Source organism: Emydura macquarii, unplaced genomic scaffold (assembly GCF_026122565.2).
Source record: "Emydura macquarii macquarii isolate MOO-44397 ecotype Brisbane River unplaced genomic scaffold, CSIRO-AGI_Emac_v2 contig_629, whole genome shotgun sequence".
Classification (NCBI taxonomy): Eukaryota; Metazoa; Chordata; order Testudines; family Chelidae; genus Emydura; species Emydura macquarii.
Genome location: NW_027130766.1, coordinates 8,090,706 through 8,151,653, shown reverse-complemented (window position 1 = coordinate 8,151,653; position 60,948 = coordinate 8,090,706). Strand labels below are relative to the sequence as shown.

Sequence of the window (60,948 nt, the reverse complement as noted above, 5' to 3'; positions counted from 1 at the left end):
AGTCAATGGGAGCTGCAAGCACTCAGTATCTCTGAAAACCAGATTCTGTGTTTTCTGCTGTTCCACAGTAGCATGTCAAATTTTTATTCACGTGTCAGCAACTGCCCTAATACTTATGGCATGCAGAACAGATACTGACACTGCAAATTTCATCTAGTATTTAGTTAACTGCTTCTAACTTGTATTAATGTAAAAACAATATTGCAGGCCATTATTCTTTATCTACTGTACTCAGCCAGCTAATTTATATTAACGTTGACAGTCAAATATTGATCTGGTGTTGTTAATACTTGAGTACTTGGCATCCTGAATGTAATAGCCCGTCCTACTAATTCCACTATGCAGCTTTTTTGTGTTTATAATATGCATCTTTTACAATACTTGAATTTAAACTAAGTTTAAACTGCTTTGAGGCAATTTAAACAGGGATATGAATTTACCAAAGTAAATGACACCACTGCAATAAAGAATAATAAAATTGAGACTGAAACTGCATATTATGTTATTTTGACATACACTTACATTTAAAAAGGGTGTGTGGAGGGTATATATATACTGTGTATATATATTGTGACAACAGCTGCAAGAGGGTGGTACTATTTGGGTTCTGGGTTCTGCAAAAGGCCCCTCCCCCACTCTAAGGGGAGGAGTCACTAGGCCCAGGACTCTTAATTATGAGGGACAACGAATGAAAAAACAGGAACGGGTGTGGGGGACAAAGGGTCAAACGGAGGGAACCAGAAGGGGACACCAAGCAGAGAACCCGACAGCATGCACCGCTCCCTGAAGGTGTCTAACGAGTCAGTGGACACTGCCCAGAGGAAATCTGCCCAGATACGTGAACAGATAGAGGAATTGAAATAGGCCCCACAGTCACAGGGCACCCCCTCAGCCAACCTCCTCTCCCTTGTATTATAGATGGACACTTTGGCCAGTGCTAGGAGGAGGTTGACGAGGCGGTCCCTTGACTTTGTGGGGCTATGGATGGGGTGCACTCAGGGAAGGAAGACTGGCTGCCCAGCAGGTTGAGAGAGATCAGTACCCTGAGTGGGGAAGTGGCTGATGGCCACAGCCCGGTGAGAATGGAAGGTCCTAATACAAGGGCGGAGGAGGAGGCACTGAGGCCCTGATACAAGGGAGGAGGTACTGGGGCTGTGGGGAAGTGGCCCGGGGAAGGCGATAGAGGAGTTGGAGGGAGGCAGGGGAAGGCTTCCAGGCCAACCCCATCTCCCCTAGGCCGCCAGTGGAGCAGTGGCAGACTACAGCAGCCATTGAAACTAGTGGTGGAAAAGGGACTGCAGAATCCCTCCTGGATGGGGTGGGGAGGAACACAGACTGTGGCTTGGGCAGAGGGCAAGATGGCAGAGAGCCCTGATGATGGCACGAAGGGAAGTGTGATGGAGCCCAGGCTATGGATGGAGGCATCGCCACAAGTTAATTCCCAGAACACCAGCAGGAGGCACCCATCGGGTGGTGAGTGACAGTCTGTCACACACAGGAATTGCCATACCAGATCAGACCAGTGATGCAGGATCTTGTATCTGACAGGGATCTTCTGTACCAGATGCATCATAGGAAGATTCTAGAATTCTTGCACTGGACAATTATGGAATAACTTTGCCCATTCTAGCCACCCATCATTGGCATATGCATGAAACTTGATATTCTCTGTATTTTTATCCCATCTAATGCAACTATGAATGTTCTCACTACCTATATAAACTGCATGTATTGCTGAACACGTATCCGGCCTAAGCTTACAATAAAATGTGTATATTATCTAAAAAGTGTAGAGGTCTATAATAGTAGTCCAGGACCAGAAATAAATTAAATAGAAAAAAGTCAGCTTATACTGACACACAGTATTTTGGCCACACACGATGGGCGCCTGATACTGCAGCCACTAAAGCCAATGGATGTCATTGATTTTAATGGAGGCACAATTGCATGCTGAGTTATTCTTTAATTGTGAAAGTCACTCCACCCACAGAGCTTGAACTTTCCCACAGCATAACTTTGGCCTCAATTGCTCATAACATATACAACTCTTGTTTGATGTTTGAAACATCTGGCATAAAACCAGCAATGGTGTTTGAGCACAAAAACTGAATTGCAACAAGGACAGCAGCCAGATAAGTAATTTAAATGTTGGTTTAGTTAACTTACAGAATTTTGCATTCATTCTGCTCTGCTCTCCGTTACATGAAGTCCGTTCTTGATATTAGGCATCATTTGCTGCAATATGGTGTGTTGATATTCTAAAACTGAGCCAAATGTGCACCTCGAGGTTGATGGTTAAAATCTACCCCTGACCAAAAGAGCTATTGGCATTTGATGGATGCAGAGTGACCTTTGTGAACTTAGTTTTATTGTCTCAGTCCATTTCCCAGTAGAACAGCGACAAGTCTCAGCAGCTGGGCCAAAGATTAAGGGTTAGATATTACCACCTTTATTTACAAAGTCAAAGGACAGCTCATGGAGTAATATATTACTCAATCTGACTAAGGGTGGCAGAGTCTTGCTCTAAATAAGTATGGAAATGTAATTATCTTCTCAAGCCAGAAACTGTCCCTCTAGGTCATGATGTAGGCACCTTGTAGGGATAGCATGGTGAAGCTTGCACTGTTGTTGCCCCTATTTTCTCTATTCTATGAATAAAGAGAGAACTCTTTTCATAAGCCTCAATTCATACATATAATGAAAGCACAGAAATCAACACAACTTTGCCCATCAGTGAAATATGTACAATAGATTTGGCATGTCAGCATGAAAAATTACCAACAGCAGGCAAAAACCCTGAGTAAAAGTAGGATATTTTTTACACATAAAAAGGCAATTTTTTCATAAATTTTCTGATGTAAAAATGGTGGCATAAAAAGCTCATGCAGCTGATCATAAACTATATATTTGATTCCCTCCTTTCGTCTTTTGGTAGCCAAATGCAAGTCATTTATTTAACCCTGGTACTTGAGAAAGTTTTCATTATATAGCCAGATACCCTGGGAGCCAATCAGACCAGGGACATTGTCCATTATCCTTCAATGCCAAATGTCTGATTTAGACAAACTGTGAATGGCCTGGAGAAAATGCAGGGCCTTATTTCTGCCAGCCAAAGCCCCATTCCATTCTTCAGAGATTTTATCAATTCTGAAAGCAAGTAATTAATAGTAACCATGTATGGCACTGCCTCACCCTGGGCATCTCCTTTTACAACAGCTGAGTGCAGCAGCCCCGTGGGGCACACCCTGGGGGGTTATAAAATACCTATATCCTAGCAACAAGTGATGCAATACTTGGTATTATGGCAATAACCTTATGAGCGGCACCAGGGCATCTGGTATCATCGTAATAAACGTGTATGACAGGGGCACATACCCGGGCACTTCACTTTTAACGGGCACTCTGCACGGTGGCAGTGCGCCTCGGCATCCTGCGTTATGATAAGCGGGACGTGCCGGGACGCGCTGTGTGGTCTGTGTGGCAGGGCTATGTTGCCTGCATGCGCCGTTTCCTCAGCGGCGAAGGCGGGGACCTGACCGGACCGCACGAGAAGACACCCGCGGGCAACCCCAGCGGGCAGAAAAAGGCGCCCATTCCGCCCAGCCGAATTATTCGCCCTCTGTCTCCACCTCGAGCGCCAGCTGACAGGCGAGAAGGGGCGCGAGAGACTAACGGGTAACGGCCGTGAGGGGAAAAAGGGCGCGAAAACCCAGCTCCTCCCCCCTCGAGCTGCCCCTGGCAAGACTCCGGACTGAGGCGCGAGACAAAACGTAACGACCACGAGCGCGAGACGGGGAAAGGCGCCAAAAATCACCACTCCTCCCCGCCCCGCCCCGCCCGCACGTCCAGCTGACGCGCGTCACGTCCCTTGACCTCTGCCTGACACGTCATCACGTCACGTGACATCCGTGACCCCCGGGGGGGGGGGTTATGTTCCGCAAAGCTCTTTCCTTGGCTTTACTTGCTTAGTTCACAGATTCGCCATAAAAATAAGCGTTCTCCTGCCCCTGCCCCTGCCCCTGCCCCTATTGTAGACGAGAAAAATCCTCGCGTGATGCACGAGGGTGCCTGGCTAGTAATAAGCCTGGTGGGGAGCGAAAGAGCGGGGTCTCCGTGTGGAATGTGCTGAGGCGGAAGGGCAGGCGGTTCCCTCGAGTCGCTACCGACCGGCGCGCACAGCTCGGTGTTGGTCGGGAACAAAGGGGCCGAGGCCGGTGCTGGAGCTGGTGAGTCTCTGAGGGGCGGGGAGAGGCTCAGGCTGGCCTGGCCGCCGTCTGTGAGTGGGGCCTGCCGTACAGACCCAGCGGGGGTGGGGCCCGGGCCTCGGCCCGGCGAGTCACAAAGGCCCCGCAGCCCTTCTGGGCGGCAGCCTGAGCCTACCAAGGGGCATGGGCAGGGCAGGGCAGGGCAGGGCAGGGCAAGGGAGGGCGGGGGGGGGGGGGAAGACGGCGACCCTTCCCCCCCCCCCCCCGACGTCCTCCGTACAGCCCCTGGGAGGGGGAGTGGATTAGCTCCCCCCATCTCGGGGGCGGGTAGCTATCCCCCCCCCCCCACACACACACACACACCCCCCACCGCGAGGGAGGGAGGAAAGGTAAGGCTATCAACAATAGGATGTTGTTATTTTACCGAGCATTTTACATATACTTCTAAAGCACAGTAACATTAGCTGATCTGTGTAGACCTTGCTGGTGTGCGATAAAGGTTCCCTTGTGTGCTTTAATATAGTGCTGTTTTAAACAATACTACATTAAAGCATGTTGGGGAGCATTATGCAGATTACAGTATATACAAAAAGGCCCCCAAAAACACCTGATTGGATATCTACATGGAACCCCAAAATAACTAAAAATAAATCCCCAAAAATGAAATTAATAAAGCCTGAAAAACAGAAGCTCTAATGATAATATTCTTAGTTTTAAAGGTTCATGAAAGCAAACGTACTGTTTAACAGTCTGACATTGAGTTCTCTCTTCTGTCTTACAGCATTTGAGTTATAATGTCAGCTGGCTGAAAATTTATCTACCAAAATGTCAAGTAAGTTTGCTCCTCCGCCTCCCCCCCCCCCCCCCCCAAACAAGTCAAGGGTCTGTTCCAGCAGCTCTTACTTACATTAATTATTCCATAGGTGTCACATGAGAAAAGGGTACTGGGCCAGGCTCATTGTAAGAGGAATGTCATCAATTACAATAATTTATAAGTGAACTGCTGACCGCTTGGCACTATGTATTGCCACAGCTCATAACCAGGGCCGTACACTGTGGATTTCTTTAGGCACCCAAAAGATGAAAGAAACACAAAAGCATCATACCTGCCAAGCTGCTGAACTGCTCTGTGGCCACTTTTCTAGTCTTAAGGCTGGAAATAGTCTCTTCCGTCTGGGTACGCCCTCCATACTGGCAGAAGACCCATCCCACCCCTACCTCAGTGGCACGCATAGATCCCCAGTGGAGTTAGGCTTGAGGATGCATACTCCTTTACCTATTGTCCCCACAATTGTCTGCTCCAGTGGGCAGGAACCTCTACACCAAGGGACAAAATTGGCTCCTTTAGGCTATGTCTACGCTGACAGTGGCAAATTCACCACTGTTGGATTGATTTATCCAGTTCGATTGAGTGTAAGTGAAGACCCGCTCAGTTGATCTGGAAGTTGATTTAATAAAACCACCTCTGAAAAAAGAGTAGTGCTGCATCGACGGGTATGCATTTCCCGTCAGCACAGCGTAGTGGAGACAGCGCACAGAAGAGAATTTAGGAAGTCATCGTAAGTTACGCAAGCCACTCTACCTAAGTAAGTGTAGACCAGGCCTTAGTAAAGGTAAATTGTGTAAATTTGTAAACCATTTGAGCGAGATTCTGCATTTAGTTACTTTTTGTGCAACTTCTAAAATAAGTAGGAAAAGATGCGCTCGTGCTCTCTGGTTTTATTTAATGTCAACTACAGAATATAATATTGAAAGCCATCAATGAAACCACTTGGGTGGGGATAAGCTTCACAGTTGAGTGTAAAAGTTAGCCTACGATGGCTTCATCCTAAGACGTACTGTTTCATGTCAAACACTACATTTCAGATCCATTTTCTTGCCTCTGAAGAAAATCTAATGTGCTTTAATTTCCACCATGGCTAGCATAGTTTTCCTGAATTCTCTTCCTATATTTCTCCCAACCCTGGTACGACTAAATAAAAGGTTAGTAATCAGACACTGGTGACACCTTTTTTTTAAAATGCATTCCTTCCTCTCCCACCCTTTAATTTTTATTTTGTCAATGTACATTGTAAACTTTTTGGGACAGGGATTTGTCTTATCATAAGTTTCTTAGCAAATTATTGTTGTAAAGTGCCTAGTACACTTTTGGATACCATATACATAATATATCTGAGTTGTCAGGAAGTTATGTATTTGCTTTTGTTTTTTAAACAGAAAGGCCATCCTATGCCCCACCTCCCACCCCTGCTCCCACAACCGTAAGTATAATGAATTTTCTCATTAGCAGAAATCTGGTGGTCTGGCTTTTAAGACAATAATTTGGTAGTCACAGCTACCAATATTAAAATATTGTGAACATAAGGCTGTTTGCACTGAACTGTTCAAATGACATTAAGCATTTAAATTAAATTGACCTCAGAATTTAAAAAAGGCATGGGAAAGCTGGGATAAGAGTCACTTAATGCTTAGGGCCAGATCCTTCAAAAAATTTACATTTGTGTTTAACTTTACATTGAAGCCAATGAGACTACCTACATGAATAAAGTTAAGTACAGGGGTGAACATTTCTAGGCTTTGGGCCTGATATCCATGTATCCATTGTAAATATTCCAATTCGATACAATAGTAAACTAAGGACTAAGTAGCATACTTAATTCTAAATTTCTTGCCCCAAAGAACTTGTTGGTCCAAATCTTAAAAATACTTTTTTTGTATTTCTTACAGTAGCTTTAAATTTGTATTTATAGTTTGCTTTCAGCGGTACACACTCAGTTATGTTGAGTTAGGCAAACTTTCATTTATAATGGGTCAGAATAATGGAATCCTCATGATGAAAATCTTACTACTCAAATTAATTGAAATCCATGGCATTTTGCAATGAGAGCATTGTGTGACTATACTTTCCTATATAGTATAGACTATTGAAGTGAAAAACATGAAAAGAAGCCTTGGAGCAGGTGCAGTGGCAGATTTTTTTAATAACGTAAGTCCTTCTGCTTGAAAAGGCACCAATCTGTTGAGGATTTACCTACAAAATTTTATTCTATAATATCCAATCTTTCTTGACATAGTGTGGCCAGAAAAGCATCTGAAAATATGTTTGTACGTCTGTAACAGCTTGCATCTGATGACTGGAAAGCTTTACAAATGTAAACATCACAACACCTTTTGAGGTGGGGAAGTATTGTACCCATTTCATAGAAAAGTAAATTGAGACACAAATAAAATGGCTTGCCAAAGAAAATGTCAAGACCTTTTATTATATTAGCGCGCTCAGGATCTTTTTTCCCCCAAGTCCTGCAGACAGTGACGACAAAATAGGAAATACGTAACTTTTTTTTTTTTTTTTAAATTAAACCAAAGTCCACATTTGAAGAGGATAGAGAGCAGGAAATTGACTTCAAAGAGATTTGTAAACTTTCCCATATATATTTTGAAAATATAGACCTGTGGTCCATGGACTCCTGGTGGTCCGTGAGGCTACTACAAGGGGTCCACGGAAAAGAAAAATAACATACTCACCAAGGAAATGTACAATTTCAAATAAAATTAGTAGCATGTGGTGGTCTGCAAAAGATTTGGAGGTTGAAAAGGGTTCTGCACATTTGAAAAGGTTGGGAACCATTGATATAGATTATATTTTTGCATAAACATGCTGGTTTCAGTAAAGGTTTGAGTCCAGAGTTTTATTAAAAAACTTACTTGGTTTTATATTAATATTTGGATTAATGTCATAGGCCCTGAATCCTGCAATCAGATCTATGCGTGCAGGTCCCTGCATATGCATGTAACACTGTTGATTTCAGTGGGGCTCCCCATGGATACAGTGTTCGTTAAATGGTGTTTGTTCATGTTTATTTTTAAATGTAATGCTTTCTTTAGTCAAATAAGCAAGTCTTTTAAAGAGCGTATGTCTGTGATCTCAGATGCACAGCTGGCAATGTCTGTTGCCTATTTTATGCACATCATATATCTGTACTGCTCACTGTACCTGATGTGCAGTACGTGAGATTTTAATCTACACTCTGTGAATGTCAGTAAGACAGAAAAGCAGACACGGATCTGTTGCCTTTTTCCTTTGCAACCAACTCTTACTGTGTTTAGTACTGAAAATGGCAGAAATCCACTTTACTTAACAGTGTGCATGAAATAAACTTTTCTTTTTGTAATACTAGATTTGTGTGTTTTGCACCCGACTTAGTGTCTGTACATATATTTTGGGGGAGAGATCTAATATAACATGTTTAAACAAATTATACTGTGTTTCATATACTGCTGATTTGTAGTGAAATGGCTGCTTATTGAAAAGTCAGTTTATAAACATGTATCCGATGAAGTGGGTTTCTGCCCACGAAAGTTTATGCCCAAATAAATTAGTTAGTCTTTAAGGCGCCACAGGACTTCCACTGTTTAGTTTATAAACAGTTACACATGACAAATTTTGAGTAAATGGCAACTGCTATGTTTGTGTTTGAGAGGCTTAACAGTAAAACACATTAATGTTTAAAGATTGGCTGGTAAGGTGTAACTTTACTACGTTTCTGTATTAAAGTAAATTGACTGCAATGTGTCAATGTATTCTTCCACTAAAGTGTTTGTAAGTGAATGCGCGCTGCAGATTATAAGACTATTTATCACATTCCAAGATTGGCCAAACCACGGCTCATGAGGTGCATGTGGCTCTTTTACAGTTAAAATGCGGCTCGTAGAGCCCCCGTGTCTCTGACACCCCTCCTCCCCCCCACCCCAATTTTCCATCTATTAGACTAGGGGGGAGTTCGGATCTTCTGCCCTGTGCCAGGGTGGTGGCATTAGAGGATTCTTCCCCGTGGGGAGAGGTGTCTTCGGGGATCAGTAAGTTTGGCCACCCCTATCATATTCCCTTTGATATGTAGCCTTTGTGTCTTGGTTTTTATGAACACTGAACTCCATTTTAAGTGTGTTTATAACAGTATTCTTTTAATACATCCCACTGGCAAAGCGTACTTTGAGATCTGTTTAATTATTCTAGCATGTGTTGCTAATTAAGGCCACAAGTCTGCTGAAGAATGAAACTAGACACTGCATGAGTGAGGCTTAAAACTGTCAAGGAACAGAGTAGGGTAAGATACAAAACTCAAAGATTTGTAAAGGAAGAATTATAGTGGGGTGGTAGCACCAGTACAGGTAAGGGTGAGACTAGCTTATTGTTAAACAGCTGTTTCTTTTCCAAAAAAGAAACTAAGCAAAAACTAGAGAACATGGAGAGGGGGCAAGACAGAAATGAATTGGAAGAGAGAAACAGAAAGAACGAGACAGTACTGGTTGAAGGTTTAAAGACTACAATGAATCACAAAGAAACCAAATTTAATGACCGACAGCAGGGGTAGTCAATTATTTTTTGTCAAGGTCAAAATTTCTTGGTCAAGGCTCAGACTCTAGAGAAAATAATAATTAAAAAAAAACCCTATTGATGATGATAGGTGAAGAAAAAGATTTTGGGGTCTGTTCAAAAACATCTGGCAGTCTGGATTTGACCCATGGTCTGCCTGTTGACTGCCCCCACCTACAGTATTAGAGACATGTAAACAAACTGACCCACTGAACTTAATTTCTAGAATGGATCTGGACATGTTAATTAACTTATGTAATTGTTTTAGAAGCAATTAAATAGTGACTTGATGAGATAACTATGCAAAAAAGTATCTAACTTGTATATTCCATTGCAGTGGTTCTCCAGTTCTTTAATTCTGCAGACTACTTCATAAGAAAAAGATACTTCTATGGATCACCTTCTCTCCCAGCCTTCTAATCAAATCCACCCAGTGCATAGGTCCTAAAACATTTAATTTTGCAGACCATCAAGAAAGACTTCCTATGCCATTAGTGGTCCACAGATTGCACTTTGAGAACCACTATCCTTCTACTGTTGGTATCAGTGGGTTTTTTACTTTTTGACCAATAGCCTGTGCTACCATTGGTGTATATAGTGAATGATGGTATTGGTGATTTCCACGTAATCAGTATGCATTGTATTGCTCTTTATGTTAAATTCTTTTGTCTCTTTGGATACTTGATTCTTCCTGAATTGTTTGGCCATTTATGAAATGTTTGCAAACTTTAATAGCCATAAGCAGGATATATGGCACAGTCATGTTGGAAGTTTGCACACCTGTTAATAAAACATAAAATGACAGCTGTGAATTCATAGTGATACGTTCAGCTAAAAATCCTGTTTCCTGCACAGGTTTCTATTGGAATACTTTACATGTTGAAAGGAAACCAACTGTTACACCTCATTTGCTTGTTTAAATTCTGGTTGCTTTTGCATGCCATATAGCAGATCATTTTCATTTCTGTGTTTTCCTCGTTTGAGCTCATTTCTCATTCGTGTTTTTGTCTCATTTGTTTCCATCAGCAAATGCCCAGCACACCAGGGTTTGTGGGATACAATCCATACAGCCATCTGGCCTACAACAACTACAGGCTGGGAGGGAACCCGGGCACCAACAGCCGGGTCACGGTAGGAGAATCAACTATTACATCATCCGGCAAACAACAGGAATTGACCAGAAATGGCTTTAGAGTTAGGTTCTTCTGAATCTTGGCTGCTGCCATTTTTATAAAGAGAGAAAATTAACTCTGATTTTTCTCCCTCCCTCCCCCCCAACCTTCTCCCCTCTGTTACCTACCCCTTTCATCATGAAGCCTTGTACTGGAAAATAAGCTTCTATTGATATCCATTATTCCCATCTGAGATGTGGAAACTTTCTTTTTGGAATTCCATGGCTTGACGCCTTAATGATCACTGCCTGTTTAAGGAAAGAATCTTAAACCTGGGTGTGGATTATATTTTCTTCCTGGAGGGAGGGAATTATTATAAATTTTATGAAGGCTAATAGGCACAAAATGAGAGGAAAGGCAAGTTCCAAACTAGAAACTGTAACTGGTGATTACATCGCACTATTGTGCCGTGTAAGGGACCCATATTTTTATTTTCCATTCCAGTCTTACTCTGTATAGTTAGTATCAAATCTCAGATTCAGCAGTGACTTCTCCAACCAAATGAGTGGTGTCGATAAAATATGGGAGGAGCCTGTTTTCTGTCTTCAATGGCTGGATGAAATGTGGATGCGTTGTAGGCCCTTTAAGGAATATATGGCATAAAGTGGGAGGAAATGTACTGATATGGGGTACCTCTGAGCTTGAGTGAAGATGCAGAACACGATGCACATTCAGGCAAGAAAAAAAAAGAAACTTTTTAAATGCACTCTTTTCTCATAATATTTAATGTAAAAACTGTAGTACAGTATTCTCCGGAATTATTAATATAAAAACCATCATTTTAATTTTTATGTAATTTTTTCCGTTTATGTAAACATTCTTATCCACACAACTTCTAGCCACTTAGGAGTGTAATACAAATAAGATTTGTCAGTTAATCCTTAGGTGTTGCCATTTAATACAGTATGCCTTTTTAAACTCCATAAATTCAGGTGGTTTAATAAGGTGCCTAAAGAAGAGACCCCTTACCCTGTAGTGAAGGTATGAGCTGGTGCTTGATTGAACATAGTGTCTGTACTTACATTTATGTTACTGAATACATAAATAGGTTAGGTTTGTCTGAGAATTTTCATTGTTTCTGTATGTCATAAGCGTATACAGCTTCCTCTGCCATGCATATATTGATATGTATGGTATCTTTAAATTCTTGTTAATTTAAAAGCATTAAACAGTTTCAGTTAATGTTTTTCAAATCCATCTGTGTGTATATATGTATACATTTAGTAATGCATACACCTCATGTACATTATAACTTTATACAAGTATGTATGCATTGTTTCATAGAATTTCATAAATGTAGTGAAACATAAAAATATCCAGATTAAAAATTTGGAAGCAAAAACACTGAACGTTACCGTTCTTGGCCATTTTCAAGTATTTGTGGAACTGCAGTCCCCAATCTGTTATAAGCGATAGGATGTCAGTACACTATTCCAGGAGGAACAAATCTTATCTTGTTATAAATGCACTATTTTCACTGAGATGGTATGTAATGGAAGAGAGCAGAAGAATAAGTGGATGCTACAATCAATAACACTTACTATTTAGTGTCTTTTTTTTTTTTTTTTAAGTGCAGGCAACGTGCTTGGCGTTGTACAAACCTAAAGGAAGACAAGGTCTCTCAAGGAGCTCACAATCTAATTGGGACAAGAACAATACAATTTGGACACAAATGATGCACAGGTTGAGGGATCAGTCTCGTAGGGATGTTTTTTATTATTTGGATTGACTTCAAGTTACCATTGAAAGGTTTCTTGGAAGAAATGTATTTCTAAGATGGATTGAATGAAAAAATGTCTAGATAATTTCATGCTCTTTCACACTTATCCTTTTTCCAATAGTAATTTCTTTAGCTCTCTTCAAAATTGAGGGAAACAGATTAGTGAGCAGAAGCAAATTATTAGGCTGTCCCTTTTGGTTTTCAGAAAATTGTTCCTTTTTTCGTCTTTTATTGAGTAACCTTTTTAAACTAATACTTGAGCAATTAAACTGGGGGGGGGGGAGGGAGAATTTGGCCAATTATTGAGAACCAGTTATAGTACCTGTACATGTATGCAATATGCAAGAGTACGTAGATTCCAGACTGCTGTGTATTGCCTTCTTTTCATGTTAAGAAATGGATTTATATGTTTTTTTGTTTTTTATAGGCTTCCTCTGGTATTACAATTCCCAAACCCCCAAAGCCACCAGATAAGCCTCTGATGCCCTACATGAGGTACAGCAGGAAGGTGGGTACACAATGTTATGGCTTTAGGTTGAATAAGTAGCATTAAAGGTAAGGTTTATGCCAGCAACTGATTAGTTATTTTAGAATTGAACAGAGTTTAGAAGAAGAAGCCTGCAGAGCTTACTTATTCCTAAAGAAAATTTTAAAACACAGTTGCTTTCCCCATCAGAATAATGGCAACAATGATCTACTCATATGATAGCTGTCTTCTAGGAAAACAAAAATTATCCTCCAAACAAAAGGTCAGCACCCTCTATTTCCTTTTGTTACTTTTTTTAGCTACAGGGTTGGGGGAGGGGAAATGAAGATTTTTTTGAAATGGTTACTTACTTCCATTGCCCCTGCTGACAAGGATCCATCTGCTATACACAGCAGTTCTTGATGTATTGTCAGAACTTTTTCTATATAGAAAGTGCTCATTGTGGCATAGTACAGTGTTGTAACTAGACTTGGAGAGTAGCAGTGGGAGGAATGTGTGTTCACCTACCTAACCTGTAGCCACTGCTTCACTATTCTATGAATTGTTTGACAGGCAATGGGAAATTGAATCTTATGGAGAGTTTGGAATCTGATTTGGCATGGGGGAGGGTATGCGATCCAGTTTCAAGGAGTGGGTGAGTCAGAAGGAAATATACATGCCTGCCTGCTTCTGGTAAAAGGCCCTTACTGGCAGCCTGAATTAAGCTCAACTCCCCCACCACCCTCCAAAAGTCTAAGGGTATTTCTAGCCATTCATGGCAAGTAATAACATTGGCAGTTTTCTTTTTTGTGTACAGTTAGAAACTGTTTTTTGTTGGAATCAGAACTTGTTGAAATTCAAATTGATCAACATGACTGAAAATATGTTGAATACACAAAGGTCCAAATTCTGATATTGAAAGCTCAGTGCACATGGTCATATATCTGAACATAAATGCTGCTGGAGATGTTTACATGGTAGCATGTTTAATTTTTCCCCAGAGATACAGTGATGTTCATTTTAGAGTAGAATTCACAGGTTTAAGGGCAAGATTCACAACCGAAGCCGTTGTCAATAAATCAGGCAGTTGCCAGTTTCAGCAGATGACTGTCTTCCTGCCCCAGAAAGTAATCATTGGCGGTAGTTTAGACAATTTTTTTCTTAATATAGCTTTGTTTTATAGTGATCTTTCCTGGAAGAATACTAAGATGATGCCATAAAACATTTAATTTGGAAGTGTTTACATATCAGTAGTAAAGCTCCAGCTGTTTCTGTTAAGGTGTGGGACCAAGTGAAGGCATCCAACCCTGACTTGAAGTTATGGGAAATTGGCAAGATCATTGGAGGGATGTGGCGAGACCTCACTGATGAGGAGAAGCAAGAATACTTGAATGAATATGAAGCAGAAAAGGTAAAGGGATGAAATCTTTTGTTGTTAATGCTGGTTCTCCCATCTTATGTCACAGGCACCACTGGCATAGAAGAGTTAAACTTGTTACCCGGTGCAGCAAGGTATTTAAGCATATGCCCGACTTTAAGCACATGAGTGTAGTCCCATTGAAGTTAATGGAGTATTCTCATGCTCAAAATTAAGCATATGCTTAAGTGCTTTGCTAAATTAGGGTCTTATAACATTTCACAGCATGTAGAAATAGAAAATAACTGATTAGTCTAGTCCTTTCCAAGATTGCGCCCCACACTGTCTTCCATCTTGTGGTGTTTGATGTTTGTCTTCTAGGAACTAATCTGAGAATCAGATTTCATCTTTCTTATATGGTGGTGTGTGTGTCATTTACCAAGCCCTATGTATAGATAATAATTGTGTATCAACAGGGACTTCAGTTTTTAGATCCAACTCAAAATGAAATGTTTATATTTGAATAGGAATTTTAACTACGAGTGGACTTGATTTTTCCACACCAAAATCGTCTTTCAAAATTGATGGTCTATTCTGCTCTGCCAGAATGTGGGGGGGGGTTTGATGGGCAAGTGAAATTTTTAGTTTTTCTTTATTGATCATCATGACAAAGGGCAACAATATATTCTGTCTGTGCTTATAGTGTTAAAGAGTTTTGCAAGGCTACTACAGTAATAGGTATCCAAAGCTATGTAGGACAATTACCAGCTGTTTGTTTGTTTGACATCTCTTATTCATTTATTGTGCTTTGTTAAAATTTCAGACATCTGAGGTCATAGATAACCTGGTCAGATAGGTGATCAGAATTGTTTTCATCCAAAATATTACCTTAATATTTTTAACCAACAGAAAAATTATTTTAAATTAGGGTTCTGCCATTTGAAACAAAATCAAGGATTCCTACTTTTTAACTCAATAAAAAGGACTAATTTAATAAAAGGTAAGAACACCTTCAGGTACATACAGAAATATCATTCAGTATAACTGACCTTTAATACAGAGCATCTCAAAACAAGTGAAAGACCGTACTCAGAGTGGTTGTCAGTGGTTTGCTGTCAGACTGGAAAGGTGTATAGTAGGTTCCAGCAGGGATCAGTCCTAGGTCTGCTACTATTCAATATTTTCATTTAATGACATGGAAAGTGGAGTGGAGTGGAGAGTATGCTTAAGCATTTGCAGATGACACCCAGTTGGGAAGGGTTGCAAGCACTTTGGAGAACAGGATTAGAATTCAAAACAACTTTGACAAATTGGAGAACTGAATTCAACAAGATGAGATTCAGTCAAGATAAGTGCAAGGTACTACACTTAGGAAAGAAAAACCAAATGCACAACTACAAAATGGGAATAAATAGCTAGGTGGTAGTACTGCAGAATATGCTGTGAGGTTAGAGTGATCACAAATTGCATATAAATCAACAGTGTGATACAACTGCAAAAAAGGCTAATATCAATCTGGGGTACATAAACAGAAGTGTTATATGTAAAACACGGGAGGTGATTGTCCTGCTCTACTTGGCACTGGTAAGGCCTCAGATGGAGTACTGTGTTAAATTCTAGGCACTGTACTTTAGGAAAGATATGAACAAATTGGAGAGAGTCCAGAGGGAAGACCAAAATAAATAAAAAGATTAAACGAGCTGGACATGTTTAGTCTTGAGAACAGAAGACTGGAGGTAAAGGGGGCCCGAAAAGTCTTCAAATATGTTAGTCTGTTAGAAAGAGGGCTGTGATCAATTGTTCTCCCATGTCCACTGAATGTAGGACAAGAAGTAATGTGCTAAATCTGCAACAAGAGACTTAGAAAGTTTTTCTTGATATCTAACCAAGTATAAGTGTAGTTAAGCTCTGGAATAGGTTTCCAAGGGAAGTTGTGGAATCCCCATCATTGGAGATTTTTAAGAACAGGTTGGGCAAACACTTGGGGTAACATAGATTTACTTCATCCTGCCTCAGTTCAGGGGGCTGGATTGGATGACTTCTCTTCCAGCACTACGTTTCTGTGGTTCTATGAAAATGCTTTACAGAATCAAAGAAGGTTTAAAAATGAGATTTAAAGAAGTGGTTGAAATGGAAAGTAAATCAACATTAGCAGGTAGAGTGATACAGTTTTGCTACTTGAAGTGAGAAAATAAACTTGGCTGGATCACCCACAACCCACATGTAAGGAGGGATTGAAGAACACAATAAAAGAATGAAAAGTGGGGATTGCAATAAATGATGATGGAATTGACAAAAATAAAAACTGGTTCTGGCCTATCCTAGAGGAGGTGATAAGTCAACTCTGATACAAGACGTATTGGAGGGAGGGAGGGAGGGAGGAGATCAGGGATAACTCTGAGGGTTTGTAAGGAGTTGTGAGTGATAGAATTGGAACATGGGATGACTACAATAGTTATAGACAAAACAAAGAATTGATTGTATGATTCAATCTTAAATCATAGCAGTGAGGATAGCATAAGACTTCCCAGAATTAAACTCTTCTTGGATCTTGATTTTTAGGTGCCCCACCACCACTCAAATTAGTAGTGCACCCTAAGTCAAGAGCAATATGAAAGAGGTTTCTGTCATTCTTTCCACTACAGAGAATCATTTCTCAGGAGTCTGGCTGGTGGGTCTTGTCCACATACTCAGACCTTAACTGATCACCATATTTGGAGTTGGTGAGGAATTTTCCCCTAGGTCAGATTATCAGAGACCCTAGGGATTATTTGCCTTCCTGTGCAGAATGGGACATAGGTCAACTGGTTTGAAATAGAGTAAATGGTGGATTCTCTGTAACTTGAAGCCTTTGAATCGCGATCTGAGGACTTCATTAACTCAGCCAGAGGTGATGGGTAAGGATAAGATTGTCACAAAATTCATGCCTTCATGCGACCTCTGTGACAATTTCTGCTTCAGCTGGGGAGGGGCAGACCTTATTTGGAACTGGAAGTATGCAATCAGGCAGCAGCAGAGACCCCAAAACAAAACCCAATACAGTGCAGTACTGTGTTAAATATAAACGACTAAAAAAAGGGGGGGAAAGTTTAAAGAAAAAAAAGATTTGACAAGGTAAGGAAACTGTTTCTGTGCTTTCATTTAAATGAAGATGGTTAAAAGTAGCGTTTTTCTTCTGCCTGGTAAAGTTTCAACGTTGTATTAAGTAAATGTTCAGTTGTAAACTTTTGAAAGAATAACCATAATGTTTTATTCAGAATTATGAACATTTCAGAGTTACGCACAACCTCCATTCCCAAGGTATTCGTAACTCTGAGGTTCTAGTGTATCTGTCAAATTTCAGATAGAGTACAATGAATCCATGAAGGCCTACCATAACTCGCCTGCTTACCTTGCCTACATCAACGCAAAGAGCCGAGCTGAGGCTGCGTTAGAGGAAGAAAGCCGACAAAGGCAATCACGCATGGAGAAAGGTGAACCCTATATGAGCATCCAGCCAGCAGAAGACCCAGATGGTAAGCAGAAGAGAGATTTGTATACACTTTTGGTGAGGTATATTTTCACCTTAGGACATTACTCCTGGACTATAATGGGAAACATTTGCATGCCATATAACAAAGAAAACAACTTGAAATGTACAACCCTAATACTAACTTTCAAAATCATCTTACCCCAAACTATATGTTGAGGTAACACAGCTCTTCTTCTTAAGCTTACGATTGAACTGACCATGGCAGCCAGGCCATTCTTAAAAAGTTCTTGTAAACCCCTAATGGTGGGGATGGCAAACCTGAAAATATTTTCAAAATGCCTGTTTCAAACTTGACAAGTTGATGGTGGTTTGCCCTTAAGGCTGCAATTTTAGCATGGAAATGTTTAGTCAATTTCACAGGAAAAGTGTGTGTGTGTGGGGGGGAAATGTAGCTTTCACTATAGCAACATAGACAAGAATGGGAGCAAGCTCACTTTTCACTCACACTGCAGCGGCAGCTCTTGTCCCACTTTGAGCATTGTAATCTTGTGCACCGGGTAGCAGTGCCTCTCAGGTTTTGGCCCATTTGCTCCTCCGTAGATGGAAATGGAGGAGCTTGTGGGTCGAACTTGATTGGCGTTGTGACCTAGCACGTGGGGTCGCAGCCCCAGGTCAGAACAATACTTGGTTTGGGGGACTAATCATAAGTATTTTTATAGCCATTTCTAAGATTTCACTGACATTATTCAAATTCACATTTTCCATGACCTCTGTGACAAAATCATAGAAGACCTGTTTATAGTTCACACAGCACCTTATACTTCATAGGGCTTCCTCAGTCCTATTTCAATGGAATGTTGTGTTTTAATAATAGGTGCAGGTAGTTCTGACAGACTGTCTTGATCGTTGTCTTTTGACTTATTCCATATGGTGATTGAACAAGCCTTTTTGAAGTTCAGCTGCTTCTGTCAATTAAAAGATAACTTGTCAACACGAAGTACAACTTAATGAGGAAAATGTCAAAACATTTTCTCTAACTGAAAGGAAATTCCACTTTGACATCCATATCACACCCTGTAAGAAAAGTCACGCAAAGATCTTGTCAAATTCAATGTTTAAAATTATGATAAAAAGCTGACTGAATAAAATACTTAGCATAATTACATGTTGAAACCTGAGGGTGAAAAATGCAGCCAGGCAATTACACCCTTTCCCCCTCCCTTCTCCACAGCCATGAAATAATTCCCATGGTAAGTAGCACTTCTCACTGTGTGCAGTATAAGCGGTGCAAAACGTATGAATGTGCCTGGAATATTTTAGCAATTGGCATTTCACAGCCTACCATTCAACCTGGTTATATCAGGATCACATTCAACTCAGATATAACCTGGGGTATCTCCCACTGAAGTAAATTGTACTTGTTTGTCAAGAGTGAGGTTGGTCCACCATTTGATAGAATAGAAAGGGACTTGCAATCTCACACTGAAATCACATATTGCTGATGATACAAGTTTTCTGATGGTAGAAGGCTCTTTAGTCTAGAAGATGAAGATATAACAAGACCCTGTGGTTGGAAGCTGAAGCTAGACAAATTCAGAGGAGAAAAAAAGCACCTTTTAAAGGTTAACAGCAAGGGTAGTAAATCAATTGAAATTTGTATGTGATGGATTCTCTGTCAGTTAAAGTCTGTAAATCAGGATTGGATGGCTTTCCAAAAGATGTGTTCGGACACAAAAAACAGAGGTTATGGGCTTGTTTCAGGAATCATGTGGTGAAATTCTATGACCATAAAGGTCCCTGTTGTCCTGAAAATCTGTGAACTAACTCTTGGCCAAGTTTCCTATTACTTTCCACTTCTATTTTTATTTTCAAATTCATCTAATATTTTATACATCCCAAATGTGAAACCAAATAGACCAGTTTGTAGCCATGTATGGAATCTGGGTAAAATCATAGCTCCAATAATCTGCTGTCTCACAGAACATAAGGTATTGTCTCTCAAAACTGAGTTTATATTTGATTATTTTATTGTTCTATAATGCTAGTATCTTTGTACATAAACTTCTTCATGGTTCTTGGCTACAGTTTGTTCCTGGTTGAATTGAAGGCTGCAATGTATTTTAAGGATATAGTTAATGAGACTTCCCACCCAGGCTATTCCACTTGATTTGTCTAATTTGTTAATTTTTTATTTCAGATTATGATGATGGATTTTCTATGAAGCACACGGCTACTGCCCGTTTCCAGAGGAACCACCGTCTGATCAGTGAGATACTGAGTGAAAGCGTGGTACCAGACGTCCGCTCTGTTGTCACTACAGCTAGAATGCAAGTTCTCAAACGTCAGGTTCAGTCCTTAATGGTTCATCAGGTAAAGATTAATTACCTAAAACTTATTAAATATAATGGATCTGGGCTGTACTCCAAGTTTTAAATCATTTGTATCAGGTACATGAATGCACTTGTTGGGTGTCAATACTCTTCATGCCCCAGATAACTTACCTCTCCCTGGCTTTTTGGGAGGAGCAAGAGATTAATCCAAACTTCTGTGATTGCAGTGTATCATGCTAAATTGTTATACGGTATCTACTAAGGGATAATATGCAGTGATTAAGAGCTGTACATGAACCTCTTAATTGTAAGCTCTTAAATATCATGATGTCACAGTCCTCTGCAGTTATATAACCCTTCAACAACCTGTAAAGAAAAGCTTTGGATTTAAAGATACTGGTGCAATTGTGACTTTCAATGGATTGTTACCTTTAACGATGTATTTATTAATGGCCCTCTTTTTTTAATGTGGCAAATCTCCCCTTTTTAACATTTGTAAATGAAAATTAAAAGCATAAGTAAATGTCTAATAAAAAGTCACATTTATCACACATTTCAATTAACTTCTGCTGTACAGATTCCTGTGTGGGTGTGTGAGAACCAATAGAAAAGACAAGTCTGATATATATTGTGTGCGTCTGTATATACATAAAATTTGGGCAAATTAGGCAGAGACAAGCAAGAGGGAAGATTTCCTTTTAAACTGTAAAAAAGGGGAAAAATGTGTTGCATCCTATTTCCTTCTCCAATTTTAGTTTCCATTTATATTGTACTAGTGCATATAATGCGCTAGGCACTGTCAATACGTAGAAAGACACAGAGTGCGTATCTGAAGATGGCAAGCTCTTCAGGTCAAGCACATATCTTCTTTTGTGTTTGTAAAGGGTCTAGCAGTCCTTAAGGCACAATATAATTAATCCAATTTCTTTATAATTTCTTATTGCTATAACTTAGGTGTGAGGGTTTATCCCTCATCTGCACATTTCAGCCATTGATCATCAAATCAGGAAAGTCTGATTCCACCATAAGGGTGAGATAGATATAAAAAGATATACATTGTTGGTATGCATCAAAGCATTTTATCCAATATTTGGTATACTTTAGTATTAAGTTTCATAACTCAGTTACTTTCATTTTCAGCGAAAACTGGAAGCTGAACTCCTGCAAATAGAAGAGCGTCACCAGGAAAAGAAGAGGAAGTTCTTGGAAAGCACAGAATCCTTTAACAATGAACTGAAGAGGGTACAACTTGAAAATGTTCTCTCTTCTTCTAGGACATTACTTGTTGCACATTATTCAAAATGAGTCCTATGCCCAGCCCCTGTCTAGTTCTATTAAATACAGAAGATTTGTGTTCTAGAATATCTTTTTTTGTGGTGCCCCAGAGCTACAGAATGCAGAGAGTCTTGGCCAGAGGGTTTCCCTGTATCTTGGTGATTCCAGGCCTCTGTAATGGCCCAGTAGGGCTATTGGCAGCCAAGATAATTTAGAGCAGTCTGAAAGCTGCTTTAACTTAAGTCAAGGAGACCAACACTGTGCTCCCAAGATCAAGAGATGGCAAAGATGGTTTAAAGCCACCTTTGTGTGCACGCTTCTCAAATGCACTGTGTATTCCTTGAATGTAGCTGAGAATCAAAGCCTGCATTGTTTTTCTGTTTTTGCTGCACAATTTTATCACAGATCCCTGTGAGAGAACTGATCTTTTATAACTGCTGGTGCTCTTCATTTTACATTCTTAAACTTAGCAAACCAAGGTGCAAACCTTATATTCCATGCAGAAATACTGAACTCAGAAAGAGGTTTTCCTGACAGTGTTTTGTTTCAAAATACATTCTTAATGCATAAGATACCTGCTTTGCCTGGCCCCAAAATGCTAAACTGAGAAAACAAAGTACTGGATTAATAAAAGGGCTTTTCTCTTCCAATTGCCAGTTATGCAGTTTGAAGGTGGAGGTGGACATGGAAAAAATAGCAGCTGAAATTGCTCAGGCTGAGGAACAGGCCCGCAAGAGGCAAGAGGAAAGGGAAAAAGAAGCAGCCGAGCAAGCTGAACGCAGTCAGACTAATGCAGTGGTTGAGGAGGAGCAAGCAGTTAACAAGTCAGAGGAGAAGAAGGAAGAAGAGAGCGCTCCTATGGAGACAGGTAACTGCATCTGAAGACTGGCTTCAGAATTCGGTTACAGCAATACAACAAGCAGGAAGGACCATAACTAAAGTTTAGGCTTTTTTTTCCCCACTTTTAAATAACCTCAGTGGTGCAGGATGTGTGGTGTATACAGCAGAAAAAGTTTGATTTCTAAACCTTCCTTAAATCTCACCATACGTTTTAGTCATTAAAATAGATTGAAATAAAACAAGGAGTTTTCACTACACCAGTGAAGGAGGAGAGGGAGCTTTCCCTCTGCTTTTATCAGGCATGGGAAAGCTGCACTTTCCTGGCTGCACCTGTCTACTTTAACCCTTGCTTGCCTCCTCTGTTGTCAAATTTGTTTGCCAAGCCAAAAGTGGTGGTGCTAGCGGAAGAATTAAAAATTGTATTGTAAGCATGACTGATGCATCCTTTTGAAACACAGCTTGTTGTCATAACAGTTGGGGGGAGGTGAGTGTGGTATGCAAGTTGGAGTTCTGTTGCTTTATTTTCTTTATTTGTGGCTACCATTCTTCTTAGTGTTAGAGGCTGCAATGTACTTCTAAGCAGTAGCGTAGAAAGAACTTTATAGACTCATACTGGATTTATGAGATTTTTCCAGAGCAATGACTACTAAAAATTTCTAAACAATGTAAATTATTGATATAAAATAGAATAAAAGATATCCCTGACGTTTGTTTCTCTCTCAAAGCTCTCTAGCTCCTAAAATGTATTTGCATAGTCAGCTATAGTGGTGTAAATGACACTGAGAAATGTCTTCTTCCAGAGGAGGCTCACCCAGAAGAAACTACAGAGAACCAGCAGAATGGTGAAGAAGGAACATCCACACCAGAAGATAAGGAGAGTGGCCAGGAAGGGGTTGATAGTACTGCAGAGGAAGGAACTAGTGACAGCAACACTGGTTCAGAGAGTAACAGTGCAACAGTTGAAGAGCCTCCAACAGACCCTGTCACTGAGGATAGTGAGAAGAAAGAATAAATATTGGCTTATTCCATGTCTCTTAACGAAATATTGTTTTGAGTTTGAAATGTGTTATGTGATTTTTATATCTTCCTTGTCCATATCACTTGTCACCAAAGGATACTGGGCATTAACTACTGCTTATCATAATCTATCAGTGCCAGCATGGGTAACCTAAAGGGGCCGTTAGAAGGTGAGGAATGTCTGAATAGTGAACTACAAAGGAAAAGACAGTATTTGTGTTCTTAACCTTTGCTCTATGAATATAAAGATAGTATTCTTGGTTGGTTGGTTTTTTCCCCATCAGAGTTAATGATTTTTACATTAGAAATAGTTACTCCCAGTCTGTTCTAACTAGGAACTCTGGATTACTGGAGTGGCACCCCTCCCATTCAGCTGAAGGTTGGGTAACGTACATCTTGGGTTTAAACTTTTGTGAGGGTCACCAGTCCATTCCAGTCCTCTGACTTAGCCTCAGGTGTTTTCCTCCAAATCCATCATCTTGGTTATCATAATGGAATACTAAATATGTTCTCAGGGAATGATATCCCAGCCCTGGATACTAATGAAGTAGCATTGAATTGGCTGTTAGGGAAACTTTTTGTTTGCAATATTTGTATTCACGTCTATATAATAAACACTGTTTGGGATTAGACTGTTTAGATGCTCTAGTGCAGTTTGCATTGGTGCCAACTAAGAAACTCCACTGGTTCCAGGCCATAATAGCAAGATCAGACATCTTAGAGCATAAGCCCTTCCATGGTTTAGTTTGGTTCTCTCTCTGTTTCAAACTAACTTAAATTCCTCTGGCTAAAAGAATGGATTTGTGTTTCAGGTAGTTCTGTGTCATGTTGCTATCCAAGTGCCAGGAGAAAAGAGCATGAAGTGTTAGAAGGGGTAAAAGTACAGCAGCATGGCATGTGTTGGTGCTTTGCTTTTATAGCTGCCTTCCTTTTTGCCAGATGCAATATCTCCAATAAGGACCAAGTCCTTCAGCCTTTGCTCACTGAAAACTTGCCTTTAAGTCAATGAAGAGCTCTCCTAAATAAGGGCTGCAGAACGGGGTGTGTGGTCTCTGTTCCCTTTTGTACAGTAACAGTAGCTGTTTCACAAGAGAGAAAAGGCAGGTTGTTCTTGTGCACATGACTCTTCAGAGCATACATTTCCAAAGAAGCTCCATCTGCTTTGGAAGCTATCATCACTGTGGTTATGGTGTGCCTCCAGGCTGTTTTTCTTCTGTGCTCTTTGATTCCTTTGTTCAATACAAAGGACTTTATCCAAAGGTGTGGCAAAGTACAAAACAAGGGAATACTTAAATGTGTCATGTTTCTTGCCCCTCCACAGGTTTTGTTGTGAATGCAGCACAAACAGTAACAAATAGCCACCTGGCTTAACATGAGCTTTCAATATCTCTAGCAGTTTCAAAACACGAAACTTCTGTTTCAGGTTGTTCCCTATCCGGAACAGCCATCCCTTCCAAATAAAATGCTCAGTAACATTTGATTAAAATAAGGCAGACACCAGGCATTTCATGTCTGTTTCAAGCTACAAGAGACCACATGATGCATTTGCTTCATATAAACTCTAGTTATGTTTCTACTGATTAATAATATTTCTGATAGTATGTTATTTTAAAAAACAAACGAACAAAACCTTTGGCCTTTTTTTAAATGTTCTAAATATAATAAAATAGAACATTTAAAAAAAATCTGTATTGGTCTGTGTTCTCTGTCTATTCAAACATTGACTGTTTGATACAAAGAGCTTCCCCCAGCACTTCTCCCTTTTAAACCAGAAGTGAACTACACAAGCCTCATTTCTGTAGTATATTATATGCAAAAGGTTATGCTGCAATAATACTTGATTTTGTTTTGTTTGTTTGTTTTTGTATTTGTTTTTGGCGTAAGAGCTTGCATGTTGAATATATCTGAAAAGAATTCTAATGGTGTCTTTAAATTTAAACCATTGAACACAAAAGGGTTTGAAGTGGAATGCCATAAGGAGCAGCTAACTTGTGATCTTTTTGCATATAAACATTTAACTCCCCTTGATTGATGGAAATAATGTAAATGTTGCTAGAACAAAGTGAAATTTCAACAGCATGGTTGGGTGCAAGCTTTAAAGCAATAATTTGTTTGCAAGAGATGAAGAACCAACTGGGTAAACTGAGTATTTTAACAGAGTGGCTAAATTCTGCCATGAATCACTGCTGTGCAGCCCCCTTGACATCAGAGGAGTTCATGTACATTAAGGAGGGCTGAACTTGGTTTTTGGGGGTCCCACAGGCAAATTGCATTTACTGATGCTTCCTTTTAAATTGTGCCATTTGCCATGTATACATGCAAAATGTGCTATGGACATAATTCTCTTCTCTTGCTGTACGCACTGTTTAGATTCATGTACATTTTGTCCAGGAGGAAAACTGAATATATAAGATGCAATTTTTTGACCTCTTGATGGTGCTGAGTAGAGGTTTTTGCTGGACTGCCTCCAGTAATTTTTAGAATCTGAATTCTCGTGTGAAACAGCAGTGGGACTTGGTGTTTAGAGAATTTCTTTAAGTCCTTATTATGGAAATTATACTAACACGCCCACATACACACACTTACACAAGTTTCACCTTGTTTCAGCATGCATATGGTTTGTCTTGTTTTACCCTTTGGGCAAATCTTGTTGAAATAACACATTTTCAAAACGTGCTTGCTTAGGCAGTGGAGAAATACACTTGTTATATAACCAGGCCAGTGACAATGAATACTGCTAGCACACCAGGAATGATTATAAACCAGTTACTACAGATAATTTAACTTAAGTACATTTTAATAAACGTCTAATCTGCATATCTACCTTTTTAATTAGTACTGCAGATTAGCAGCATAAAATACAAAGATCAAAATACAGATGGAAGTGAGGAAGGATAGTAATTAAGGGATCTGTTGTAGCTTTGCAGAGAGAAAATGGCAACTCAAGTGGATCACTTTAGTTTCTACTCTCATTTCGAAAAGGAAAATCCATAGTTCTGATTTTGGTATGGGTTTGTTTACTGTTGGGCAGGAGGGGAATTCCAAAATATGAGCAAGTGAGGAAACTTTAGTGGAAATCTTGGGTGTTCCTGAATCTTTTGCAAAAGATTGCTTGATTTTTAACATCTTTATATAGTTTTTAAAACAAGTAATGTGAGACAAAGACCGAAACCTAAAAGCCATTCTGAATACTGTCTGTAAAGGACAAGGTCTCCTGAGGTCAGATTCGTGGTGTTCCTACATTTATGCTTAAACAGCTGTTATGTATTGGTTAAATTACTTTCAGGAGTTTCCCATCTCTAGCTTTACAAGTTTGCTCCTGGAAACCTGCAGCTATTGAGATTCTTCAGAGGAGTGAATTTTTCTAGAGATATGTATGATTGCTCCAGAAAGGTAGGCGTATATGTATGTATGGTTTTAAAAGTCGCTCTTAAGAATTTATTCAGTCATTTCTAAGGAAATGTATTACCCTGAAAAAAAAAGTATCTGATTTAGACACACATCAAGCTTGATAATCCAGGTCTTCATCCTAAATTCAGCTACACATTTTCTTGCTCTCTTGGGTGGAAAAGAGATCTTTAATAAGCAGATGAATTACTCTTTGAAACCAGTATCAGATTAATTATATTCTTGCCACTACGAAGGACTTTTTAAAATTGCCTTCCAGACCAAAGGCAAAATTTGTCACAAAGAAATCTAAATTTCTCTTAACTCCAAAAAAAGTTTAGTTCCCAGATAATATAAAAATTCTCAGATTTTTACACAAATATTTTATTTGGATTACAGAAGCATCCACAAAGGGGCGTAAGTATTGCAATGCTGAGCATCATGGTACTTAGAAAATAACAGGAATGGCATTGCTATCCCCAAAGCCTGAATTAAGCACCTAGGTTTCCTATACAAAATGAATGGAGTGAGATAGATAGGGAGCTGCTGATATTGGGGGAGGGGGGGGGTGCTACATCCCACCCCACTGTCAGAGACTTAGTGATCCGGAATGGGGATTCATCTGGCATGCTTGGCTCGGTCCTCACAAAGCAGCTATGGAAGAGGCGGTGCCACCCACCTTGTAACTTTTAGCCCAGTGGTTAGAGCATTCACCTAGGATGTTAGAGACCTAGGTTCAATTCCACCTCTGCCAGAGGGGAGACAGAATTTGAACAGGGGTTTTCTACATCTTAGAAGAGTGCTCTAACCACTGAGCTGTCAGTCTATGTAGACTACAGTTGGTCTTTTGACTTTTGAGTATTTGTTCACAGTGCAACAGTCACTGGGTCAGAGAGAAAAGAGAGGATGTGAGAATGATTCTAGTTCAGCGACTCAAGCACCCATGTGTGTTGAGAGACCCAGGAGCCAGCCCACCTGCTCCAATCTCTCATTTATCCACAGTGGAATAGCTTCAAGAGAAGAGACAGAGAGCGACCCACATCAGAGTATCCCATAGCTCAGTGATTAGAACATTTCTGAAAGGTGGGACGCCACTATTCAAATCCTCATTCCCACGGGGAGGATGGCTGAGTTGTTCCTCAGTCTCCCACATCCCAGATGAATGCTCTAACTACTGGGCTAACAATTATAAGGTGGGTGCTGGCAGCACCTCCTCCTCCAGCCAGATTTTGAATGGGACCCAATTTAAGCACAGTGAGAGGCTGCCTACAGGATGCAACCCTGCACACAATGTAGGTGGATGTATACCTCTCTTTTCCCCAGTTCATGAATTGCTCAGGGGCTTAGGTGGGAGGTAAGGCGTCCAGACAGCTAGACAGAGACACCAGTGTATGTGCCCAGTGGAAGAAACATTGGCTCCGAGGGAGTTTAGGTGCATGCAGGGTTCAGGGAGAGTTTTTTGGATTATAGTGGAGACTAAAACTGGACCAGGCTCCGAAACTGAGACTTCAGTGCCTGCCTTTGTGGAACTGGACCTGAGTTACTAATGTAATTGATTCCCACAAATATTCAGTTCTCTTTGTTTTGTGCTATTCGTGCAGAGGTTCTTAAATCAGAAAATGACAATTGTCAACATTAAACTTTAACTTGCTCTAGCCTGTTCTTATTCCAACAATTAAAGTAACCTCTTCATAAACTTAGATTTGTTACTTCTATTTGAGTCTCATCAGTTGCTTAAGGATAAACATGCATGCATCTGCCATTCTGTTACTCTCTTCCCATCTGGAACATATAATTAGCAATGGAGCTCAAGCACTTGGGAATTCCCCTGGTTAAAATCAAATTATTATAATTTAGAAGAGGATAGAAAGGCAGGGATTTTGCCCTTCTTAAATGATTAACATTTGGGCCCTAATTGCACTTTTTATGTCTTAGAAGGGTGGCTAATTTAGATATAAAACATGTAATACCTGTCACACTAACTCCTCTTTTTATTCTCCCTGGATACCCTCAAAGAGTGCACACTGGGATTCTTTCCAGGGTATGCTGCTGATCTGTATCCAGTCAATACTATATGTTCTCCAGAAATGAAGAGGAAACATTGGTGTTATTGGCTGAGCTCCCATTCAGTAAACGGTAAGTCAGTCCTTTGATTAGATGCAGAGATTCCTTTCTTCTTAAATAAAACCATTTGCTGACACAGAGACTTGGCTATTGTGAACGCCTATGTTGTAACAGCTCTTATCTGCAAGGATTTGTTTTTTTAAGTTGTTTTGTGTCTTCAGCAAGAGCATATTCTCATGGCATGTAATTGCTGGCAGAGACAGGCTGCCTTACAGTAAAGGGTGTGTATGAAAAGGAACAGGTAAATGTTTTCAGTGGTAAAATTCATTCTTCTGAGCACCATGGAACCCTTTTGACTTAATCCCTAGTAAGTGATGAACCTGAAAAAACATTTTAGGTACCAACTCAAGGAAATACATTAAACTCTTGAAATGACTACACACCTTATTGGCTCTAATAGATTATCTCTGCCTAACTAAACCCACACCTCAGAAAAAAATCCTAGAACTGTGATGACATTGTCTGCTATCACATTGTTCACTTTGATTTTATGTTGTAGTCTGGCCTATTTAGATTGCAAACTCCTCTGAGCAGGAATTGTCTATCACCCTGTGTTTGTACAGTGCCTAACACATGGGGCTCCAGTCTTGTATGGTAGGTACAGACCATCTTAATAAACAAAATATTAAAGTACATTTATAATTTATAATAGTTAGAATAAAATTTAAAAAAACCTTATGCTTCAGGACATCAACACTGAGCTAGGGTGAAGAGAAATGCCCCCTACAATACACAGTCACCTACAATGCAGAAACACGGCTGTTCTGTGGTGTTCCACTAGTGGGGCTAGAAGCAAGTAGGCAGGGTCTGTTTCTTCTTTCCCCGACAGCTCTCAAAGCTATGCCTCCAACACCTTCTAGTTGATATTTCTTAAATATTTTCTAAGCGATTCAGGTAGCCCAGGTAAGTAAAGAGTTTCCTTATTTCTATCAGTAATGTCACTGGGGTTTAAAAAAAAGGCTCCCAAGAAACCCAGGCATGAAATCATAAAGATAAGAAAAGGAAGAGTGCAAAAAGTGTTGAGTGATATGGGATTAACCTCGGGATAAGCCCATGATCTACAGAGGTATTTAGCACCTAAAGCTAGACAGAGGTGCGCACAAATGCCTAAACAAATGAGATCCCTCAAGTGCATTGAATTTAGGGGCTTAACCTGTTTAGGCTTGTTTGAAAATCCCACTAGGTGCCTATTTACATGTGAAGGTGCCTAAAATATCTTTTAAAAACCTGGCCCCAAGTGGCTGAAGTTGGTTTTCTATGTAAAAGGGAAGTTTCTAAATTGCCTGTGCCATGGCTAAGGAAATACTGTATAGGTGCATTTCTTTTAGAGCAATGCTACCTGATTAGGCCAAAATAGGAGTGGAGCAGCAGTCCACATGCCCAGAAACAGAATCTTAGGCAGTTAGGGAACTTTTTCTGCAAAAATGTAGGTGCTGATTGAGTTTAGATGGCAGCTGAACTGGAGTTTTGTATGTTGCAGCAAAGCCTAAAACTCTGGGGACTAGGCATCAAAGTGACTGTGGGACTCTCTCTCCAGCAGTTGGCTGGGAGAGAGTTAATATTCTCCAGCTAATCAGCAGTATCTCACATAGGTTTAATGACAAGGATTGCCAAAGCCCAGCCATTGAGGGCAGTGGGGATGTGAGCAGAGGACTGTAAGAGTGAGTAAAGAGATTTGCTCTGGCTTGTTGAGCTGATCTGAGAAACAAAGCCTCAATGGAATGAATGAAAGGGTGAATCTGGCTCTGAAAGCTTTTGTGCCTTCATTTATCTGAATTCCAGATGCACACACAGTCTTTTATCTGCCCCTTTGCCTACCCCTCTCCCCCACCAAAATAAAGATGCATCTCCTTTTTAACAGAAATAGCTACCAGTAATAATCAAATAGTTAGGTCAAAACAAACCTATCCCAGGTTCATAAAACAATGAGTGAATTACTTACTGAGAAAGTTGCTCTCTATTATATGGAGCCAAGGTAAGAATCAGAGATGGATGGATGAATGCAGGGTCATAAAGGACTACAGCAAATGCAGCCACCAGGTGTCACTCTTCATCTATAGCTGTCAAGATCCAGTAAGAGTTACCGTTAAGTAGCTGTCAGGGGTAAGAATGTATATTTTATTCTATTGTGACCTGGAAGACCGCTATCAGCAATGAGCTCTAGAAAGGACAGTATCAAGAATCTCTGGATAGGGTACAGTACACATGGCTTATCATATTCTGATCAGAGCTGGAAAATGCACAATTATCTAATTTGGAAGTGTATTTCTCTGCCTGTTAAGACTGTAGGTTATGCTGATCTCATATTATAATACATATACAAACTTTCTTACCTTCCTTCATCACTGACTGTGAGCAACAGCTGTGGATTTCTTGCTAACCCAAGCTAGCAGAGAAATAAACGAACAAATCAAGAAAACACCATAATCTTTTTTTATTGTCAAATTTTAAAGCCACTTTTCACATGTAACAAACAGAGTAAAGCAATACTTTGGAAGAACTTTATGTGGAATCCATTTTGTGTGTGTGCTCTAGGAAAAGGTGTGCTTAAAGGAAGGAAAGAAAAGATGGTATCCAGGCACAGCAGAGAGATGTAATGACACCTCCTTTGTGTCACCAACAGCAATCCCTTTCATATGGAACATAATTCATTGCTAAACCCAAATTTATATACAAAGGAAAGTACCATGCGTGGATTTTTACAGCTGAATAGTTGCAGTTGGAAATGGTGTTTCAGAAGAAATGAAAAGAACAGGTAATCATAAAGTGATCCATTCCATCAGCCATTCCTAGTCTCTTGTAAACAGCAATCCCTGCCCATCCTGGCTAATAGCCATTGATGGACCTATCCTCCATGAGCTTATCTAAATCTTTTTTTGAGCCCCGTTATAGCCTTGGCCTTCTCAACATCCTCTGGCAAGGAGTTCCACAGGTTGACTGTTCGTTGTGTGAAGAAATACTTCCTTTTGTTCATTTTAAATCTGCTGCCTATTAATTTCATTTGGTGACCCCAAGTTTTTGTGTTATGAGGAGGAGTAGTGAATAAATGGACACAAATCAGACATCAGGAATGATAACATTCAAAAACCAGTGGAGAACACTTCAATCTCCCTGGACACTCAGTAACAGACTTGAAAGTTGCCATACTTCAACAAAAAAACTTGAAAAACAAACTCCAGCGTGAAACTGCAGAGCTGGAACTCTTATGCAAACTTGACACTATCAGACTAGGTCTGAATAGAGACTGGGAGTAGCTAGACCACTACAAAAAATAATGTTCCCTCTTTTGACATTCACACCTTCTCATCAACTGTTGTGAACGGCCTCATTCACCCTGATTGTATTAGCCTCGTTAACACTCACCTCACTCCTTACTGTGATGTAACTCACCCATCCTTGCATGTGTATATATATCTACCTAACTGAAGTTTCCACTTCATACATCCAATGAAGTGGGTTTCTGCCCACGAAAGCTTATGCCCAAATAAATTTGTTAGTCTTTAAGATGTCACAGAACTCTCGCTGTTTTGCTAAAAACAGACTAACACAGCTACCCCTCTGGAACGCTGTCTTATTATCTGTCCCTTTCCTAATGATTCCCAACATTCTGTTAGCTTTTTTGACTGCCGCTGCACAGTGAGTGGATGTTTTCAGTGAATTATCCACAAATGACTCCAAGATCTCTTTCTTGAGTGGTAATAACTAACTAAAACCCCATCATTTTGTATGTACAGTTGGGATTATGTTTTCCAATGTGCATTACTTTGCATTTATCGGCACTGAATTTCATCTGCCATTTTGTTGTCCAGTCACCCAGTTTTGTGAGATCCCTTTGTAACTCTTCGCACTCTGCTTTGGACTTAATTATTTTGAGTAGTTTTGTATCCTCTGCAAATTTTGCCACCTCACTCTTTACTCTTTTTCCAGATCATTTATGAATACATTGATCAGCACTGGTCCCAGTACAGACCCCTGGGGACACCACTATTTACCTCTCTCCATTCTGAAAACTGACCATTTATTCCTACCCTTTGTTTCCTATCTTTTAACCAGTTACTGATGCAGGAGAGGACTTCCCTCTTATCCCATGACAGCTTACTTTGCTTAAGAGCTTTGGTGAGGGACCTTGTCAAAGGCTTTCTGAAAATCTAAGTACACTATATCTACTGGATCACCCTTGTTCACATGCTTGTTGACCCCCCTCAAAGAATTCTAGTAGATTGGTGAGACATAATTGCCCTTTACAAAAACCATGTTGACTCTAAGTTTCCTGCTTTGTAGAACGACTCCAGTGATAGCTACCTACATCTCACAGAGGCTTCTGAAGTTTAATCAGTATTTATAAAGTGCTGTGAGGTCCCCAAATATGGAAGATGCTCTAAAAGTACAAAGTATTATTGTTTGTTATCTTACAGGCTTTTGATAGTGATTTGGAGCTAAAGCCTGCAAACTTTCCCCATATGAAACTCATATTGAAATCAATGGGAGTTCATCTGGCAAGCTGTGGGTTTGCCGGATTGGGCCCTGGCTCTGGTTTTTCCTCTGCCTTTTGCTGTTTTGTTCTTTTCCTTTCATATGAACGCTGGCTTTTTGACCTTCAGGTTTTTTTTTGAAGTGGCTTTTTGTTATTGTCATGGCGGCACATCTTGTCACAGCAACCTCACTCATGGCTTTATTACACATTTGCTAGATACGAAAGGCCACAATTCATTGTAAACAGCTAGAGTTTAGCTTCTTCTGTTGAGACAGTCTCATGAAACACCCTTTGAAATGTCACCGCCACTTCTAGAGTTCTCAAGCTTGAAAGAAATGTACAAACACAAAAATGAGAAAAATTAGCATGATCGTGAGAGCATAAAAATGTAAATTTAACGTCTGTATAGCATCTTATTTCTACCCAGGATGGAGCGTGGTCAGAGAATCATGAGAACTTTGAGATGGTGAATATCAGTTAAGAGATCTAGACAACGCAGGAATGTTTCATATTGTCATGAATAGGCCTTTGTCTCATCGGGTTTTAAATTTCCCAAGTGATGGGCTTAAATCCACTACCTTTGGGACACAGTGATTTAATCTCATTGGTAGAAAGTTTTTCCTTCTATTCAGTCTAATTTTTCCCTCTTTGATTCATCCCATTAGACCTAATTACATATCCTTGTGCCACCCTAAATAATGACTCTCCTTCATTGGTATTAACACCCTTCAGGTATTTGTAGAGTAGACTGTTATCAGATCCCCGCTTAGCCATTGAGTAGCCAACCTATACTCAATTAGTTCTCTTAATGTCTCATAAGTCATTACCTCTTTCCTCAGCTCTGACTTCCACCCTTTTGATGTAATCTTAGAAGCATCATTGACACTGAGATTTCATAGATTCATAGAATTTAAGGCTAGAAGGAACCATTATGATCATCCAAGTCTGAGCTCTTGCATAACACAGGGCAGAGAAAAATCCATCCAGTTGTTCTGCAACAGGCCCAGTAATTTGTGATAGAACTAACTGGAGCAGATCTTTCAGAAAGACATCTTGTCTGGACTTAAAGACTTGAAGTGATAGAGAAGCCAGCATCGTCCCTGGTGGCAGTAGTTAACTACTCTCTCTTTCCTTTGTACATTGAACCAATTTGCAAGCCCATCTACTGCAGCATTCCCTCTGCAGTTCAGTCCAGCCTGCCTCTCCTGCCATTCACTCAACTGAATGGCTCCTTCATGCATTTGCCCCTTCGCACTTTGATGTCTGCAACTCCCTCCACTTGGGACATCCTACATCTCTAAGGGCAAGTCTACACTACAAAGTTAAGTCAACCTACATTACATCAACGTGCAGCCACCACAATAATTGAATCGGTTTCACATGTCTACACTACGCTCTTTGTATCCGTGGTGCACGTCCTCCCTAGGAGTTCTTGCACTGATTTACTTGCCATTGTGGGACAGTTTCTGAAAGGCAGCAACAGTCAATGTAAGCAACACAGTGGCTCATTGACACTGCGTCAACCTAACTATATCGACTTAAGCGATGCGCCTCTCGTGGAGGTGGAGTTGAGTAGTGGGCTAGTTACATTGGCGGGAATGACATTGTAGTGCAGATGCTGACCGCTTTGTAGTGTAGACCAGGCCTTATATCCAAAGCTCAGGAGGCTGCAGCATGCCCTCACACTCATACATGTGTGCTGTTGGTACCTCATCTACAAACCATGCTTCTTCTCGTCCAGGTCCTCCATAGACACCCTGGCCCCAGCCATCACTGTGATCTCCTCTCTCTTTATAAACTCCACAGCATCCCTGTGCACTGCCAGGTCTGGACTCCTATCAATATCTCCTCTCGCAACCTCCTGCTGGAGGTTCATTCCTTGCTGCCAGCACACCAGCGTTCTGGAGCTGTCTCAGTTCTTTCTCCTCCTCCTTTTTTTAAAAAAATGAAACTCAAATACCCATCTTTTTTGTGCCGGTTATACCCAGTGAGCTGTCGACCACTTCACCACATTGGTGCTTATTACTAACAGTTCTTCATGCTCCTCCTGGTTTACTGTTCACACCTCAATTATAAAGTACAATGCCTATTTGCACTCCTCCTATATTCACTCTGATGAGTCTCTGCTACCTGCACTATTGTCCAGCTCATTGATTTGCATTAGACTTCTATCTAGAAAGCTGTATAAAGCCCTTACAATGTGCAGAACTAAAACCCTGGGTTTTCTACACATATAGCCAGCACTTTGAGCTTTATATTGGCTGCTAGTTAAATCCCATCTGCGCTTAGCCTCCCATTCCTGGTGAAGCATGGGCCCTTTGGCATCTCTGCAGCTTTGTCTAAAGCAGCTCTGCTTAGTTCATATCATGGCACAAGTGTGTGCGTCTCGGAGCCGCTTTCCATCACATATGGGCGTTGGTAAGTGTACAGAGAGTTTGCCAAATGCTCATGGTAAAACCGCAAGTCAGTGGAAGAAACAGGAACGGTACCCAAGAGTCCTGACTCTTGTCTCATGCGCTGAATGCTAAAGTACACCCTAAAAATGCATTCTACACGTAATCCCACATCCAACTCTTCTACTTCTGCAGTTTTCTCTTCTCTTTTTTTTAAAGTGAAATAGCATCATTGAAGGAGGGAGGTGAATTCCTAGTGACCACATGTATATGCCTTTAGACGTGGTTGGCCCACAGAGAGTACTGCTGCTAATGAATCTGTGATTAGCTGACATTCAGAATCCTTCTGGCAAACTGCTTACCCTGCCAGTCTATGAAATATGCGTGCTGCTCACTTCCTCCTTTGCATGGATGACTGTTGTTTTAATAGCCATATCATGAGATAATATTCAGATGATCTTTCAGGATATCCCCTAAAATTACCTCCTGGGTGATGTATGCCAGCTTTATGTCAAGCTTTTAATGTCAAGAATTTCCTCAAGATTTCACTTCTGCTATTTTGTTTGTTTGAAAAGCACACACGACCACTGACTTCAGTGAAACTGACGTTTCCCAGTGTTTTTCTGAAACTCTCTATAACCAGCTTGAGAACTGGAAGGGACATTTAGGAAGTTAGAGGCAAAACTTCTGGTGAGAGATGTGACACTCTGGCTCGCTTGAATATCTTATTTTGGATAGGGAATTTCTCTGTGCTTCTCGGGCACAAAGGGTAACTGCACCTAGGGAGAAGATGACAGAGTTGTCTCCACAAAGTTTCAAGTACTTCACTGCACTTCCATTTAGGGTGCAGATGACAAAGGATAGTTAAGTACCCTACTCTTATTGAAAGTCAGTGGGAGTTAGGCACTTTAACTGGCTTTTGAAAAATCTCCCTCTCAGGGCTTAGCGACTTCTTGATTTCCCAGTCTAGATAAATCTGGGCTTCCTTCCCAGCTGAGTCAGAGGGCAAGCAGAAGGGTGGGTGGTAGTCTTGGCCCCAATACATCAAGAAGCATTGCCCCATAATACCTTAATACGTGGCAGTACAGAAAGAGCTTGGAGGTAGGGCAGGGACCAGCATGACTGAGGCTTGAATTTGGCCTTCAGTGTTTTACCTGGCAATATGAAACCCTTTTTCTGATTCTGAGCCTTACTCTGTGGTGGGATAATTTCAATCCCTTAGTTGGAAAGAACTCATTAATGCTGCTCGTTTAGTGCATTTTATGAGTAATCCATGAAATGCAATTTGGCTTATTCTTTGCGCTTCAGTACATGAAGCAAGGGGGCAGTGAGCAAAAATTGGAATTTCCATCCAATGGGAAATTCTGATATTTCAACATTTATTTGGGACAAAAAGTCAAAATATAAATTTTTTTGTGGAATGAAAAATTCAGAGAATTTTTGATCTGGAAATGTTGAAGCATTTTCTTTTGAGTCAGATAGGCAGATACAGTTTCACATCTGTGGTGTCACCATGCCTCTTGAGCATTGTAGTTCAGGTTCCTTTTGTCATCATTACTCCCTGTGGGTCAGGGTACCTGGTTGGATTACATCTCCCATGATGCATTGCAGGTATTTGACTCCCATGAGGCATCACATGGCTCAGTGCATCATGGGGATGAAGCCCAGCCAAGAAATGCAGCTTATAATAGAGAATGGGGAAATGAAGTATCTGAACTACAATTCTCCTGAGGCAATACAACATCCCAGGCAAATGCAATATAATGTTGAACTGATTCAAAACGTTTCGGTTCATTGCAACAAACCAAAATGTTTCTGGTCAGGTTGAACTAAATTTTGTTGATTTATTTTTAATTTCCTGCAGAAAATTTTGATTCTGTGGAAACTGTTCTTTGTTTTGTTTTTTCCCCCCACTGAAAATCATTTTAATGGAGAATTCTCAACCAACTTTAAAACTGAGTCGTCATGCTGCATTGTATTGCTGATTTCTTCTTCATTTCTTGCAGTCTGGATTGGCAGTAATAAGAGGAGGTTATAACGTAATATTTGTCAATTCCTGAATCCTCCCTCTTGCATGACTTGTTTGGGGAGGGGGGAGGGCAAATCTTAGTTAATTTGGATTTTAATGTATTTTTAATCTGAATTTCAGGTGTCAGCTTAGCCCCTATAAGAAGTAATCATCAACACTTTTAATTGCACCCAGAACTGGATGGAAAGCTTGGGTGTTATATGATCCTCCACTCACAAGCTGAAGCTTCCAAATAGCCTCCAGCCTGGAGATAAGAAAAGCATGGGTCGCTGTGGTGAGAACCACATCAGCGAGGAAGGACCTGGTACCTGAAAAAATGGTAAGAAGCATTTTGACCTAGTGCTGTCACCTGATAACCGAGGAGCAGCAAGGCACCATGCTATTGAGCACAGAAGAAGACATATTTCTTAATAAATGAAGCAGTCCTAGTTTATCCTTTCTTCCTTATGACTCCCCTCTATCTAAGTTACTAGCATCAAAGACAACAGAGGAATAGATGTGGTACTGGTAGCCATACCCTCCTTTAGCAGTTTTCCCTACAGAACATCCATCTCCAGACACCATCAGCAGAAGGACTAGTGAAATCAGCCACAGTCAGAACCTATCATCTTCCACCGGGACTTGAACCTCTTCCATGCTCCTTTGTCAGTAAACTATGGTAACCTGGAAAGGACAGTCCTGGAGAAGGGGCACCGTGTGACCAATGTACCCCTGCTCACAGATGGAAGACAGTAATAACAGTCCACCAGGACTCTGAGTGAGTGGTCACCACCAAAATCTCCTTTCTGAAAAAACATGAACATGGCTGCTACGCAATAAGGGCGATAATATTTCACACGGAAACTTGGAGCCAAAAAAACCACAGTGTGTGTTTGTTATTTTTAAAATTTTCAGCCACACTTTGCAGAAAGTTATTTACATAAATTCACTCAGCTCTGACAACAGACCATTTCGCCTGTAGCAGGAGCAACAGCTTTGAAGGTAACCCATGTGAAGAGCATACAGGAAACTACAGAAGAAACTGCAAACAGCTGCCTGGCTGCACCACTCTGATTGTCTGTGACCGCAGCCCATCTCCATTCTGGAACAATAAGTATTGACACATTGCATAAAACTCAGGTTTGCTCCTATTTATCTGGTAACTGTGCTGGCCAAGAGAGGGTTGAGAATGTTGAGTGTGACCATCCTATCAGATCCACTCACACCCACATACAGTAAAGTGTGTAAGTTAAAATCTTTCTATCTGCCATTTCTAAGTATTTTACCTAGCCCTGTGATGTGGTATATCTCTTCAGACCTCGTTCCAGGAAGAAGTTTAAAAAAAAAAAAAAAAGGTGGGAGGGAGTCTCTCTCGAAGGTAGCACACCTGCTTCTGCAAACTGTGCAGTCAAAGAAAGGAAAAAGGGTCAGTCAGTTGCTAAATGGACCTACATATACAGAGAGAAATTGGGAGAGAGAAAAAGAGAGCGAATGACGCAGATCATGGTGGTGTGCGCTTAGGAAGCGATGAGTGAATTTTTGTAGTTCGTCCTAAGTGAGGACTGATAAAACCTCAATGCCATTCCACATTGTGTGTCTGCTCCTACCATGCACAGTATTTTATACAAAAGCTATTTTAGAGAGTTTGCACAGGAATTATTTGGAATATTTTTTTCCTCTCCCTCCCTCAGTTACCATCAGAGTAAAGCTTGCAGGATAACTTATGGATTTGCTAGTGTAATGGTTCTAGTTACTCGGCTAAATCAATCTTTGATGTAAGTGCATTAAAGTGCACCGTCGATGTATCTGGCTCACTGTATGACTGTATAAGGGTAGGAGGAGCGTAGCCTAAATCTCAGCAGCCTCCAGGCAGGTCATGTGCTTCTAGTGATAAGGGTATAAAAGACAGAGTTCCCCAAAAGTCCCCTTACAAGAAATGCTGCACACTGACACCGCACTGGAGTACATGGTGCTTTCACCCACCTTGAAATTGTAACAAGCAGACGTCAGACCATGGACAATGGTGAGTGCATCTTCCATATCCTTTGGAGCACATACTCTTGTTTTCATCTGTGCTATTAGGGATGCGCCCCACGTCATTCCAAATGACGCTCAAAGGGAAAGCACAGACATGCCTTACATTGAAATATTTTTTAAATTTCTATTTCAAATGTTTTTAAATTGTTTTAATTTTCCTCACTTTTCATATGTTTAAAAAAAAAAAAACCTATCCCATCTCTCTAACCAGACTTTAAAAACTGCTTAGTTTTCCTATTTTTAAACGACAAAGGTGACAATTTCTCCTGGGTCTCTTTGACATGATCTAGTGATTAGGGAACTGGGAGCAAGGATGTTTGGATTCTGTTCCTGGCTCTGCCACAGACTCCCTGTACAGGTCATTTCCTCTCTTTGTGCCTGGGTTTCCCTATCTGTGAAGTGGGGATACTTTCACAATGCTTCTCTCTCTCAAAGGGGGCTTCATGAGGCTCCATTGATGAATGTCTGCAAAGCACTTTTAGGTCCTTGGATCCATGCAAAGAGTTGTTGTTTTGAATTCACTTGGTGTTGGAGTAGATTGAACCTAGTTGGATTTGTATTTCCATGGATTATTCCATTGTTAAGCATCAGAATGAGCAGCAGCAGGCACTGTCTTCTGTTCAGAGTATGGCATCAGATCCTGGAGAGAGAGAACTTGCAACTTGTTACTGTCAGCATTTAAGACTCTCTTTTAGTGCTTTATTATAGCTCAGGTCTGCTTTGCAAGAACCTGTTTACAGAAGACAAATCTGAGATTAGTTGCATCCATAGAGTTACTACATAGGAAAATGGAGTAGTGGGTCAGAGATGTGGGCGCAACAGCTAGAGTGCAGATATTTTTATCCTACAGACTCCAGTCTGCTCAAGTAATTTCCTTCCTCCTGACGCTTGCCTTTAAGCTTATTTCTTCTCACTGTCTTTATTGCTCAAAACACTTGCAGAAAATCATTTCAGAATGAATGAAAGAGGCAAAAAGAGGTGGGATGGGGGAGAGAACACAACAGAGAATGCAGAATGGGGATAGCTTTGCCATTAGAAGAAAGCAGAAGGTTGAAATACACCCAATAATTTTCTGGGAATGAATGGATGGTCAGTGCTGTAATTAGGACAGTGTATGGTACAAATTCAGTGCAAACTCTGCTCTGAGATACTGGCCATAGAAACCACAAAGTACAGAACAGTAAAGCCACATAGCATCAGCAGATGGCAGGGGTTTGCTTTGAGAGGGGAGTGGGTCTTGCTGCCCTGTCTTCACGCCATATTTTCAAGCCAAAATCTGGAATGAGTAGGGAGCTAAAAGGCTTTCCTGTGCATTAAGGCCACTGCTAGCACAGCAGCCAGTGGGACATTAGTGTGATGTGCCTCATGGTAGCATCTAAATGCCCTAGCTGAGATGAGTCCCATTGTGCTAGGTGCTGTACATGCACATAGTCAAAGACAGTCCTTGCCCCTTAACTATTTCAATGGGATCTGAATTCCCTTAGACTCTGAAAATCCACACCCCCACCTTCCCCCGCAATAGCCAAGAAAGAAAGGTGGGTGTAAGGAAATATTTTCCCCTTTTTAGAGATGGGGAAACTGAGGTGTAGAAAAATTAATTGCCTTTCCCAAGGTCACACAGGGAGACAGTAGTGGAGCTGGGAAATGAACCCAGGTTTCCTATATCTCAGTGCAGTCTTAATCACAAGGCCAGGCTTCCTCTCTGAATTTTTGAAACTCCAATAGCACATGTCCGCAGTGAACATAGACTGTAGTTAATAATCAGGCTTTTCCACGACAGGAACCCAAACACAGAGCAGGGTACAGGGAAGCTGTCATGGAACACGTGGTTTGAGTAGCGCAAGTGCAGTTCAGGGACAGAGAATCCTGAGACTGACGTGGAGGGGGAAGGAGGGAGGTGTGGAATGCTATTCTTCTGAAATGAAAGAAGTTGCTTAAATACGGGGAGACGACAGGAAGGTCACTTTATGGTAGAAGCCCACAGGACATTAGATTATGCATTAGGAAACCGTGCCTGCAACATTTACTCACATTAAAAATCCCTGCTCAGTTGCATAAAGAGAGGCTCCGGCTCAAGGGCCGTAGGACCTGATCTGGCAAGGCACTTGGGCACATGCTTAACTTTACTAACAGCACAATTGGGGCCGATGAGACCACTCCTGTGCGGAAGTGCTTCTCCAGACTGGGGCCTCCGTGATTACCACCGATACGGCAGAGAACTCTTGCAAGTTTTTCTTTTTTAGAATGAGTTTTCTGCTCATGTGTTTCTCTCTGCAGCCCTCTCATTTGGTTCACAATTTCCATGAGGGGGTGGGGAAACAGAATTAATTTCTCATTTCTGTCAGAGTGTGTTGTAAGTGCATAAGATGAAAGGTACAATTTTGCTTCACTGGTCCTTTTCACTACTGAAATGAGGGATCTAGGCCTTTATGGCAAGAGCTGAGAGACCAAATGGGGGGAGGGAAGGGTGAGAAATGGGCACAAACACCTCAAGGAGAGAGACTGATATGCTAATTAACGATTCTTTCTCAGAAAAAAACGGTTTGTTTCCTTGAAGATCAGAGTCTAAAGAGTGAGGGGGCATCAGAAGCAGCTTTTTGCCTTAGCAGGCACCCTATCTGAGACATGGGCTGGGGTCTACACTACAGACTCTACGTGGTATAACTGCATCGCTCCGGGGTGTGAAAAATCCACACCCCCGTGTGACGTGGTAATACCAGCCTGACCCCTGGTGTAGACAGTGCTATGTCGATAGGAGAGTGTCTCATGTCAACATAGCTGCTGCCTCTCAGAGCGGTGGATCATCTATGCCCAGCGGCATAGTAGTGTCTTCACTAAAGTGCTCCGGGGGTGCAGCTGCGCTGCTGTGGTGCTGCACGTGAAACAAGCCCACAAACACACACTGCATTAGTCTATAGGTATGTCTACACCACAAACTAAGGTATGAATGGCAGCACAGTTATGCCGACCCATGCTAGTTTCAATCTAGCTGGTGAGGACAATAGTCGTGAAGCTGTGCTGGCATGGACTACGGCACACGATAGTTGCCTGGATATGTATCCAGGGTGCCCAACAGACTTGTATTGGGATGGTGAGCCTACACAGACTTTGGGTTTCTGGCTAGTGCAAAAGGATCATTCACTCTGCCCAGAGCCGACTCTCCTCTGTAAGTCCAGAGCAGGTTTTCTGCTGAGTTTATTGGGTCTGTTGCTGCTACTGTGCAAAGTCTTCTCCTGTCATCTGAAAATCCCGTGGTGTCACCGACTCCTTGTTGCCCTGCACTTGTGCAGCCGTTTTCACCAGTGCGCAACGGGTGTAAAACTATCCTCTCTCTAGATGACAGTTTAATCCACCCGACCTATAAGTCATAGATTCATAGAAGGGTAGGTAACTTGTGGTTCCTGGTGCAAGAGTCAGTGTAAGATGGTTCTCTCTGGTCCGTTCCGCAGGGCTGCGTCCAGTCTGGTTTTCAATGGTCCGGCTGATGGGGTTTCTGCTACTTTGCTTGGGAGACTGTTCCACAGCCAAATACATCTCGTGGTCTGGAAGCGTTTTCTTTGATGCTCAGCCTAAAGTTTCCTTTTCCTAATTCCATCCCTTTACTTCTACTCAGGCTGTGCAGCCGAATACAACTGCCTCTTTTCTCCTCCTGCTGCCGTGTCTTCCCTGGTCTGGCTTGTGATATGTCCCCTTACGCTATGGGACAATGCACTGTACGTAGGCTATGAACACACTATGTATACTCTGGGAGGGGAGATAGCCGAAAGCACTCCACACTGGCTTACATCCATGTCCCCTGAAATTACTGGATGTTTTGCCAGTGATTTAACGGGAGCGGAGACAGACCAATGCGGAGCTTTTTTAAAAATCTCACCCTGTCTCCAGAAGCAGTGAGGAGGTCTCAGCTGGCAGCCACCTCCCCACAGCGGAGCTGGTCGGAACCATGATGAGATGGCCTCCGCTGGGAACTGCTGCTCCCTGGCTGATCCGGGGGGAACCAGGCTGAGCTGGAAGTCTCTCTTCGCGGGGCTTTTAGAACGATGTGGTGCATTTGAAAAATTGTGTGGTTAAAGAGCACATACGAAAAACAGTCAAAGGAGCTGGAGGGTCACACTGGGCCTCATGTCATGTCTTAATTAGTTCCCTGCCCTGGATGTTTTTATTTATTTATGTAGCGTGGTTGTGAGTTTTGCCAATAGAGGGGCTTTCCAGGGGGATTTTCTGTTAATGTTTTGAGAGACGAAACTTTAGGAAAACACCAAGAACAGCCAGAGGCAAAAAATAATGACATAAACATGCCCGTGTAACTCCAAAGTTTTGGCTCGTTTCCCTTCTGTAGTCCACCCCGCTCCTGCCAGCCCCTTCATCTCTCCACAATGCTTTGGAAGCTCAGCTCCCAGCAGTGATGTTAGTGAGATAGGGCAGTGGACTCCCACGTCCACTATACTTAGAGTGGGACTTACTCAACAAGCTGGCGAGGGAAAGCCAGGCAGAAAAAAGCGTATCCTTAGTCAGTCTTTTCTGGCTTATCAATTGCTCTGAGGGTTTTGTTTAAACAGTTTTTCTTGGTACTGGAAGTCAAGTAACACTGAAAACTCCTAAAGAAAGCAAAACGGGGCTCTTTAAAAGAATGTTATATAGATGAATCATCTGAAAACAGTTAGCTGAATCACTTTTGTTAACAGTTCCTCATTAGCACGCTCCGAAGTGAAAACCAAACCATCTTGGGATTGTGGTATCACTCCTCATAGGTCAAATGGGGGCAGATCTGGTCAGCAGTAGGACGAGAGATACAGTGCCCCCTAAATTACTAAGGGCTGGTCTACACTACAGAGCTTTTTGTCAACAAAAGTCAGCTTTTGTCGACAAAACAGTGGAGGTGTACACACTGAAATGCTCCTCCCATCGATGTAACTAACTCCCCTGCTAGGCCAACGTAATAAAACCACCTCAAGGAGAGGTGTACAGCTTCTGTGGGTGTAGTGGGGGTGACGCAGTGTCAGTGCAAACACTGTGTTCCTTACATCAGCTGTTGGCTGTCATTCTTGTCCCCAGGAGCCATGAAATTGACAAAAATGCTGGGCAACTAGAGCCCAGCTGCCCCTCTCTGCCCTGGAGAGCTGAGCAGCTGGACCCTGGCTGTGGCAGTGGCTTAGGCCTTGTCTACACTACAGAGATATGTCAACCTATGTTAGGACAACAAGATGAGAAACTCCAGGTGACTCGATCTCGCTTGCAGCCAGGAGTGGGGCGAGAAGTCAACATAGGTTGACTTATCTCTGTAATGTAGACAAAGCCTAAGCCACTGCCACAGCCTGGGGCTAGGAGGCCACATGCTGCTGGAGGTGCTGTCTTGGAGGACATTAAAAAAAGAGAAAGGCCTGACTAATCACTAACGATGGCCCTGGGTTTCTTGGAAGAGGTGGGGTATTAGCCTCCATCTCTCATCCAAAGCCAGATAACTGGATTCTGCCTCACTAAATGCCACCAGCTGTTTCAACTAATGATGGGGCCCCTCCTTGTACACAGCTCAGCCCTGGAGTGTAGCTCTTAGTTCGGGTCAGCTTCTCTCGGGGTGAACGAAGCCGTTCCTGCTTCCTCAGTTTTGAGTGCTCTTTGGAATCCTTCAGGGGGAAAGGCTCTGTACATATGTCAGACAGACAGACCCACACACACATCTACCCAAAACCCTTCCTCCATATTCTGGAGATTCAGAGAAAACCCAACCCCTGGAGCTTTGCATAATCAAACCCAACCTTGGTTTTGTCCAGCTCTCCTTAGGTTGTTGGGAATGGGAGCACACCTGTAGCTAGACCTGTAAACTGATTGAAAGCCATACTAGCATGCATTCTAAATCCCCCTGTAAAGGATTCAGTAAAGAATTAGTCCTTTATATGAAACTAAAAGTGTCCAGAGTTACACTGAATTGGATAAAAAAAGTATAAAGGCTATACATAAAAACTTCAGGACATAAGACAACACTCTGCACAGGGGCCAAGAAGAAATCTCTCCAAAGGGCAGGTTCTTGTACAAGTGGCTGGGAGGTGGGAGGGTGTTTATACTCCATTCTTGGAAGCAGCTGGTACCGGCCACTGTCAGACAAGGGATACTGGACTAAATGGGCTACTAGCTGATCCATTTTGGCAGCTCTTCTGCTCCTAATTGTTTTCATTTGACCTGGGCAGCTTTCCCTAATATCCCATGTAGCTTGGTCAAAGAAACAAATGGAAACCAAAGCGTCTGTGCTTCTGTACTATGTTGAAAGCTGTAGCACCTAGGGACCCCAAACAGGGAGCGGGACCCTGTTGTCCTGGGAGCTGTACAAACAAATGGGCGGGGTGGATGTGTGCGCAAGGTACAGTTGTCAGGCGGTTGATTACAGAAGCTTGGAGAATGTTAGTGCCTCAGAGCCAGCACCCACCAGAGGGAGGGGAGGCAGGGAAAGGCATGGCGACTTGCTGAGACACTGTGGGCAACTGTTCATGGGCTAGGTGTTGAACTGATTTGTCATCAGCCTCATTAAAGGACCTGCACTTTCAAAGAGAACGTCAAAGCAGGCTGGAGCCGTTCTGGGGGCTAATTGTGGAAACATGAGTGGCAGGAGCAGAATTGTAAGGGACTTTCAGACCCCCTCTCTTCATCCTATAATAGTCGCTCACAGCAGCTCTCCCACCTGTCACCCCCACTCCCTTCCAGCCACCCCCCATTGCCAGCCTGCAACAGGAATGCCCAGACCAGACTGCTGCTGAAGCTGTCCTGTCCTGCTGTTCCCTATAGCAAAGAGTGAAGTATCAGATCACCCTTCAACCAAAGGGAATAGGAATTTAAAAGGGATCCTGGAAGCTGATCAAGACAGAGGGACACACGTATGAGGGGAGCCCAGGACTGGAACAGCACAGGAGAAACGAGGGGTCAATAGAAATGAAGTGATGTGAAAGTTTCCAACGTGAATCATAGAGTCAGAGGCCAGAAGGGACCGCCAGATTATCTCATCTGATTTCCTGTATATCACAGGCCACTAACACTCACACCAAAACCCAGTAAGTGAAATTAGAGCAAGGCATTACAGAGCACAGGAGACCAGACTATCATACGCCACAGGCAGAGAATAGGAGGTGCTAAAGTGCACCAGTGCATGAGGCCCCCTGCAATGGCAGGGAAAAGATTAAGTGAGATCTACCCACGTAATTCTGGCACATGACCCTCAGCCACACGCTGCAGAGGAAGGTGAAACACCCCCAAGGTCACTGCCAATCTGACCTGGGGGGGAAATTCCTTCCCAGCCCCACCCATGACAATCAGTTAGACCCTGAGCATGTGAGCAAGTACCAGCCAGCCAAGCACCTGAGAGAGAGAGGTCGGTGGCACCTCGGAGCCCTGGCCCTCCCTTCCAATGTCCCGCCTGCAGCCACGGCACAGGCTTTTGAGAAACTTTGTGGTAAGCTCCCAGCAGCCTCAGGGAAGAAGCGAATCATGACCTTCTCACGGCTCTATAGAAAGCGAGACTAGGCCTCATATCAACATGACACAATCTACCACGTCTTCGCTGATCTTCACCCAATAAATAGTGAGTTAACCCTTTATGTGAATAACACCGTTACCTGTACTACAGTCCTAGGTCCTACAGATGGCAGTGTGGCAAAAGACGTGAAGTAATGGATATTAATTCTCCCACTGCACAGAAGCAATTGAATCAGAGATTCCTAGAGCGGAGACGGGCACAAACTGGCATTACAAAGGCACTGCAGAGAAACAACAGCCAGCAATCCCTGAACGAATGTAACTAAACACAGGATGGTAGTGAATGAATCATTCAAACTCAGTAATTAATGGATTTACAGGCACAAAGGCAGCATGGTCTATGGGAAGAAACAATGAGTTGTTAACCAATGGGTCATCACGTGCTCTGGTCTGTGACTTGGTTAATCCCTGCAAAAAACACTGTGAAGCAAGTGCTAAATATTATTAGGGGGTTGCAGAGGTGCTAGCAAACAAATGCACCTGCTCCTAAGGCAGATGTGGGAAGGGCCCAGTCCTAGTCCTACCAAGGTATGTCTCCACAGGCCACTCTGAAGCCCAGGGAGGGAGGTGGGCTTCAGAGCCAGAGTTCCAGCCTGAACTGCAACTGGGAGGGAGGCTCACTGCCACGGGGTGTGTAGACATAACCCAAGAGGCCACATATCTCCCAAGATGGGATGCATTCTCAGCTCCCCTTAAAGACTGAGGGAAGCGAGGGCTTTCATGCCTTGCAGGATCGACTTCTAACCTAGGCAGCCAATGACTGGAAGCTGAGGTAAGAAACGGCAGTCCGCTTTAAACAGCGGAAAGCGAAATGCTTTCACTGGCCTCTAAGCCTTCATTAACCACAGGAGGAAGAGCTGCTTGTCTGTGATTGTTCTAGCACATCACACCTGGCTCTGAATTTACTCCTTCCTCCGCGTCTTCAGCAGGCAGCATCTTTTCGTCCAAGGCAGAATCAGCTTTGACACTTAGAGAAGTGTAATAAATTTCAGCCAGCTTCAATCAAATGTATCCTGTAGGGGAGTTCAGTTCCTTGTGCTGTAGTTTTCTGTCATAGAGCAGCTGGCCCACATTTATCACAGACTCAGCTGCACATTTCTTTAATTCACATTAAGTAAGCTTTAGCCCAACAATTAAGAGGCATGTATGTACAACATGTGGCTGGTTGCTGATTGACCACGTCCCCATCCTCTGCACGAGTGACAGGCTTTTTGGGAAAAAAACAACTAAAAATAAACTAGACATCTTGCTAAACCAAGCACACGTTAATTAAGTCTTTAACGTCGTTCTTTATGCTTGGGACGTTTGATGCCTGGTTTCTACTCCTTGCTCTTATACTAACTTGCTATGCGACTTTGGGTTTGTCACCTAAGCCAAGATCCTCAAAGGACTTTAGGCATCTATTATGCCTCAGTTTGTCCATCTGTTCAAGACTTAATAAAGGTTTGTCCAATGCTTTGGGCTCAAGGGATGAGGAACGCTATCACAGTGCAATGTATTATGTTAAAACTTGGAGACAATTTTCAAACTTTATTTCCATGAAACAGAACAAATGTACGTTACCCGGAAACCCCTCTTAAGTGCAATGTTGTAACATAAGGCACAATGGTAATAAGTAATTGTGCCTCCTTCTTCTCTAGGTAAACAGATGAAGGTGATGGTTGTTTTGAATCTTCTCTTAGTTTTCCAGGTAAGAAGTTAAAAACAAAAAGGTGGCGTGGTTGAAATCTAGCTGCATTCCTGACCTGAATGTCGAGGGGAAGGGTACGGGTAACTCTGATAGACAAGGCAGCAGTGAAAGTGATTCTGGTAGAAACCACTCTTCATATTAGAATCCTAAAGGGGTTTAAAGTGACCGTCTAGAGCCCAGTGGGGAGAATTCACAGAACTGCATGAATTATTATATGTCCAGAGCTAGTGAGATCTGAGGAAAGAACGAAGTATAACAAACACAATGAAAAGTGACCGTTAACGCTGAGATTTCCAGAAGGGCTTCCCCAGCTGCAGCCAGCCTCCCATTTCAGCACCTAAATAAATGGCCAGCAGTTGGCTGCTGAGCTCTTGAGAAAAATCTGGTCAGTCACGCTACTGCAGCCTTTGCGTAGGAGAGAAAAGGCTGCAGGATTAGGGTGTGAGGGGTGGGACACTGAAAGAGGAGGAAGAGTTCCTCATCTGCCAGGCACGCCACCTTCATCCTCTCCCTCCAGTTCACGCAGAGTAAAACTAGAGCTGGGAAAAGGAAACACATTACTGAATTGGCCATTCTGAGCTGCTAGTGAACTCTGTGCCTGGGGCACCCAACTCGGGGGCCAGCTTTCACATGCTGCTGCATCTTTGGGAGCGTGCCGCATCCGCACAGCGTCTCAGACTCTGCACAGGGCTCCGTGAAGCATGGAAGGTTTTCCGGTGGGTTTCTTTCCCCTTTCACTTCACGTGGTGGGGCTGCAGGTAGGAGCAGGATGTGGTGACAGGCTGCAGTGGAGAAGAGCGTGCAAAGATTCACAGTGATAAAGGCAGGCAGATGACACCCAGAGGGGAAGCCTTTCATCTTTGCACAGAGCAGAGAAGAAGGGAGGGTAGTGGAGACTAATGGGACAGAGAAAAGCAGGGTGCAGATATCACAAGTTCACGCTGCTCTTTGGGCTACTCTAAGCATCAAGTGGAGAAGAAGAAGAATCAGAACTTGAATCAAATCGCAGGCGACTTTGAGTGAGACACTGTCACTTCCTGGCTTCACCGGATTTTATCTGGGCTCTGGTGACACCCTCTTATTATTTTATTACAGAAAACCATTGAGGTAGGGGGGCCCAGTCATCTCACCCCCTAGGGGCCCAGGCCACAGAAGGGAGGCAATTGTTTTTTATGTAAGTTCTCTGGCCTGTGTTATACGGGAAGTCTGACTAGATGATGACAATGGTCCCTTCTGGCCTTGGGATCTATGAACCTAGGAGAGCCAGAAAGCATCTAAAGACAACTGGGCTTCCACTGCCGTTTCAGCGGTGCCTGCTCTCACGGTTCTATCCTGACTCTCACACCACCGTTGGGTATTTTTTCTCCAAGCCCCAGCCCCTGGCATCATGGAATTCTGTGAGACTTTCAGCTTTCATTTTAAAAAAGCCAAAGTGTGTAGTCCTCCTGGCTGCCGTGGAGAGCTTGAAAATGTGACTTTTACAGGCGGCACAAAGCAAAAGTAAAAAAGGAACCTTCAATTAAAAAAAAAAAAAAAAAGATTTTAAGCCAATCTCATGATTTTTGGAGGACCTGACTCAATTTTTGAACACTTGTGATTGGCAATAGAGCCACATCTGCGTTCCAGTGCAATGACTATGGTGCTTTTAAATGTTGGAGTGTTTTTTAATTTCATCTGTGTGCAGGTTAGCATTGCTACCATATACTCCGTTTTAGTGGGATGATGGAGGGGCTGCTGAAATTCAATCCCAGCAGGCTGAGGAGTCTAGTACTTCAAAGCACACTTGCACACAGACTAAATTAAAAAACTCACCAATACATGAATACATCAAAGGCTACAGTTGTGTTTTTTTAAGTCTTCTAGGCAGCAGCGCTGAACTCAGCACATGAAACAAGGAGCGTCTCTAAGTGCCAGCCTGCTCCTCCAATCCTGAAAATCTGTAAGGAATCCATCCCCATCTTTAGCATCCAGCTGCTTTCCTTTTCAAGGCAAGCTTTGGCCAGCTTGTCTGAATTAATGCTGCCCTTCAGGCCTTACTGGAAATTCATCCAGTGCCAGCAGGACTTCTGCTCATGAGGGCAACATTGCCATTGATGCAGAGGCTATGCTGATATTCGCAACTGGCTGCCTCCAAAAGATGTAGATGAAGACACACTTCTGCAACTGACGTTGGTCTCTTGGCTCTGGCGCATGGTGCTGAAGCCTCGTAGGATTTGTTCCCGCTCTTGCCGTAATTGGTTGCTTCCACCTCACCCCATTGCAGAAGTGCCTCTCAGCAAAGTGTTATGTCAACCAAAGTTTGAACTCCTAAAATTAAGGTTCAGTTCTATCTGGCCTTTAGGGAACTGATAAGGTCACTTCTAATATTATCCAAAATTATATCCCTTGCGGGAGTCTCTGAAGAATCTACAGGACACTTTGAGAGGGTTGTTACATTTCATTTACAGGGTTTACTTCATACAAAATCATTTACATTTCCTACCCTGACATGTTGCTGTGTGTTTTATAACATAGCTGCTCTGTTTCCCCCCCGAAGTATAGCGGCTTTTGTACCTTTTTGGGATTCTTGGTGATGAAATTGCTAAACTAGAGTGATCGCTTTGCTTTATCTGCTGCAAACATTAATTTAGCCATTTCATCACTAAGAATCTCAAAAAGGTTCACAAGCCACTTTATATTTTTAATATAATTTAACATAAAAATGTTAAATATGACTGTACCTAAGGACTCCAACCCAGATCAAGGCCCCCTGTATAAAAGCCAGTTATTATTAAAGGGCACCACTCTCTCTATTTGCCAACATGCCATTTGTTATTCCCAGTGTTTATATGAACTTCCCATTATCTAAAAGAGGAAAAGCAAAAAATTCCTTGTGACCAGAGCAGGACAGGAAATATTTCTGTTCCCACAAAATCGCCTCAATGAAGAGTCGTTTTCTTCAAAAGTTTTCCAAAAAAAAAAAAAAAAAAAGACTTCATTCAAAATTGAAAATTTTTCAGTTTTTTTAAAGCTGAAAAATTTCAGCCAATAAGTTTGATTTTTTTCCCCCCTGAGGTTCCTGTTTTTTTCTACGAAAACATGAAAAGCTTTAGTTAAACTCTGGCATTCCTATAGACTTTCTATTTTTCATTTTAAAAAAAAAATGGAAAGGAAAAACTCTGACCTGCTCTGCTCATGATACTTGCCAGGGAAGGGCTCGGAAGTGATCTGGGATTTCTCTGCTTTTTGCAGGCTGGGTGATTTTAGTCTCTTTACATTCCCAATTCAGGCCTCATTCCTGCAATGAGTTCTTTATGGGCCCAGTTCGGGAGGAATCTGCCTCATTGCAGGGTAAAGGCTTGGGTACATTTGTTTCCTTCCCCTTCTAGTTCTGCACAGGCAACGTCACGGACGACTATGATTCCAACACCACTGTCGATTACAACATGTTCGAGGCTCTCTGTGAGAAAGCTGAGGTCCGGAGCTTCCGCGCTGCATTCCTCCCACCCATGTACTCGCTCATCTGCTTCGTAGGGCTCCTGGGGAACGGGCTGGTGATGCTGACCTACATCTACTTCAAGAGGCTCAAGACGATGACCGACATCTACTTGCTGAACCTGGCCTTGGCGGACATCCTCTTCCTGCTGACGCTCCCCTTCTGGGCCACGAGTGCAGCCATGTACTGGGTTTTCGGGGAGTTTGCCTGTAAAGCCGTCTACTGCATCTGCAAGATGAGCTTTTTCAGCGGGATGCTGCTGCTCCTGGCCATCAGCATTGATAGATACTTCGCCATCGTCCAGGCCGCCTCCGCCCACCGTCTCCGCGCTCGCATGATCTTTATCAGCAAGATCACGTGCTTATCCATCTGGACCCTGGCCTTCGTCCTCTCCATCCCAGAACTGGTCCACAGTGGAGTGAACAAATCCGAGCCCCCCCGCTGCTCCATCATCACCACCGACTTGCACCAGTTCGACACCGGCATCAAGGTGTCCCAGATGGTCTTCGGCTTCCTAGTACCCCTGCTGGTCATGTCCTCCTGCTACTTGGTCATCGTCAAGACCTTGCTCCAGGCCCGTAACTTTGAGAAGAACAAGGCCATCAAGGTCATCATCGCTGTGGTGATAGTCTTCGTCATCTTCCAGCTGCCGTACAACGGCGTCATGTTGGCCAAGACCATCTCTGCTTTCAACAATACCGACAGCCTGTGCGAGAAGAGTAAGCAGCTCGACGTGGCGGATGACGTGACCTACACCCTGGCCTGCTTCCGCTGCTGCCTCAACCCCTTCCTCTATGCCTTCATTGGCGTCAAGTTCCGCAACGACCTCTTCAAGCTTCTCAAGGAGCTGGGTTGCCTGAGCCAGGAGCGGCTCTGGCAGCTGTCAGCCTGCAGGGAGAGCAGGAGGTTCTCCGTGGCCATGGAGACAGAGACAACCACCACTTTCTCACCTTGAGGCGAGTGCTGGGCCAGCTGTGACTGGGCCAAGGCTGGTGTATTCCTGCATCTTGCAGCCATCTTGAATTACTGATTTGAGCAGGACCAGCCTCTACCTTGGTCAGAGAGTTGTATCAACGCAGAACAAAAACCGTTCACCTCCCCACATTTCAGGACATCCAGATAGCTCTGCAGTTCTCCGAGGGCGGAGAGCCTCGGTAAGGCTACGGCAGAGCACTGAGCCGAGGAGGAATGAGGCTGGCGTGTTAATTGTTCCATTTCCCCTCTATTCCATTTGAGCATCATTCCTCATTGCTGGAAAAGGAAAACTGTTTCTTGTTTGTGTTACAGCTGAGCTCTCAGGAGCACCTCCTTGCCTCGAATGCTGCATTTAACAAGACTGCATTTTGCTCTGCCTTACACACACAAACTGTGTCTGTAGCAACAATCCAGTTAGTAAGACAGAGTGGGACCAAGCCGCGCGTCAGACTCCAAGCTCAGCACAATACGTGGTATAAGCTAGCACTGACTTCTTGATTAGGCTTTGGTCACTTGAATGCTGGAATGAATCAGTATCCTTAGCGTGCAGCTCCTAGTTCCCTCTTCCTCCCTCCCCCAAATGTCAGATTTGCAACATTAACCCTAAAAATAGATTTGTAAAATGCACAAGTTTGGTAACAATCACTGTTCATTCAAAATCTTGAAAGTTTGCTGGGAGGAAAAAATGGTGTTCAATTAATTCCCGTTGCTTGTGCTGAGATTTTGGGTTTCACTGACACAGTTCCATATGGGTTAAGGCTTGTGCATTGCTGGACGCGGCCTCTTCGCTTTGGAAGTGAATTAAGCTGCACCAAGGCCACTGCAATTCTGAATATAAGGGTTTGTCTACACGGAGACACTCAGGGTAATTAATCCAAATTAACTAAAGGTGTGAATTTAAAGCACAGTAGTTAAACCACATTAAACCCCTGTGTGGACACTTGTTCAGAATTAAAGTGGCCTTCATTTGATTTAATTCGTTAATGCAGTTTAACTAACATGCTTTAAATTCACACCTTTTGTTAATTCAGATTTACTTTCCTGAGTGTCCCTGTGTAGACAAGACCTTGGTGTTGTAAACTGCCATTTCAGAATAGCTGGGCACTCCTGCCTTCTGCCCCCAAACTAGCATGATACTTAAGCATGTACTTAATTTTAAGCACCTGTATACCCCCAGCCTCTACCTCAGTGAGGTTAAATAGAATTACTCACATGCTTGACTTTAAGCACATCTGTAATAAGTATTTTGCTGGACTGGGGCCAAAGTGCTCAGCAGGAGTGAGTCCAGGGCCTCTAAATATATATTACCTATGTATTTCAGTGGAGGGCTCTAGTCTGGAATTTGTTTCTGCCCTTGGTTTGACAGCTCACGTCTGCCAATCTATGGAGCCTGTCATACAGGAGAAGGGAGGCAGGTTTTCCTCAAGCAGCAGGGAGGAGTGTTCTTTATTATTACTTCCTGACCTCGGTTTAATAGATGAACCTCACTTTTCCCTAGCAGAAGCTCTAACAGGTGCCTTTCGATAAAGCAAGGGAAAATTTAAAATAAAGTTTGTCACCCCTAAACTCCTGAAAGTGCATCTTACATTCGTACAGTCAGTGCTGCTAACGGTGCTCTCGGTTAGTTTGATTTAAAAGTGAAAGCCAGCTGGGGGAGAGAGGGGGGAGGAGATGATGACTGGCAGTCTCATAAGAGGCAGCTAAACAATAGATTATTGTCACGTAAACTAAGACACTGAAAAGAAGCCAGTTGGTGCATTTAGTTGACGCCTGAAGGACTCAAAACGTATAGAGGAGCATCGTGAAAATTGCTGTCCTGGGATGGCTGGATGCCAATTGGGTAGGAGTCACTGTAATTCAATCTGTACTCTGTCATTTCCCACATGCAGCTGTTCTGACTAGAGAGTGTCATTGCTAAACCACACAGAGGCACAGCTCTCCCTTGAGCCAGACACCAGTGGCAAAAGATTCTGGTGTTACATCAACATCTGTGACACGGTGCATTTTACTACATCCAAATGACACAGACGGAGGCTCCTAACTCCTATCTTCTCAACGCACTGAACACCAGTTCTGCCCTCCCTGGAAAGAAGCCTATCAAGTTCTAGTCTAGCTGACCCTTCCTGCACCAGGTACACAACTGTCCACCATAAAAATAACCCTTTTTAAAGCTTTTGATCGAGGGGCAAGAGATTTCAGTAAACAATACATTCCGTCTGCCTTAAAAAAGAAAATAAATTCTGCTCTGCGTCGTTCATGTATTTAGGGTTACACATTCCTGTCTGGTTGTTTATAGTGTTTCATGGTGCCCATGTCACTTGCATAATGAATGCTGCTTTCTTAATAGTCCTGACAAATGGGGGTTTGAACTGACACACTGGATCTTCAGTTATTTGGTTTGATCCTGCACTCCTTATTTACGAAAACTCTCAATGTATTTGCCAGGTCTTTTTTTTTTTTTTGGTGCATCAATATGATATACTTGTGCTGTATAGTCAGATATATAAAGTTGCTATACGTAGAACAAGAGAGGTGGATGTGGACATGAATGTGTTCTGTAATTCCTAGAAACAGGGCTTGTCTGCACAAATTTGTTCACAGGAAGCTGGGGTGTGACTCTTCCCTGCACTGATCTGTTGTGGACTAACTTGTCCATGTGGCCCCTGCTGATGAACATTAACAATTCGTTAATGCGCTTTGATCTAGTCCTCTTTGAAATGGGACTAGATCAAAGCACATTAATAAACTGTTAACATGCCCCAGCCAGGTCAACACCGACTATCTGCAGCAGTCCTGGATAGAGTCACACTGCAGCTTGCCGTGAACCAGTTGTGTAGACAAGCCCTAAGCTTTTTGTGGCTTAAATATGTTCAAGCCTATTTGTTTTTCATAAAAAAAATACTTTGCTAAGAAAATGCAAGAGAACTATCCATGATGACTCCAAGATCTCTTTCCTGAGCAGTAACAGTAATTTAGACCCATCATTTTGTATGTATACCTTGGATTATGTTTTCCAATGTGCATTACATTGCATTTATCAACAGTGAATTTCATCTGCCATTTTCTTGCCCAGTTGCCCCAGTGTTGTGAGATCCCTTTGTAACTCTTCACAGTCAGCTCTGCACTTAACTATCTTGAGTAATTTTATATCATCCACAAAGCTTGCCACGTCACTGTTTACCCCTTTCTGAACACGTTGAGCAGCACTGGTCCCAGTACAGATCCTTGGGGGCCCCGCTAACTACCTCTTTCCATTGTGAAAACTGACCATTTACCTACCATTTGTTTCCTATTTTTTAACCAGCTATCCCATGACTCCTTACATGTTGCTTAAGAGCTTTTGGTGAAGGACCTTGTGAAAGGCTTTCTGAAAGTCCAAGTACACTATATGCACTGGATCACCCTTATCCACATGTCTGTTAACACCCTCAAAGAATTCTAGTAGGTTGTTTAGATATGATTTCCCTTTACAAAAGCTGTGTTGACGCTCAATCCTCATCATAAACCTCATTCTGTCTGAAACGAGGACACACTTCAAGCCCTTTATGGCATCAGTGTCTAAATTAGACAGATTATTAAAAGGAATATTAAGAGAACGCTGGGTAAAATTACACCTAAATTATGTAGATACAGAAGAGCGAGATACTTAAACGTTTGGGCCCAGAGCCGGATTTCCAATTAGGTACAGAAGGTAGGTTCCTAGGGGCATCAGGGTTCTAGAGGCACCTAACCAGTGGCAGATGACTGCCTGGACCAATGGAGCCCGTGCCGATTTGGGGGGCCCGCATAAGCGCTGGAACTCTGACCCCACCCCCTGCTCCTCCTCATCCCCTTGAGCCTCCTGGCCAAGACAGAAACCAGAGCCCAAGTTTGAGCATATTTCCCCCACCCAGAGCTGGCCGAGCCAGTCGCCCCAGCCCCTCTCCTCCCCGCCCAGCCAGCCCCCCGCATGGAAAACACAAAGATCAGCTGGGGGGGGGGGGAGCTTGAAGATTATGTGCCTGTGGGCACGTAAAGTGTAAATCTGGCCCTGTTTGGGTCAAGATTTTTTTTAAAGTGGGGGCCTTAAATTAGGCTCTCAAACCACATTTAGGCATCTGGAAAGTCAGGCCATGTGTCAAAGAGTGCTGAGCACTCCAGCTCTCATAAAGCCAAGTACAGAAATCTCGATAATACAGAGCTCTTCACTCTGCCAGACAAAGGTCTAACACAATCCAATGGCTGGAGGTTGAAGCGAGACAAATTTAGACTGGAACTAATCTGTACATTTTTAAGACCGAGAGTAATTAACCACTGGGGCAACTTACAAGGGGCTGTGAGGGATTCTCCATCATTGGAAATTTTTAAATCAAGATTGGATTTTTCTTCTAAATGATCTGCACTGTTTCAAACAGGAATTGATTCCAGCAAATCCTGTAGCCTAGGTTAGAGTAGGTGATCAAAGTGGCCCCTTCTGACTTGATAATCTAAGAATAAAATGTACCTCCCATAGAAGATATTGTTGACTTCAATGTGCCTAATTCTTAAAAAAAAAAAAAAAGGGGGGGGGGGAGGGGGGGCAAAACAAAACCGGCCACTTATTTAGGTGTCTAATATTGACCCAGGAGCCTAACTTTAGAGTCCAGATAGAATCGCAGAAATGTTAGGCTGGAAAGGACCTCAAGAAATCATCTAGGTCATTCCCCACACTGGGGCAGAATTATGGATACCTGCCTAGATCATCCCTGACAGCTGGTTCTTTAATCTGTTCTTAACCATGTTTTAAACTGAAAACTTAGATTGTGTCAAAATGAGTTTTTGCCAATGCTGCAAAAAGTAACTTATAACCATTTAAAAAAAAACACAACACACCTTGTTTTTCCCGCCACTGGTATATTTTCCGTGACGTGGTGCTTGTACTGTTCATAAAGGTTAAGTTCAATCCTTCCAGCCCTTTGGAGAGATGTTTGTTGGTTCATTTTCTTTGCCCAGCCTAGCTTCATATCACTATTAAAAATAGGTGTGTAAAATATCCTTAACTGGGAATTTATCTGGAGACCTTATTTTCCTTCACCTATAGGTGATAAATACAATAAAACAAGTTACTGGAGTCTTTTAAATGGTGTTTATCTTTATTCTAACTCATAACCCATTTGCCTCAATGCTGCTCAGTCACTGTGTAAATCTAATATCCTTTTTATTACTGCTTATGCAAGAAGGAATTTTGTACTGTTAACTATTTTGTTGTTCTTTTAATAAAAAAATCAGTATTGAAAAGGTCTTATTTTTTGGTAACTTTGTGAAAGTTGTTCAAATGATGGGATGACGACAGGATTGTTTCTGGCAGGAATTCAACTTTATTTATTTTTTTTTTAAAATGCAGCAATCCTAGAAACTATCAGCCCAGTTGTCTTGCTATTCCAGTCTCCTATCTCTGGTAGTGGCCAGTGCCTGATATCAGAGAGGAAAGTGCAAAACAAAAACATCCCATGATGTACAGTTATCCCACTGCTGGCTGATGACCTGAAGCATGAGGGTTGATATCTGTTATAAAAATTGTCTTATAATTTATCTATGGGACAGTTTTAACCCAGGATATTTTTAACCCTTAATCATGTCAACACAGTGGCCTCTTGTGGGTCTCTGGCACCCGGAGGCCAAGCCTACATTTGAGTCCCCCAAGCCTCATTGGCCCACCCTCCCCACGCAGGGCAGGAGGGGTCCTGGTGTCATCCCCCAGCTGCCCCGGGGAAGGGGGGTCTGTACCTGCCGGGGGGGGGGGGGTTGTGAGGCTTGGGGAGGGTGCGAATGCAGGCTTAGCCCTGCTCCCCCTCCCCCCCACTTACCCACTGTGCAGCGCCCGCCTCTCCCACCTGCAGGCCCGGCACCGGCTCAAATGTGGGTGGCCTCACCCCACGGCCTGAGGAAGAGGGCCCGGGTCAGCCATTCATGACATGCAGGGGAGGCGGCGCTGAGGGGTGCCCCACAGAGCCTCCTGCACGTTGTGAAGGCCATGCCCAGCACCCCCCCCCACCCCCCCTTGGTATGTCACTGCGTCAGCAATCCTATAGCTACATAACAGGTAAATCATAAGGAGTTCTGCCATTGTAAAATGAAAGTTGCCCTGTGACATTCAACAAGCAGAAAGATGCTTGTCAATCCATCCACCTTTATTATTTTACAAATGAAAATACCCTAAAATGTTTAAAAAGACCAACCTCGTCTTATAAAATATTCAGTTCCATACACACCTTGGTACACAAAGATTATCTAAACAACACAGCCTAAAAATCCAAAGGGCTATGAACAAAACCAAAATTAAATACATTTTTTTCTTTAAATTACAGACAGGAAATTTTACACCCCAACAAATAACTTGAACTTTTTAAACATGAACTGAGGTGCTGAACTGATTAAGGGCACGTAGTGATATCCTGAAGAGAACACATGTGAAGTGTTTTGCAGACTCTTGCAAGGTCTGGGCTGGGTTCTGATCTCTGTTGCACAGGGACCACATCACCAGAGCATCCCTAGGACCTGCTGGCAGAGACACAGCAGCAGTATTTGAAATTTTTCAAGACACCCAGGGATGCTCGCCATGCATGAGACACCAGGCTCTGGCCCCGTGCTGGGCTCTCATGGGGCACATATTTGTCCCCTCTGCAAAGAGCCACTTCACTAACGCTGAACTACCCATGTTGGACTAACACAATGCAAGGTCTTTCCACATTCCAGAGACAACCTCAGCTCCCAATTCATCTTATTAAATACAGACTGCACCTGAAAACCAAGAGTGGTCACCGTCCCTCGTTATCAGGCCAGTCTCAAGTCACTGAAATAACTGAGTGACACGGTCACAGCAAAACTGTCACACTGGAATCGGTACTAATGGAGCGAAAAGTTATTGCAAGAACAAGCCATAAGAAAGCCGCAACAGAAACAGCCAGGTTCCCCATTTCAGAGCACATGTAGGTTCCTTGTCAGAGCTCTGGGGCATGAGTTTGCTTTGGTCAAATACCAGACTAAAAAGCAGGGGGTTTTTTTTGGTTTTGTACTTACACGCATTGTCAACAAACCACCCTGCCACCTGCTCCTGGGCAGGTATTAATCAGGATGAACACAAAGCCAAACAAAAGGTGTGAGTCACAGAGTCAGCCTCCCTACATGCATGGAATCGAAGGGGAAAAACCCCTCAGATGACACCAGAAGACCTCTCTCTCTCTCTCATACACTCCTACTTTATGGCTTCAGCGCCTAGGCCCTAGAGAATAAGGCTCATTTCAGCTTCCACCAAGCAATGCAAATTACTAATGGTTCCTCGCTAAAGCATGAAACCAATTTCAAAGCCTGCCCACACTTCAAGCAGCAATAGAGACATCTTTCGGGCGCATCACCCCACGCTGTCTGAGATCACGAGTTTTAATACACACCAAGCCAACATTTACCACCTAGTAAGCAGGCGCAACTCTACCGTGAAGGAAACAAAGATATTCTAATTTCTTAATTTGCAAAGACTTCACGGCTCTGTGGACATCTCACCATGTATGCCGTTCCCTCAAGCAAGTCTCTGCAAAGGTAAGGGTGTAAGTTCTGACTGAAAGCCTGCTGAACTCAAAGGGTGCCTTTCCACAGACTTTGGATCAGATCCGTCAGACCT

The 60,948-nt window shown here is 42.5% G+C and overlaps 2 protein-coding genes across 3 annotated transcripts; both read left to right on the top strand.

The window, feature by feature from the left end:
- Positions 1-4,024: 4,024 nt before the first annotated feature.
- Positions 4,025-23,869, top strand: SMARCE1 (SWI/SNF related, matrix associated, actin dependent regulator of chromatin, subfamily e, member 1). 2 transcript variants are annotated; one of them, XM_067541271.1, is made up of 11 exons: positions 4,025-4,226; positions 4,987-5,037; positions 6,423-6,466; positions 10,606-10,773; positions 12,899-12,979; positions 14,217-14,348; positions 17,638-17,809; positions 19,964-20,136; positions 21,237-21,338; positions 22,029-22,239; positions 23,012-23,869. In XM_067541271.1, exons 2-11 carry the CDS (start codon positions 5,031-5,033, stop codon positions 23,221-23,223), a joined length of 1,302 nt encoding a protein of 433 aa, XP_067397372.1. In that variant the 5' UTR covers positions 4,025-4,226; positions 4,987-5,030; the 3' UTR covers positions 23,224-23,869. The 2 variants fall into 2 exon arrangements, with proteins under 2 accessions (XP_067397372.1, XP_067397373.1); XM_067541272.1 differs by having other exon boundaries at positions 4,027-4,226; positions 10,606-10,710.
- Positions 23,870-25,979: 2,110 nt separating this feature from the next.
- CCR7 (C-C motif chemokine receptor 7) lies at positions 25,980-53,292 on the top strand. The gene is made up of 4 exons (XM_067541273.1): positions 25,980-28,751; positions 37,756-38,858; positions 48,813-48,862; positions 52,231-53,292. Exons 2-4 carry the CDS (start codon positions 38,804-38,806, stop codon positions 53,290-53,292), a joined length of 1,167 nt encoding a protein of 388 aa, XP_067397374.1. The 5' UTR covers positions 25,980-28,751; positions 37,756-38,803.
- Positions 53,293-60,948: the final 7,656 nt, after the last annotated feature.

What these genes read in the sequence shown, in the direction of transcription:
- CCR7 (XM_067541273.1), top strand. Translation starts at nt 38,804, where the DNA reads ATGTTGAGTGTGACCATCCTATCAGATCCACTCACACCCACATACAGT. An exon ending in ACCCACATACAGTAAAGTGT is followed by an intron (nt 38,859 to 48,812) that starts GTAAGTTAAAAT and finishes CTTCTTCTCTAG; the next exon opens with GTAAACAGATGAAGGTGATG. An exon ending in ATCTTCTCTTAGTTTTCCAG is followed by an intron (nt 48,863 to 52,230) that starts GTAAGAAGTTAA and finishes TTCCCCTTCTAG; the next exon opens with TTCTGCACAGGCAACGTCAC.
- SMARCE1 (XM_067541271.1), top strand. An exon ending in ATGAATATGAAGCAGAAAAG is followed by an intron (nt 14,349 to 17,637) that starts GTAAAGGGATGA and finishes GTCAAATTTCAG; the next exon opens with ATAGAGTACAATGAATCCAT. An exon ending in GCCAGCAGAAGACCCAGATG is followed by an intron (nt 17,810 to 19,963) that starts GTAAGCAGAAGA and finishes TTTTTATTTCAG; the next exon opens with ATTATGATGATGGATTTTCT.